The sequence below is a fragment of the Mesoplodon bidens genome (assembly GCF_964165515.1).
Source record: "Mesoplodon bidens genome assembly, chromosome: 11".
Taxonomy (NCBI): Eukaryota; Metazoa; Chordata; class Mammalia; order Artiodactyla; family Ziphiidae; genus Mesoplodon; species Mesoplodon bidens.
The window spans coordinates 7555974-7628062 of record NC_138167.1 but is presented as its reverse complement, the minus strand read 5'-3'; the positions used below and the strand labels follow the sequence as shown (position 1 = coordinate 7628062).

Genomic DNA, 72089 nt, shown 5'->3' with positions numbered 1-72089 from the left:
TGTTCCTTTAGGCTTTTGAAATATTTTTTCAACCAAACCTTCATTACTTAATTTTTCTTGGTAAAATCAATTTTATTCCAGATTATTCTAATCCTAAGCAATAAACCAAATTTTAACTCAGAAACTACAATCATTATGATTTATTTAGATCAATATTAACTTTTATAATGATTAATTTTGTAGCTACTGTAATACGGGAGCAGAATAACTCCTCTCCGATAAAAAGGCTCCAGAAAGGTACATAATGATTTTCAAAGTTCTGATATAAATACAGTTTGTAAAGAGCGGTTATTTCTGTGTGTTTGCTTTATATGGAGACATAAATTGGGGGGGGGGAGAGATTGACCCTTCTCTGTGAATGTATGAGTGTGGTTTGTTTTATATGCACCAGCCTTGAGGGTGCATAGATATGTTTTATATATATGCACACATATATATTTATACCTATGCATATATGTAAGTTAATTTTCATTTTTTAAAATTCATATTGTTTTTAGATAATAATTCACAATCTTTCTTCAGAATGTCATTCTGGTCATTGTCCAAGAGAGTGGTTTACATATTCCAACAATTGCTATTATATTCATTTTGAAAAAAAAACATGGAATGAGAGTGTGGCAGCCTGTGCTACTAAGAACTCTACTCTGCTTTATATAGATAATGAAGAAGAAATGGTAAGATATTAAATGTTGCAAACACTTTGTTAAAGGCTTGATTCAGTCAAAATTATATTTGTTAGGATTCACTTGTGTTTTTGTACATATTTGTAGTTTAAGGCCTATTAATGTTCCATTAAAAAACAGAATACAACTTTATGATATTCTATTTATATGTTTATACCATTAATACACGTTTGATAATTTCCAGTTCTTGCTTTTCATAAAAAAACATGTTTCTACAAATGCTATTATTTTCTAAAATAAACTGTGCTATTTAATTTTACAATATATAAAGGAAAATAAACATATCATGATTTTGCATATTGATCACAAAATGTATAGAACCATGTAATTGCATATCAGATCATGGAATAGAAGTTTCCACTTCACAGCAGCCCCACTCCTCTGTATTCTCTCATCACTTCTCCACCCTCCTTGTATACCCACTGTCCTGACTTTTGATATTATAGAATCTCTTTGCTTGTTTTTGAACTTCATATACATGGAATCATAGAGTATGCATTTTTCTTCCTGTCTCCTCTCACCCCCATATGCTATTTTTGCAATTCATCCATATTATTGCATTTATGTGTAGTTTGTAAATTTCCACTGCTCATTATGTAAATATAACATTTAAAATCCAATCTATCCAATGTCTCTGGGTAGAGATGGAGTTTTATGCCCTCAGGGATAAAGAGGCTTCCTGGGTTCAGTACTTTTAGTCATGGGATCCCCTTTGCTGGTCCCACCTCCACCTCTACCCCCCAACTCTGGTATCTCTCGGTGGGGGTGAGGAGAAGCATTTACTCTGGCTGCTTCTTGTTAGCAAGTGTCCTGCTGGATCACCTTGTAAGGCTCACCTGGTGTTGCCCACAGGATTCCCCTGAACACCGAGGAGGAATGGCTAGGCTGGGTGTTGGGAAGCAGCAGGCCTAGGTCACTTTCTTTGGTTGGGTGGCAGATATAAGATGCCCCTAATAGTTGTTCCTTAACCTCAGGGTCGCAAACCATTTCACCCTTCTCTTTCCACCTTTCAGAGTTCTCCTTGACTTGTGTCTTTCATTAGTTCCAGTGTTTACAGTTGTACTTAGCAGGACGCAGCTGAGAGAAATGAGTCTCTGACTCCTTGTCTGGTCCATTGGATTCCAGCAACACAGAAACAGAGTGATTGGGGGTTGATCTAGTCAAAGAATGGTGTGATCTTTGGCTTTCGTGTCACTTATTTTCTCAATTTCATTCCCTTAATTTCCTTCTAAAACCGAAACTCTGAGAAACATAGAAGAGAAATCCATTGATATAGTCACAGTATCCTGAGAAATGGATGTCACGGAATCTAAAAGCTTATTTAAAGCCTTGCTATGTTAGTTTTGACAACATGGGTAACAATTGAATTACATGAATCAGAATTTTCTTTATTAACCTAAGAAAAACAGTGAAACTGCTAAGCATAACTGTTTGAGTTAATTTTACATCAAAAGTACAGATCTTGGTTAATGTTTTTGGCAATATTAAAACTTTCAACTTTAATATATTTTTAGTGTTAGATGAGACTCTAACACTCTCATTTTGTTCAGAAAACTAAGGATCCTATGAAAGAACACACTACTTGCCTTTGAAAAATTAATAAAAATCTTTCATAATGACTATTTAAGTGAAAATTCTTTATTTTTGGCTAGAAATTCCTGATGTCCCTATCAATTATGTCATGGATTTCAGTCTTTCGTAAAGGCCATGATCATCCATGGATGTGGCTAAATGGTTCAACTTACAAACTACAGTAAGTTTTTTAAAATAATACTGTATAGAGGAGGAAAAGATTAAAAATAAAAATTTTAAGAATAATATTAAAACATTTGTTTTAGTTGAATTATAGAAAGATGAAGGAAGATGTTGAAAGTTAATAAAATGTTGATATAATTATTAAAGAATGGGCTACTCAGTAGCCCATTTCCTTAATAACAAGCTCTTACTAAAATTATATTAAAAAATCATTACCCATTTTCAAAATATCTTTTATTACAGTGACATAGAAAATGCTATTGTTTCGTGAGTTGTCCTCATATGATATAACAGAATTGTGCATTTTTTTCCCTTACAGTATAACAGACTCATCACCTCATAAACGTAACTGTGCTCTGCTATATCCAGATGGCATTAAGTCAGACAGTTGTGAGTTTCCACATACATATAATTGCAAGGATCAGCTTGAGAAAACATGAGTTTGGATGCTGTTGAGTAACTTTATCTTTTATGAAATGGAAATAATATTATGATTATATAAATTTAAAAATGAATTATATTGAAATATAATATGCACACCAAAAAGTATAGATATCATTACTTTTGTGTCTGGCTTTTTTTACTCTACATTATTTTTATGGCCTTCAACCTTTGTAAAAGATCACATGTTGTGTGAGTCCATTTATATGAAATATCAAGAAGAGGGAAACCTATTCTAGAGGCAGAGGGTAGATTGTTGGTTACCAAGGGTTACCATAGAGCAGAGGTAGGATTGGAAAATGACTTCTAATGGTTACTATGTTTCTTCTGGGGGCAATGAAAATGTCTAGAGTGTGTTAGTGTTGATTGTAAACTCTGAATATACTAAAGAAAAAAAATCACTGATTTATACACTTTAAGTGGATAAATTTTATGCCATGTAAATTACACCTCAATAAAGCTGTTTTAAAAAAAAATCCTGGAATTATGTTTGGGATTGCATTTAATCTTCAAAGTAATTTGTAAAGATAGTCATCTTTACAATATTGGCTCTTCCAGTCAATATCATGCTTTATCTCTCTATGAATTAGGTTTTCTTTAAATTCTCCCTATTATATTTTGTATTTTTCTATATTGAGTTCTTAAAGATACATGGGTATTTCACTCTCATGCTTTTGTATACACGGGTATTTCACTCTCATGCTTTCCTTATTTGAAAATTTTTAGTAAGTTTTGCTGCTGTAAACAGTAATACAATGAGGTTTACATATTGGTCTTATAGCCAATGATTTCTCTGACTTTATGTATTAATTCTGTCATTTCAAATATATAGTCTTCTGGATTTTTATATAACAGCGATTGCATTTGTAAATAATCACACTTTATTTCTTCTTTCCAGATGCAATTTTTTTTCTTGACTTATTTTTATAGGCTAGGATTTTATTTCCAATGTTGAATAGAAGGTACAGTAAAGGTTCTATATGTATCCTTTTCTATTTTCAAGGAAAAAGATTTCAATATTTCATCAATATGAGGTTCATCTTAAGGTTTTTATTATCATAAGTTTCTCATATGAAAACAATTCCATAATATTCTCATTTTTCAAACAAATTTTATAATCAATTGACGTTACATTTGTATTATTTTTCCATCAGTTGGAATGATAAATATTTTCTCTGTATAATGATTATGAAGTAAATTACCTTTATTTCTTTCATATGTTAAACCAGTCTTGCATTTTGAAGTAAAATCACAATGATCATGTGTTGTCCTTTTTTTAAAAAATCAATGCATATATTATATCTACGTCAAGTTAGATAAAGTTTTTCTTTATCTGTGTTCCCAAAGAGATTTGACTGAGTTTTCATTTATGTTATGTACTTGACAAGCTGTTACCAAGGCTATTATTAGGAAGTATTTCCTTTTCTTTTACCTGGAGCTTTGTGAAAGAGTACTGCTACATTTTCAAGTGTTATTATTCACTACCAATGCCATCTGAGCTTCTAGAACTTTTTTGTGGGAAGGTTTATATAACGAACTCAATTTCTTTACAGTATGTGTTAGGTTTACTCAGGTTTCTATTTGTTGTGATGCATACTGGTAATTTGCAATTTAGGATTTTTCTATTTTTTATAGATACTAAAATGTTTTCATAATATTGCTTTTAAATCTGTTTTATATCTGTAAAAACCACATGGTATCCCCATATTTATTATAGACATAAAAGACTTGTTTCTTCTCAAAAATTTTTTTTTTTTGGCCACACCGCATGGCTTGTGGGATCTTAGTTTCCTGACCAGGGAATGAACCCGAGGCCTCGGCAGTGAGAGCACGTTGTCCTAACCACTGAACCGTCAGGGATTCCCTCTCCTCACCTTTCTTTCAGCAGTCTTTTATCAATTTTATTAAATGTTTTCAATGAGAATACATTTGGCCTTGCTCCTCTCTATTGTAATTTTGTTATTTGTCTTGATTTTGTACTATTTATTTTTTTCTTCCTTCTACTTCGTTTGGTTTTAATTTCACCTAAATTTAGCTTTTCCATTTTTAGTTTCTTGTGATGCATGCTTGAATTTCTGCTTTGTTTTGTTTTATTTAGTTTGTAAGGTAAGCATTTAAGGCAATCAATACTTCATAAGACAGACATTTGGTTTTATATTTTCCTTGTAATTCTTATAAAAATTTTGAACGTTCATTGTGGTCATTTCTACGGTCCATCTGTTACTTAGACATTTATTACTGAATTTAACACCATATAAGGATTTTCAAATTTTTGGTTATTGACTTCTGCATATAGTAAAGAGCATTCTATTTGGTTAGAGAACTTTCTGTGAAGCTAGAAATATTCCACATCTTTGTTAAAAGTGGCTGGTGTGAAAGAGGAACCAATATTAAAATATTATTTTTTTAACTAATTAAAATTAAATTTGAATACCCACATTTCAAATGCCCACTTGCCAAACTTGGCTAGCAGCTACTGCAGTGACACCACTTCTATATTTTTATATGAATATGCTTGGAAATATGACTTATAGTGTATTTTTTGAAAATTTCTATGTAAAAAAATATGAATAGTCCATACAAGTATATAGTATGTGTTCTACATATATGTATTGATTAGTTGTCTAGTTTAAATCTTTCTTTAGCCTTACTGATATCTGCTTGTTTGTAAGCAGTGAGAGAGAATTGTTTAAATCTCTATTTGTAATAGTTCACTTTTTTCAAACTTATGTTGAACTTGTATTATTAAGTACATAAAGGTTTTTTAAAAAACATTGCTAATAGTTTAGATACTCTATCTATCATTATGAAACATGCTTCATTATTTCCAATACGGTTTTTGCCTTCTATTATAACAGTATACTAACTATAGCAATTTTCTACTGGCTTGTGTTGCATGGTATATTTTTCATCTTTTTACTTTCCTCTTTCTTTAGGCTTTTGTTAAAGGAGTTTCTCATTAAGATAGTGAACAGTTATTTTAAATATAAATATTCTTAGAATTTAAATTGGAAGTTATTCTATATTTAACATAATTTAAAAATTATTATAAGATATATTTACACATATTCTTTATATATAAGTATGTATAGTATATAATGTATGTATATATATAATTAATTAAGTATAATATTGTTAGCCTTAATCAGAGATGAATGCTACCATTTCTTTGAACTCCACTTTTTTGTTGTTTTCTTTTTATCTTTCACAATAACTATTTTAACTGTCCTCTGTAGGAGGTTGTCAGTTTAATATGTTTTAAATATTATGTTATTAGTGTCCCACATTTTACAGCATAAATTCTTAACTCATAAAAGTCTAACAAATTAGTACCTTTATCCTTTCTCGAAAAGTGAAAAGACATAACTACCTTCTACATTTATTTACTGCTTATGCCGTATTTGCTCCCTTGAATTTGAATACAAATATGTATTTTAAAATTTGAAACTTTATTGTTAACATTTTGTTGACTCAATATCCATTTAAATATATCCACATAATTTTTTCAACTCTTCTTTCCCTTCTGCATATCCAGGTATTCACTTAGAATAAAGGTTTCTTTTTTTTTTTAATATATCTTTATTGGAGTATAATTGCTTCACAATGCTGTGTTAGTTTTGTTGTACAACAAAGCAAATCAGCCATATGCATACATATGTCCCCATATCCCCTCCTTCTAGAGCCTCCCTCCCACCCTCCCTATCCCACCTCTCTAGGTGGTCACAAAACATGGAGCTGATCTTCCTGTGTATGCAGCTATTTCCCACTAGCTATTTTACATTTGGTAGTGTATATATGTCAATACTTCTCTCACTTTGCCCCAGCTTCCCCTCCCAACCCTGTGTCCTCAAGTCCATTCTCTATGTCTGTGTCTTTATTATTGGCCTGCCACTAGGTTCATCAGTACCATTTTTTTAAAAATTCCATATATATGTGTTAGCATATGGTATTTGTTTTTCTCTTTCTGACAGTTTATTCTGTATGACAGACTCTAGGTCCATCCACCTCAAATAACTCAATTTCGTTTCTTTTTATGGCTGAGTAATATTCCATTGTATATGTATGCAACATTTTCTTTACCCATTCATCTGTCAATGGACACGTAGGTTGCTTCCATGTCCTGGCTATTGTAAATAGTGCTGCAATGAACATTGTGGTACATGCATCTTTTTGAATTATGGTTTTCTCAGGGTATATGCCCAGTAGTGGGGTTGCTGGGTCATATGGTATTTCTATTTTTTGTAATTTTTTAAATTAATTAATTAATTAATTTATTTATTTTTGGCTGCTTTGGGTCTTTGTTGCTGCATGCAAGCTTTCTCTAGTTGCAGCGAGTGGGGGCTATTCTTTGTTGTGGTGCGTGGTTTCTCACTGCGGTGGCTTCTCTTATTGTGGAGCACAGGCTCTAGGCGTGCAGGCTTCAGTTGTTGTGGCACGCAGTCTCAGTAGTTGTGGTGCTTGGGCTTAGTTGCTCCATGCCATGTGGAATCTTCCTGGACCAGGGCTTGAACCCATGTTCCCTACATTGGCAGGTGGATTCTTAATCACTGTGCCACCAGGGAAGTCCTTATTTTTAGTTTTTTAAGGAATCTCCATACTGTTCTCCATAGTGATTATATCAATTTACATTCCCACTAACAGTGCAAGAGGGTTCCCTTTTCACCACACCCTTTCCAACATTTACTGTTTCTAGATTTCTTGATAATGTCCATTCTGACTGGTGTGAGGTGATACCTCATTGTAGTTTTGATTTGTATTTCTGTAATAATTAGTGATGTTGAGCATGTTTTCATGTGCCTCTTGGCCATCTGTATGTCTTCTTTGGTGAAATGTCTATGTAGGTCTTCCACCCATTTTTAAATAGGGTTGTTTGTTTTTTTGATATTGAGCTCCATGAGCTGTTTGTATATTTTGGAGATTGATCCTTTGTCCGTTGTTTCATTTGCAAATATTTTCTCCCATTCTGTGGGTTGTCTTTTTGTCTTGTTTATGGTTTCCTTTGCTGTGCACAAGCTTTTAAGTTTAGTTAGGTCCCATTTGTTTATTTTTATTTCCATTACTCTAGGAGGTAGGTCAAAAAAATCTTGCTGTGGTTTATGTCAAAGAGTGTTTTTCCTATGTTCTCCTCTAAGAGTTTTGTAGTGTCCGGTCTTACATTTAGGCCTTTAATCCATTTAGAATTTATTTTTATGTATGTTGTTAGGTAGTGTTCTAATTTCATTTTTTTACATGTAGCTGTCCAGTTTTCCCAGCATCACTTATTGAAGAGGCTGTCTTTTCTCCATTGTATGTTCTTGCCTCCTTTGTCATAAATTAGGTGAGCATATGTGCGTGGGTTTATCTCTGGGTTTTCTATCCTGTACCATTGATCTTTATTTCTGTTTTTGTGCCAGTACCATACTATCTTTATTACTGTAGCTTTGTAGTATAGTTTGAAGTCAGGGAGCCTGATTCCGCCAGCACCATTTTTCTTTCTCAAGATTGTTTTGACTATTTGGGGTCTTTTGTGTTTCCATACAAGTTGTAAAAATTTTTGTTCTAATTCTATGAAGAATGCCATTGGTAGTTTCAAAGGGATTGCATTGAATCTATAGATTGCTTTGGGTATTATAGTCATTTTCACAATATTGATTCTTCCAATCCAAAGCATGGTATATTTCTCCATCTGTTTATGTCATCTTTGATTTCTTTCATCAGTTTTTTATAGTTTTCTGAGTACAAGTCTTTCGCCCCCTTAGGTAGGTTTATTCCTAGGTATTTTATTCTTTTTGTTACGATGGTAAATGGGATTGTTTCCTTAATTTCTCTTTCTGATTCTTCTATTTTAGTGTATAGGAATGTCAGAGATTTCTGTGTATTAATTTTGTATCTTAAAACCTTACCAAGTTCATTGATTAGTTCTAGTAGTTTTCTGTGGCATCTTTAGGATTTTCTATGTATAGTATCACGTCATCTGTAAACAGTGACAGTTTTACTTCTTCCTTTCCAATTTGTATTCCTTTTATTTCTTTTTCTTCTCTGATTGCCATGGCTAGGACTTCCAAATTATGTTGAATAAGAGTGACAAGAGTGGACATCCTTGTCTTGTTCCTGATCTTAGTGGAAATGCTTCCAGGTTTTCACCATTGAATATGATGTTTCCTATGTGTTTGTCATATATGGCCTTTATTATGTTGAGGTAGGTTCCCTCTATGTCCATTTTCTGGAGAGTTTTTATCATAAATCGGTGTTGAATTTTGCCAAAAGTTTTTTCTGCATCTATAGAGATGATCATATGGTTTTTATTCCTTAATTTGTTGATATGGTGTATCACATTGATTGATTTGCATATACTGAAGAATTCTTGCATTCCTGGGGTAAATCCCACTTGATGGTTGTGTATGATCCTTTTAATATGTTGTTGGATTCTGTTTGCTAGTATCTTGTTCAGGATTTTTGCATCTATGTTCATCAGTGATATTGGTCTATAATTTTCTTTTTTTTGATATCTTTTTCTGGTTTTGGTATCAGGGTGATGGTGGCTTCATAGAATGAATTTGGGAGTGTTCCTCTCTCTGCAATTTTTTGGAAGAGTTTGAGAAGGATCGGTGTTATCTCTTCTTTAAATGTTTGATAGAATTTGTCTGTGAAGCCATCTGGTCCTGGACTTTTGTTTGTTTGAAGATTTTAAATTACAGTTTCAATTTCATTGCTTGTGATAGGTTTGTTTATATTTTTTAATTCTTTCTGGTTCTGTCTTGGAAAATTGTACCTTTCCAAGAATTTGTCCATTTCTTCCAGGTTGTCCATTTTTTTGGCATATAGTCTCTTATAATCCTTTGTTTTTCTGTGGTGTCATTTGTGATTTCTCCTTTTTCTTCTAGGTTTCCCCAATTTAATGTTGTATAATTGTTCACTGAGCCTCCTATGATCCTTTGCATCCTTTGTGTGATAACAGTTGAATGTCACCTCTTTCATTTATAATTATATTTACTTGAGTCCTCTTTCTTTTTTTCTTGTTTAGTCTTACAAATACAATGTCTATCTTGTTTATGTTTTTTTTAAAAAAAGCAGCTCTTAGTTTTATTAATCTTTTTTATTGTTTTTTATCTCTAGTTTATTTATCTCCCCTCTGATCTTGTTATTTCCTTCTTTCTATTAACTTTGGCCTTAGTTTGTTCTTCTTTTTGAGGTTCTGTGAAGTGGAAGTTCAGGTTGTTCATTTGATCTCTTTCTTCTTAATGTTGGTATTTCTTTATAAATTTCCCTCTTAAAACTGCTTTTGCTGCATCCCACAAATTCTGATATATTCTGTTCCATTTTCTTTTGTCTCAAGATATTTTTAAATTTCTCTTTTGATTTTATCTTTTACCCATGGATTGTTCAGGGGCTTGTTGTTTAATCTCCACATAATTGTAAACTTCCCTGTATTTTTCTTGTAATTGATTTCTAGTCATACCATTGTGGTCAGAAAAGGTGCTTGGTATGATTCAATCTTCTTAAATTTACTATGACTTTTTTTATGATCAGTATATGACCTATCCTGGAGAATGGTCTATATATATTTGATAAGAATGTATATTTTGCTTCTTTTGGCTGGGATGTTCTATATATGTCTGTTATGTCCACTTGGGCTAGAATATATTTCAAGTTTAACATTTCCTTTGTTGATTTTCTGTCTAGATAATCTATCATTTGATGATAGTGGGTATTATAGTTCCATATTATTATTGTATTGTTGCCTCTTTCTTCCATCACATTTGTTAGTATTTGTTGAAGTTGAATGTATATTTGCATTGTTATATCTTCTTGATGAATAACTCTTTTATCATTATATGCAAGGACTTTCTTTAGCTCTTGTTACATTTTTGTTTAAATTCTATTTTGTTTGTTATAAGTATCACTACCCCTTCTTTATTTTGGTTTCCAATTCTGTGGAATATCGTTTTTCATCCCTTCACTTTTAGCCTAAGTGGATTCTCAAAGCTGAAGTGATTCCCTATGAGTATATATGTAGTTGGGTCTCAGTTTTCTTATCAATCCAGTCACTCTATGCCTTTTGGTTGGAGAATTCAATCCATTTACATTTAAGGTAATTATTAACAGGTAAGCACTTACTTAAGCCATTTTATTGTTTTCTGGATGTTTTGTAGTTTCCTTGTTCTTTTCTCTTTCTCTTGCTGCATTTGTTTGCAAATTGATAATTTCCCATAGTGGTATGTTTTGATTCTCTTCTCTTTATTTTTTGTGAATCTATCATAGGTTTTCACTTTGTGGTTACCATCAGGCTTAAATAATACATGCTATAGATATAACAATCTATTTTATGTTGATAACAACTTCAGTTGCAAAACAAACCTTACCTTTTTACTCACTCTTTTTATGTTTTTCATATCACAATTTACCTCTTTTTATATTGTGTGTTTAAAAACAAATTATTTTTGCTATAGTTATTTCTAATATTCTTTTCCTTTAAACTTTATACTATTTCAGTATTAGAGTATTCTGGATTTGACCTTGACCAATGTCCTGTATATTTTCTATGTTCTCATGTTACTAATTAGCATCCTTTCATTTCAGGTTAAAGAACCCCTTTCAGCATTTCTCATAAGACAGATCTAGTGATGATGAATTCCCTCAGCTTTTGTTTGTTTTTTTGAGAAGATCTTTATCTTTCAATTCTGAAGGAAAACTTTGCCAGGTTGAATATTCTTGCTTGGCAGTTTTATCCCTGGCACTATCCCACTCTCTCCTGGTTTGTAAGGTTTTGACTGGAAATCTCCTCATAGCCCTCTAGGAGTTCCCCTGTAAGTTATAGCTTCTTTTTCTCCCACTGGTTTTAAGACTATCTCTTTGTCCTTGATTTTTTTTTTACAGTTTTATTATAATGTGTCTTGGAGAGAATCTCTTTAAGTTGATTTTGATTGGTGACTCATGAGCTTCATAAATGTGGATATCAAAATCCCTCAGCAGATTTGGGAAGTTCTCGACCATTATTTTTATTTATTTATTTATTTATTTATTATTATTATTTTTTGCGGTATGCAGGCCTCTCACTGTTGTGGCCTCTCCCGTTGTGGAGCACAGGCTCCAGACATGCAGGCTCAGCGGCCATGGCTCACAGGCCCAGCCTCTCCGTGACATGTGGGATCTTCCCGGACTGGGGCATGAACCCGTGTCCCCTGCATCGGCAGGTGGACTCTCAACCACTGCGCCACCAGGGAAGCCCGAGGTACACATTTTTGAAAGTACTTTTTAGATGGTTTTCATTCTTTTGACTGCATCACTCCACTGAGACTGAAAATGTGAGTCATTGTTCTTAAAGATACAAGCATATATGTCTTTAATAATCTAAAACAACATTTAATTACAAGGAAATATTTGGCTTTCTGTTTTTTAATCACATCGGGAACCACCACTCAAACCCTATTTTAGTGTAATAATGATTATTCATGTTAACCTTGAGAACACATCACTTTTTAAAATTTCTTTTTTAACCTGTCTTCTTGACATTTCTTATTAAGAGAAAATTCTACAGAGTATTTTTTAAACAAACCGTCTAACATTTAAAATATTTAGAAAGTAAAATTTCGTGTTTTGAATCATAAAACTAAGGCCCATGAGGTCCATTTGTATTTTAAAATAGAAGTGGGTTAAAAATCCCAACTGGTTTACACCTTATTATGTCTATATATTAGGTCATCATCCCCTTCCCTAAACTGCTTACTCTAGTATCCTCTATATCAATGGTATCATCATTATTTCATTCAGTAAAAACTAAAAACATATTCATCTCTCTTATCCTTTCCCTCTCCCCACTCTTGTCTTCACCTACTGTCAGATTTAATGTCATCATCTATGTCAGTAACCTCCCAATTATTGTCGTCTTCACAATTCCTCACATCACACTTTTGGATAAAAACACTATTTACTTCTACTGTTCCTAACTATTTTTCTTATTTGAACTTTATTCCCATCTGTATCAAATCTATTGTCCTCTGAACAGGTCAAATTGTCTACCCACAGTATGGAAATCTGACCTTGTCAATCCTTTCTTAGGATTAAAAGGATAAAAGCCCTCCTCAAAGGGCTTTTATTGACTCTATGGTACTATTCAAGCTTAGATTATGAATCTTTCTTCTTCTCACTCACACACGCCCACTTCTTGTCCTTCCAGACTGTCCAGGTTCCATCCATCTCCAGATATTCATAACCCCACCTAATAAACCAACAATACTGGAGTGTGTATAGCTCTCTTTATTCATTTTACTATCTCTTTCTTCTTAGTCTTTGTCATTTCCATCTCCAATTCTTGGTATGTGTTAACCCCGTTCAACTTGATATCTAACATATTTTTAAAAAAAAACACTCCCTCCAAATCACCTAATCCAGGAGATCTTCCCTAGCACCATTTTCTCATAGTTGATACTGGTAATCCATTGCAAAATTGTTATGTATAATCCTATCTTCTCTAATACCCAGTAATTGTGTCTACCATTGCAAATTACATATTAATTTAAAACCATATGCTTATGTCTATGCCTTAAATAGATTGTGGACAATTCGATGATAGGGATTGTGCTTTATCCTTTATTAAACTATGTATATCCATTGCCAAACAATATGCTTGACACACAGAAATCCTTAACAGATACTAGCTCAAACAATAAACAGGAAACAGCCTTGATGAAAATACAACAGTTTCCTATTTGTATGTTTAATTATATATTCTGTTGTACTTTGATGTTGTTAATTCTGTGTAAAATAATGGAGAAAAAAATTAATGCAGTATAAAAAGGCTCCAGGAGATGGGCTAACACCACAGAAGGAACATTGTAAGCTTTTAGTAGTTATTTTCAAACTCTCCAAGAGGATAATGTGAGAATTGTAGAGCTTAAACTGAATGCATTTTCATTCTTGTGTACACAAATGAATCTACTGGGAACAACTGAAGAAGCAATAAATAAATTAGAATTAGACCAACTGTTATTAAGTGCATTAAAAAAAAGGTTGTGACTTGGGAGATCTTGGTTCTACCTAGATCTTCAACTAATGAGCCTTTTTCCTTGGGAAAAGTGATGTCTTATTCCTAACTCTATTTCCTTGGGCACCTGGGACAAGTACTGTCCAAATTTCATGATATTTACAAAATTCTACTATTCTTTGATATTTAAAGTACTGAAGTAAACACAAAATCCACTTGGATGCAAGATGCAGAAGTTGTAAATAACATCTTTCTTTTTTTCCATGAATGTGGAGATTACTGCTGTGGCAGGAAATGTAAGGTTAAATGGCAAATAAACAAGCAATCAAACAAAGAAAAATAACTAGGATGCTAATAGAAATTTGAAGTCCTCTAATTTGTAAGTCATGCATGTGATTTACTTGAGAGCAATTTTGAAAAGAGTTACTATTTACATGCTGTTTATTCTCAAATTCTAAGTTAATACCACAGGAGGAGAAAAAATGTTCAGTTTCATTATATTATATAGATGGATATTAAACAAAAAATGAAGTTTTCTAGCATGGACTAAGTTAATATAATGAAAATATTTCTTTGTGAAAGAAATGACATCTCAGTAGAATTGTTTTTTTTAGAATTACAGAAGGTTTCAACTGAGATGGGGCCAAGAAATTATTTACCCATTACAAGCTCAGGAAACTGTGTCAAGCAATAACAGTTGCCAAGATGGTGATCTATTCTCTTTCCCTCCCTGCTGAAGTTCAAGATTTATGAATTATCTGCCTTGTATTCATTGTACTACAATGTGCTAGTTGGCATTATATGTTCCTTGCACAGTACGTAATACCCACTAAGTGTTCTGAATAAATATTTAGGTTCTGAATAAATATTTTTTCAAGTGTGTTTGCAGATTTTTCACTTTTTTGTCACTCAGCATTTCAATTCTGCTTCAACATGCCCATGCATATCCAGACTCAGCTCTGTTTCTCCCTGTCCCATTTATTTACTTCATCGCTCATGTGAATTTTAGAATCTTTTTGTCATGTCTCTTATTAATCCAAACACATTTACAAAAAAGTCAAGACTACAAAAGTTTCCCTTGGTCATGGCCATACATCATATGCTTGCGTTTCTAGGCAACGGTCCAGTAAACACCCCTGACCACATCTATTTTTAGAGTCACAGCTTGAAGTCAGTATCCTGCCCAGAGGACTGTTTCTCACCACAAAATTGCATTGTGCCTCACTACCTTATCCCTTTATGGTACACAGGAAGAGCTTAATTCAGGCTCAGTCATGTTAACCAGACTGTTACTTACTGGCCAAGAAGGCCTGCGGATTAGGCCATGGTGGTTTTTCTCACTTAACAAATTTAGTTTCTGCATAGTTTGTTGAAGTGGTGGCAGTTATTCTCAGATGACTTGAACCCAGGCTGTTTGCAAAGCAAAATTGTACATTGCTATATCCAGTAGTTTTAAAAGGTCAGATAAATATGTCCTTACGCAACCTATACATGTACTTTTGTACTCAAATTACTCTTTCTGCATAAATTCATTTTGTTTGTTTTATTCCATTTATTAGAAGGTATGTTTTCTGAAAGCAATGTCATGTCTTTCTGCAATTTCACATGTCACTGAAACATCACTACTATTCAGCACATCCTCAATAAATGTTCCATGATGACAGATGCAAGGTGAATATATGCTTAGCATTGAGAAAGATTTTGGAATTTCTTTGTACATATTGTCTCTTTATACAAGTAAGGTTTTTTTTCTTTTTTTGCAGTACACAGGCCTGTCACTGTTGTGGCCTCTCCCGTTGCGGAGCACAGGCTCTGGACGCACAGGCTCAGCGGCCATGGCTCATGGCCATGAGCCATTGTGGAGCCATGGCCATGCCGCTCCGCGGCATGTGGGATCTTCCCGGACCGGGGCACGTACCCGTGTCCCCTGCATCGGCAGGTGGACTCTCAACCACTGCGCCACCAGGGAAGCCCTACAAGTAAGTTTTTTAACTTCTCCCCTGCCTTTTAAGTTTTTTAGCTCACCATACTAATGCAGAATATATCTCTTTAAGAATCCTTAAGGAAGGATGTTAACTAGATGTTGTGGTGATCTTTTTTCAATATATACAAATATCGAATCATTATGTCATATATTTAAAACTAATATAATGTTATATGTCAATCACACCTCAATTAATTAATTAAAGACACTTTGCCCCCACCACCACCACTTCAAAGAAAAAGAATCCTTTCCTCACTCCATTAATTTATGTAGCAGGGCTTTACATATGACACCATAGCTCTCCATGCTCAGCTTTATCTATTTCCAGAAACTGTACTTGTAGGTATGTTTTGTGACTTTCCGACAGGACTCTAAGTTCTTATTTAAACTAAATGAAATACTAGGTGTTCTGTTTATACCCTATTGCTATCTCTTTTTCTTGGTCTTTTATTTAAGGGACACATAATATCAGTTAAAAACAAAACCACTAGGGCTTCCCTGGTAGCGCAGTGGTTGAGAGTCCGCCTGCTGATGCAGGGGACACGGGTTCGTGCCTCGGTCTGGGAAGATCCCACATGCCACGGAGCGGCTGGGCCCGTGAGCCATGGCCACTGAGCCTGTACATCTGGAGCCTGTGCTCTGCAACGGGAGAGGCCACAACAGTGAGAGGCCCATGTACCACACACACACAAAAAAGCCACTAACATAAAAAATAGCTCTTCAAGTAAGTGTGATTTAGATTTCCCCATAAAAAGCCCACATTCATTTCCTTTTATAAACCAAATATTTTTTTAAAATGTGGTTGTAAATGTCAGCCTACATTTCATATATAGAGATCTAATTTTACTCTAAAATAGTCAATGGAAAATATGGATTAGCTGAAAAGAATATTGGTCGAAGACTGTCAGAAGATAACATTATTCTTTTTTCCTTCAACTTGTTTCATATTCACTTATCTTGTTTATTCTTGAACGTGTTTCACACTTTCTTGTCCATTTTTCTATCACCTACACTAAAATGTAAACTCCATGATGGCAAGAAATTTTGCCTAGATTGTTTAACATTTTCATGGCTTAGAAAAGCACCTAGCAAATAGTAGTCACTAAAAAACCTATGTTGAATAAAATTGTTTATTTTCCAAGTTGAAACATGTCAACAAATTTGCTTTCCTTATTTCCTTAGTATATTTTTAAGAATTTTGACTTTGATACCTTACTTTTCCTCAAAATTTTATGATGTTTTGTTATCTTACTTTATATTGTATCTCAATGTTTTGAATAAATGAAAATAAATAAAATATATACTGAATCAATCTTATAAATTGATATCAACTCTCATATATTTACTTATTTTTTAATGCACACCAGGGTTGTGATTTAAGTTCCTAATTCTTCTGCATATGATGTATATACAGTAGAGATTCAAGTATGTGTTTTTATATTGGCATAAAAAATTTCACAGCAGTAATTATTTAATAGTATCTCATTTCCTACTTTATCTGCAATGCTACCTCATCTGTTTTTTCATCTATTCACATGGCTTTTCATTGTCTGTATCTTTTCTCTTTCAATTTATCGAATTTGTCTACATTCTCATGTCACTTTGTTGTAATGAACATAGCTTTAGCAAAGGTCTTAAAAATTAGTAGGACAAGTCCCTCATCATTTTTTCTTCTTCAATAGTGATAGGTCTACTCTTGGATTTTGCATTAATGAACATAGGATAACCTGGGATATTAATTGGAATTGAACTGAATCTCTAAAATATTTTAGGATTAATTGACATCTTTATTAGATTCAGTGGTCCTATCAAAATTTAGTTGTTTTTGCAAATATTTCTATAAAATTATACAATAAATTCAATATAGATGTTGTCTATTCCTGTTAGATTTACTCATAAGTACCTTACAGTGTTTCTGTTGTGGTTGTTAAGTTAATTAATTATTTCTGTTTATTATTGAACATTAATAGTATTTGCAAATTAATGTTACATTCAGTTATACTAATATTATTTCTATTAACTGGTCATTAAATTATTTTTTATGTTCTATGTGGATAAATATATCACCAGCAAAAAATTTTTTTTAAGTCCTTTTCTTTTTAATTTTCTATGGTGGTCTTAAATGTGCTGGAGAATCTCCTCAATGATATTGAAAAGAAGTGGTATTATTATCATTTTGTCTTAATGATTTTCTAAAAAGCTACTAATACCTCCAGGTTAAGAATGATGTTTATACACATTCTGATATATATGCTAAGGATTGTTTTTATCATGAAAAGCTGTTGAATTATAATAAATATGCATTCCACCTGGATATATTCATCTTCTATTTCTTTAATCTATTGTTTGGAGCAAATTTCATTTGACAATTTTTCTTCCAAAAGAAAATTATTATTACAACCCTGAAATAAACTCAATTTGGTCATCTATAGACTAGACAGTTTTATATACTGTTTGATTTGGTTTGGTACTGTTTTAAGATTTTGCGACAATTTTCACAGTAAGATTGACTTTTCCTTTTCCTGTTAACACATTCTCATCTAATTTGGACATCAACACAACTCTAGTCATAGTGAAAAAAAATAGCAACAATTCCTTTCTCTCCTATAGTTTAGGAAAGTTTATATGTTTTAATTATTTCTTCCTTGAAAGTTTATTATTTCTCTCCTGTAAAAATATTTGGCTTTTGTGTTATCCCTATAGGAAGATTTAAAATAATGTATTGATTTCATAAAAATTATTATAGCTTTGTCAAACTTTGCAGAATTGACTTTTACCTATGTTAAATTATCTCACACATATTGTACATAGTAAATAGTTACAGTGTCTGTAATTGTTCTATTGACTAAAAATTATTGCTTGATAATTCTCTTATTGACTGAATAGGTTGTGGATTTACTGGTTGAAGTTCTGTTTTCAGAAGTGCATGTTGAGTGAAAGTTCATATGAATGACTCCTTTTTTTTTTTTTTTTTTTTTTTTTTGCGGTACGCGGGCCTCTCACTGTTGTGGCCTCTCCCGTTGCGGAGCACAGGCTCCGGACGCGCAGGCTCAGCAGCCATGGCTCACAGGGCCAGCCGCTCCGTGGCATGTGGGATCTTCCCGGACCGGGGCACGAACCCATGTCCCCTGCATCGGCAGGCGGACTCTCAACCACTGCGCCACCAGGGAAGCCCCCTGAATGACTCCTTTTTAAGCTGTTTCCCTTTAGAGTCATGTTTTGGTTTTCTTTTTCAAATTGCCCCATCTAATTTATAATAATAATAAAGATAATGATTATTACTCTTCTGTAGAATATAACATTATAAAGAAGTACCAATACTTATTTTTAAATAAACTTTTTATCTTAGAGTAGTCTTAAATTTACAGAAAAATTGCAAAAATAGTAGAGTGTTCCCTACACCCAGTGTCCAGTTTCTCTTATTATTAACAGCTTACATTAGCATGGTGCATTTTTCACAATGAATGAACTGATATTGATATATTATTATTAATGAACATACTTTACTCGTATTTCTTTAGTTTTTACCTAATATCCATTTTCTGTTCCATTATGCCATCCAGGATACCATGCTACTTTTAGTCATTCAGTCTCTTTAAACTCCTTTTGGCTGTCATCATTTCTTAATATAACAGAAATTATAAATAGCTAAAAATGAGAGCATTAAGACATTAGTTGATTATGTTACTATTCTGGTAAGAGATTTGGTGCTATTGTTCTGAGCAATAAAGAGAGAGTAATATAATGAGTGGTGTACATGAGGAAGAAGGAGAAAAGAGCCCTATTTAGGAGCAGAGATAGATCTGAGACACTCTCATACATCATAAATGAAATAATATTGGCCATAAGTTGGTAATTATTTAAATTAGGCATATGATGATTCATCATGGAATTTTTATTTTGTATACACTTATATTTTCATTACTAAAAGGTCATATAAGTACACACATATGCATATATACATATGTATGCATATACATGTAGGTATGTATGCATATACATGTACCTATGTAGTATATATATGAAAGCTATCTCTCTGTTGTTTCAACTTATATGATACAGCATACTTAATTCTACTCAAACTTATAAAAGCCTATGCACAAAATGATTAAGAAGTTTATTTTTTTTCTCTATTTTTTCCACATAGTACTTATAACCATATTTTATTACAAATTTTTCACTTTTGAAAAAAATTCAGAAAGAGATTATGTGATCCCACCATTTGTTTCTTAAAACTCTGGTGACTTCTTATCACTGAATTCACCATTTTTAAGTCATAAAGTGATGTTAGGACCTAACATTTATTCCACCAAAAAGGGAAATTTTCTGTGTAGTGAGAGGCGGAAGTACTGTGGTTTGTGCTATGCTTTTTCAACAGAAAGATGAGATTAGAATAACACTTGTCATATCCTTTTCAGGGATCAGAATTGACTGGATATTGCTAGTATCAAATTAAATCAGGAACTCAGGACATGTTTAATTTTTTCAGGAGGTTCTTATCCACAAGAATCAGGACCTTCCTTCTCTAATCAGATGTGTGTCTGTGTGTGTTTGTGTGTGTGTTTCTAACAACTATTGTTCAATAAATAAGAAACTCTTGAGGTTTTAACCTCAAGAAAATTTCTAAAAACATATGTGCTATAGGTAATTCTAATTGTTTCTTAAGTGTTTGAATTGACTTACTAAAAGCAATGAATACTTGTTACTTCTGAGGTATATTCTGCTCCACTTTATTTAATGATGGTAAGGAGGATATACTTATTGAAGAATCAGAAGTTATGATATTACTATAAGATGTGACACACAACCTTACTTGCAAAATGAAACAAATTATTTTCATTGTTTCCAACTATCATGCTCAAATGTAAAACAGTTTATATTTTTTAAAATCTAAGCACTATGCACATTTATTAAACACCTTTTATTTTTTCCTGAGAGCTCTGCTAGGCAATGTTAAGATGTTACTATATAAACAAATGTGAGATTAGTTTTGTTAATGATGACAATGATAACTTGTAAATGATGACAAAGATATGGGCAGAACTTTAATTAAAGTATACTAGGAAAAACCATTCAACAAAAATTCATATATCCTACCCAGACTTACCTTGCAAAGAAAGCAATTACCACCAATAAAGTTACCACCAAATAAGATAAGATGACTATAAATAAAAAACTCTGTGTGTTATCATTCACTATCAGTGATGAAAAACATCTTTAAGTATCTTCGTGTAGGTGAACTAAAAACAGCTATTACATTTTTTAACATTTTGTTTTTTATTTTATAGCAAGAGAAAATTTTAAAGTAATTTTACCTGGCTCTATATGAATTCTCATTTCCATTCTTTCCTTTTTCATGTCTGCATGGGTGAAATTTTTCTGTATTCTCACTTTTCTAATCTAAATATATCAACTCACCCCAAGGAGAGGAAACAGGAAAAAAATTCCCATTTTTATTTTATTCAGTAAACCTTTGTAAAAAATGAAGAGTTTGGATTCGTCTGTGGGATAGATGGGCAGTCATAATTCTATGATGGGGTCAGTCCGAGATCCGTGGGCCCATCACAATGCGGGTATGTACTTTCCACATAAATGTAGTTTGGTCTTTCTGTACAATTTTAAGTTACCCAGAATTTGATACAAGCATATAAGTCATAGAAAAGTAATTTACTATGATTCACTTATGTTCATTTTATATTATGGTCATGTTATATTTTAAATCCTGGCTTCAAAAACTTGAAAGGTTCTTTCCTCCTTCATTTCAATAACTACCTAAAGGAATGTATCTCACAATTTGAGATAACAGCCTTAGTACTTGGAGTTAGAACTGAGTTTTCATCAAAATTTTACCAGTCTCTAGCTTTGAGATCTGGGACAATAACAGCCTCTATGGACTTATGTTTCCTTTTCTATTAAATAGAGATATAAAACATGCCATATTTACCTTAGTGGATTTCTATGATAGTCAACTCAAGTGACATACATTTGAAAGTGCTTTTTAAACTAAAAGTGTTATAAATTACTCATAGGTGATAGGTTTATACTGAATAAGCGGTATGATTTTGGCCACCTGTAAGATTTAATTTCTTCACCCATAAAATAATAATAAATATTTACCTAAATAATAAATAAATAATAAAATAATACCTACATTTTTCACATACTTAATAATGAAGTTTAAATTAAATTACATACTGTATGTATAAACTAAAAAATGTTTTAGTTTAATTTTAGGTGTGAAAGGTAATTCATATTCACATTTCATTTATAAAAGGCTCTTACATATCCAGTAGTGATTATTTCAAAAAGAAAAAAAAATATTTTTCACTCGTGTTGTTCAGAGACGAGATTCTTTACTTGTCTTTTTCGTAAAATTTTAGAACCTACTATTTTGTTCTTTGTTAAGTTCTTCACTGTAAGGAACTTTACTACATAGTTTACATTATTGATACTAGATGCATTTCATTTTCTTTTACTTTGTGTGTTTGTTTTTGGTTTTTTTTTTTTGCAGTACACGGGCCTCTCACTGTTGTGGCCTCTCCCGCTGCGGAGCACAGGCTCCAGATGTGCAGGCTCAGCGGCCATGGATCACGGGCCCAGCCGCTCCGCGGCATGTGGGATCCTCCTGGACTGGGGCACGAACCCGTGTCCCCTGCATCGGCAGGCAGACTCTCAACCACTGCACCACCAGGGAAGCCCCCTTTCTTTTACTTTTTAAAATACCCACACCAGGTTTTGTTAATATTCTTTGTTTTCCTCACTCCCTCCCTCTCCCCCTTTCTTTCTGTCTCTCTTTCTCCATTTCTTTCTTTGTTTCTTTTTTTCTTCTTGCAATTTGTGAAATTATTAACTTAGTAAACGTGGCCCTGTGAATTAAACACATGTCTAATGTCCTAGATCCCTGTCTTTTTCATGATAATTTTAAAACAGCAAGAGACTTTCTTCTTCAGGGTAAGTTGTGTGCCATCTAGCCAAACACATTTCAGTTGTTGGTTGTTGTAGTATAAACTGATTGAAAACTTTTCTTTTTGCATACCACATTGCATTTTTGACAATTTTATTATAAAATTCTGCAGAGAGGAAGAGGAAAATAAATCAGAAAGTAGAGCTTTCCTTGAAAAGGAGGAATATAATAGTTTAAATGCTCATATTTCATGTAAACTTCCTTTTGGATTCTCTGTTCTATATATCAAGAGAATCTGGAAGGATTAACCATAAATTCTTCAGCCATAGGCTGCATGTCCAGAGCTAATGACTCATTTATTCAGTGAGCAATTTTTTTAGTACACATTATATTCTAGGCATTTTCTTAAGTTATGGGTTGTAAAAGTGAGCAAAATGTCTTAAAACTGTAGTTGCTTAAATTAGGCACTGAAAAATTGAACAATATTCAATGAGCTTATGTAATGAGAAGTGACATATGCTATAAGAACAGAAATACAAGATCAAAGAAGAAGAATTAACAGGGGATTTTAACAGGTTTTAGTGAACCAAGAATATTTCCCAAGGGGATCGTCTAATAAGCTAAAATCTTTAAAATGAGGATGTATTAACCGAGAGACAACAGTTTGGGATGGGAGGTGAAGGAGATAAAATTTGTCACATAAAAGAGCATAGGGGGACCATGATGAATTTAAATAACTTTAATACAGCTGGAGACCATGGCACACTTCCCTTAGAGCTGTGTTATGGAGAGTCCTTAACAGCAGAGGAAGCAAGAGAAATAGGTAGAAATCAGATCACAAGTGACCTTATCTACATGTTATTTTTACTTTACCCCAAGTGCTGGGGAAAACCACTCAGGTGTTATTGAAGTACACATTCAAAATTACAAATTGCAAAGATTTCTGTGACTATGATATGGAAGGTAGTTCAGAAGAATATAAAACCCGAGTGATTGCTGTCATTCTAAAATTTTCTGATACTGAAATTTATGAAACAAAAATCTTGTCTTTACCATCTCTTCTTCAATATTCAACTTAAGAAATCTTGAATCTAAATCAGTGCAATAATGGTGACATTCTTTCCAAGGATGTGTGTTTCTTTAAAAACAGTAGCAGTTTTCTCCATACTGATGTCAGTTGTTTGAACAAGCAGGATATTTCCAAACTATTAAAAAATTAGAATATAACTGAATGACTTTCATCAGTGCAAATCACATCCAGTTAATTAACATAGCAAATCTACTGTCTACAAATAAAAAGTCTTCTGATTTTTACATTATAGACTGTGTGCACTTAAATTTAGTAGTAAATTTATCTTAAATTAATAACTCACTTCTTTGAAAACATTTTGGTCTTCAAGACTCATAAGATGCATATTGGGAAACAATTTTTTAATGACAAAATTAGAAATGTATCAGGAAATATATCCAATATATATAACTGTTAAAATTGTCAACATAATGTTCTTTGTCTTCACAATGAAAATAAAACATGTATATATTTGTTTTTAAAAAGCTGTAAGTTTCAAAAATGAGAAAATAGGAGATACATAAATGAAATTAGATATAGATATCCCAAAACAGATACCTTGTCAAAGTATTTTATTTGACTTTAGGTCATCATTTGATAGTGTCATCATTTTGAGTGTATACATAATATACAGAGGACTACAAGAGAAATACTCTTTGACATACAAGTAGATTTGACTCATATACATTTACATGTATCAAGCAAAATAGTTAATTATCACTTCTCTCCTGCAATAAAATTATGACTCAGGTACTCTTCCAATATTACCTGTTTTATTTACTTCCTTGTTAGAGGAGATATTTCCTGGACATCCTTCTGATTGAAATGACTTCTTATTCATTGAAGAGAATTCAGAAAGGTCAGTTTTAAACTTGAAAAGAAAAATAACTGGACAATTCTTATGTGTAAGACATTGTACTGAATTTGGAAATACAAAAGTGATTAATGAAACATCACTTGCTTCAAATAACTTAAATTTGCAGAGTCGGATTAGCAGAGTCAAAATCATAAAAATCAAATTACAATATATGTACAGCAACTTCACACAGCAATCGATCACAGAAGAAAGAAAAATTGGTCTGATAACAGTGTAAGCAAGTTTTTCATAGAGTTAAAAATTTTTAAAAGGCATTTCTGGTAAAGGAAACATGAGAACAAATAGTAAGGCATTAAGTAATGTTCATGATATGCTTAAAAATGGACAATATTTTGATGTGTCTCTAAGAAATTATCTTAAGTTCGGTGCAGACAATATTATACTTTGTAAAGGAATAGAAATGATCAAAACACTGTACTATCTTCAACAGATTTCACTGTGTGAGTAATGGAAAAGCAAACTTCTATTTCACATTGTGACTTACACTCAATGGCTAAGTATACAACAGACGAAAGAAGCCCCAGGCCAATGATCCACAGAATCACTGCAACAAATTTCCATGAAGAAGATGGATTAGGATGATCTGTAGAAAGAGATGAATAAACCTTGTGACATCAGCTTCTAAATGTTTATTTAGAGTTCTTCTGTTTTAGGTGTAGTAAACTATACAACAATATAGCTCGCATCCTAAAAATAGAGAAAAAGAAGGTAATCTACAAAATCATAACTCATTTTGAGGGAACGAAGCAGCTGAATTTAAAAATGATTAGGTGATCTGAATTCTAAAGAGGTGAAGCCCCGCTTCCTTGGAAAGACAGGACACAAACTCTATTTCACCTTTGGCAAAGCATAGGAGGAATAGTGGCAGTCATAAAACAGTGAAGAATTTCAACAAATCTTCAAGGCTAAGGGCAGGCTATCATGAGACTTTAGAATCTCTTGTAGCCATAGACTAATGGGAGTTCACACCCAACTGCCAATTATTATCTGTTGGCTTCCACTGGGAAGCTTGAGAGAACCTCCTCTCTCTGATGTGGGTCTACAGGATCTGCCAAAGCTTGTGGGTGTAGTGGGTAAACCTGGAGAGGGCCATCTCTGCTCTGAGCCCTGCCTATGTACAAGGTGGTTAATGTCTGTCCTTGAGGGACAAACATAAAACCCACCTAGTGCCGTGGGTGTCCAGACTCCAGGACCCCAATAAAAACAAGCTGCCCCTGGGGAAGGATTAATAAATGTTCCACCACCCGCCACCTCACCCATTCTAGGAGTTCACCTGCTACTGGAGGAAAAAGTAGAAATCTAGCCCACCCTGTACCCTGCACTGACAATAGGCAAAAGCCACCTGCTTCTAGAGAAAGGACAGAAAACCATCTTCTGCCCAGGATCCTGAAATTGTACAGAGCAGAGGACCTCCACTGGGGGAGAGAGAGGAAATTGCCTCACACACAAAATCTACCAGTACAGGACAGGTGTCACAGCGAAAGGGACAGAAAATCCAGCTGTCTGAGCAATAAATTCTGCACTGAGTAGAACATTTTTTAAAGATAAAACATTAAAAACCAGATCTGGAGATGGATCAGTTGTAATTTCTAGGCAGGGAATTTGAAATAACAATGATTGATAGGTTAAAGCATCTAGTGGGAAAGATGGAAACTGGCATAAACATACGGGACATTTCAGTAGAGATGTGAAACTTCTAAGTACATAATGAAAATAAGAATATAATCTGAATAGAAAACATGGAATCTGAGATGAATAACTTGCTCCATGGACTTCTCAGGAGAGGTGACACAGCAGATTTTACCTTTCAGATCCTCTAGGCCTTTGCTCCAAACTTTGATAATACATGTATATCTTCTTAAACTCCTTAAACTTGAATTTCTTGACTTTGCATTCTTCTGAGTCTTTAATATTATCTAAACCTACTTGTCAAGGTGGAATCAGTGAAAAACAGTGGACCTGTGGCCAACCTGCATTCATCTGGCTGAATTCCATGTCTTTCACTTCAAATGTCAAATTTGTGCAAAACATTTATGTAATCGTGACAGCGAGCATATAAGTGAGAAAAAGTGTACAAGAGCATTTGGGTGGATAATATCAGGAGTACAATTTGGAGTACATGTTTGAGATTTCTAGTAACATTCAAGAGATGATTTGGATTACAATTCTGTGTAGTTAGTCTGGAATGCAGGAGAGAAATCCAAGATTGATATAAATTTTGAGTCATTAGCAGTTAGATGATATTTACAGCCAAAAGACTAGGTGAATCACTAGGGAGTATATGTAAAAATGAAAAACAAGAGGGTAAGCTGAAACTACAGACAGTCCAATATTTAAAGAATAGCGAAAGTAAGCATTTTATATCATGTGAAAACAAAAGCTATAGAGTAAACTTGCATTTTGTTAAAAGAAAAAATAAGAGGGCTTCCCTGGTGGCGCAGTGGTTGGGAGTCCACCTGCTGATGCAGGGGACAGGGGTTCGTGCCCCGGTCCGGGAGGATCCCACATGCCGCGGAGCGGCTGGGCCCGTGAGCCATGGCCGCTGAGCCTGCGCATCCGGAGCCTGTGCTCCGCAACGGGAGAGGCCACAACAGTGAGAGGCCCGCGTACTGCAAAAAAATAAATAAATAAAAAGTTTATTTAAGTAATATGTAGTATTATTTTAATGTTTTTATGTTGCACTCATATAATTATATATATGTAAAAGTGATTTAAAAGGCCTATGTCCAAGTTTTACTTATGTTATTTTTGGTGATATAATTAATGTCCCATGTTACCTCCTTTTTCTTTCTTTTTGGTAAATTATAATTTTGCGTATTAATTATGTAGCACTTTGAGAATAATAATACCTGTAAGAAACTACTCTACTCTTCCCTCATATTTTTTCTTTATGGCCATGAACACATCACCAATAACTGGAAGAAAAATTTGACCTTTGCTTTATAAACAGTGAAACCCGAGGGCCAAAATTATCTTCAACTAACATTTCAAGGAATACTGATACGTTCTTGTTTTCACAATGTGAAGTGAAGCATTTATTAAAAAGCCTATGACTTGAGAACACTGTCTTTGTCATAATCCAAATTTCTCTATGTAGTTGAGACTAGTTCTGGCCTTCTTATTCTATTTCTCTGGTTTGCTGATTTGTGTGCCATTACCAACTACACTGTTTTAACTGGAGGCTTTTGAGGTGTGTTTTAATAATTAGTAGGTCTAGTACTTCCTCACAGCTATACTTTTACAGTCATGTAGACTGTATATACATTCTATGTGTTTATTTTTCCATATGAACTTCAGTGTCAGCTTACCCAGATCCATCAGTCATTGGATTTTTATTGGTATCACTACAAATTTATAAATTACGAAAAGGTCCTAACTGAAACCAGGAGATAGATTTACATTTTTAAAGCCTATTTTTTGTCTTTCAGGAATATTTTATATTTTTTTTTCATAAGATTTCTACAAAATAAAATGCTGGCTTTAGAATTCACACACACATACATATATATACACACACACATAAGTAAAGTATATACATGTACTTTATCCAGTTAAGGAAGTATCCATACATTTTTACTTTTTTCAAAAGTTTTGTATATTCAATCTTTGCAGATGTTTCAGGTGCATTTGGAAGGAAGTTACATTTTCTATTATCTATGTATAGTGGTCAATATGTGTCCAGAATATGTACCATATTAACTATATTATTTAGATCCATAATATAACTTATTTTTTTGTCCAAACTTTCTATCTTATATTGAGAGTGGCCTGTTAAAGTCGCCTTTTACTAAAGTGTTACTATGTATTTCTTTTTTCATCTCCTATAATTTTTATATTATATAGTCACTGTTATTTACTGGATGGATTCAGAACTATTTAATCTTCATGGTAGCATTTGGCTTTTAACATTATAAAGTGTCTTTCTCATTGAATTCTCTTTAGGTATATGTCTTCACCTAGTATCAGGATTCCAACCCCTGCTGTCTTTTTGCTTCCTTTTGCCTTGTAAATCTTTATTCATCACTTTACTTTTAGCATTCTGTTACTTTCCTAGGTATGATCAACTTCTGCTTTACTTCAACCTTTTTTATTTTTTACCTTTCCTTTTTTTTATGATGGTATGAGTATATCTAATTTATTTTGCAGTAGTATATTACAGTTTTCTTCAGTGTTATGGTTGTTTCCCTTTTTAGGTGGATGACTTTTTGTAGGTATAAAATATTAAATTCACATTCTTGAATTTTTAGAGTGGTTTTATGTAGAAGTAATCTGTTTTTTTCTATTCCTATTTATTTAAGGATCAAGGTTCCTAGTTAGAGAGCTCCCTCTTCTGTCAGTTCTGCCCTATTCTTTGCAGTTTCCTTCGTGGATGGTACTGCTATGGAAGTGAGGAGGGCAAAGGTGTGTCTTTTTTTTCTCTTTCATTTCCTCAGTATCCTTAAATCCTCCAAATTACGTTTTCGCTTTCACGCTCATAGCTCTAAGAGGTACCACCCTATTTTTGTTATCTGCATCTCCAAAGGAAAAAAAATATTTTCCAAGTTTCTCACTTCTTGTCTTACATTTCAAACCCTTTTTCAGTGTTATGAACCACCAAGTCCCAACCTATGTTAAGTATTTTGGAATTTATTGTTGCAATTTTATCTTTATAGGTTGATTATGCCTACACTTCATCTATGTTCTCTATTTTCACTTTTTCATAGACTATTTTAAGAATTAATTTCCCTAACCTGCACCATAGGCATTCAGTAGTAGTCTGGAGCAAGAGCTCTGTTAACATTTTTTTTTATTTCTACTTACAGATAATTTGACAGTTGTCATGCTCTGTATCTCTGGATATGCTGAAAGGGCATGGGTCTTTTCTGGTTTTATTTGTTTTCCTTATTGATTTTATGGATTAGGGGGAAGGTTGGGGGATATTTAGAATCAGGCAACCATCTTTACAATATAAAACTGGTGATTTAGCTAGTATATTTTTTAAAGTATCCTTTCTTTTAGATCCCTATTTAAAATCTATTTCACACTCTTAGCCACTAAAATCTCGTATGACAGTTCTCAGTGAATAAGCATTCTAAAATATTAACCTGATATGACAGTTCTCCATGTATGCATTTGCTTTCTGGTAGCCTCACTGTGTTATTTATTTAGTGTTCTAACAAACAACTGTAGCCTATAATGGCTGAAAAAATGCAAGTCTAACAATTTTAATGTTGGATGAAGTAAGAAACATACAGAAGAAGATTATCACATTGGATTATAAAATATAGGTTTTATTATAGCTAGTGCATACGGATGATATAAGATACAACTGTTTTTGTACATCAAAATTTATAAGTACTTTTACAACTGTAGGATTTAACCTCGGGAAAGATAAGGCAAAGTGTAGAGTAGCATTGATGCCTATATATTCTCCTTTCACACATTTTGACAGGTTGGTGAACTATGTCCTGCAGATCAAATTTGTCCCACCATCTGTTTTTGTAAATAAAGTTCTTTCGTAATGCAGCTAAACCATTAATTTTTGTATTATCAATGTCTTCTTTTGAACTACAGAGACAGAGTTGAGTAGTTTCAACAGAGACTGGCTCACAAAGTTGAAACTATTTATGATCCAGTTCTTTAGAAAAAGTTTTCCAACCCCTACACTAGGATATAAAAAGTTTCAAAAAGTTCCAAAATTATGGAAATGAAAAAAGTGGTTTAAATGTTCCAAAGATTTCCAGGTTTAGATAATTGACATAAATCAAAAGGCTCCAATGAGCATAATCATATAACGCTTTTAATAAAGGCAAATAATATAAGACAACAGGAGAAAGATAATTCAAAGCAACATCCAGGGGGGAAAAAACCACAAAGGAACATCCAGGAACAAGCTTCCCAATGTTCTTATTTGCCTGAAGACATGATTCATCATCTCTGAATGAAACTGTTATTATTTGTGCTGATGTACGTGTGTTGAAACTTGGTTTCAGGAGAGCTCAGGCAGAAGTTTCCTGCAGAGTCTAGTCACATAGCAAAGATAGGATATCTACCTCAAGTGAAAGTTATCAATAAACAAATTAGTCATACGTTCCACTCAGGAATTCTGAACCTCTAAAAAATTTATCATAAATCATTGTTCAGTTAGTTAGTTAACTCACTGCCCTTATCATGGCCAACAGTCAAAAACAACTCTCAAGCTTCTCTGGAGATAAGCAAAGAGCTGTCTCAGTCTAGCTGTAAAATAACTCTATTTTCATTAAGCAAATTCAGATTCACTAACAGAGGAACTAAGAATTAATATATTGGAATAAATAGAAAAAGATTACTTGTCATGACATGTGAACCAAATTCTTAGTTATCAGGAATCAAAAGGCAGTACTGAAATTCAGTAAACTATGGGGACTTTCCTGATGGTGCAGTGATTAAGACTCCACCTGCCAATGCAGGGGACATGGGTTTGAACCCTGGTCCAGGAAGATCCCACATGCCGCAGAGAAACTAAGCCCGTGTTGCCACAACTACTGAGACTGTGCTCTAGAGCCCGTGAGCCACAACAACTGAAGCCCTTGCACCACAACTACTGAAACTCACAAGCCTGGAACCAGTGCCCTGCAACAAGAGAAGCCACTGAATGAGAAGGCCGTGCACCACAACGAAGAGTAGCCCCTGCTCGCCGCAACTAGAGAAAGCCGGAGAGCAGCAACGAAGACCCAATGCAGTCAAAAATAAATAAATAAATAAATAAATAATTTAAAAAAGAGAAAAATCTTTTAAAAATTCAATCAGCTATGAAGTAGCAGTTATGACATATTTTTAGGGGTATGTTGGTATGGTAGGCAGAGCTCTAAGATGACCCCCAAAATACTCATGCCCTGGTGTGCATCTATATAATCCCCTCCCCTTAAATTCCAGTGAGATTTGTGAAGATGATGGAATGCTGCTGTGATTAGATTACACTAAATGGCAAAAATAAAGCTATTTTTCAGATGTAACCAAGGTTCCAAATTAGTCAACTTTCAGTTAATCAAAAGAGAGATTATTATGGGTGGACCTAACCTCATCGGGTGAACACTTAAAACAGACCTAGAGGTCATAAAGAGAGGAGTCAGGGATGCTCTCCCCTGTCCTGGAAGAAGGAAGTAACCCCGGTGTGACTGCCTATGGGGAGGAGAGGGGAGCTGTGGGTCTCAGTCCTACAACCACAAGGAATGAAATTCTGGCCAAAGGGTGAATGAGCTTGGAAGAGGACTCTGTTTCAGATGAGAATACTGCCTGGCCAAGACCTTGGTTCCAGCCTTGTGAGGCCCTGGACAAAGAACACAATTAAGCTGTGCCTAGTTCCTGATCCATAGATAGTGTGAGATAATAAACATGCTGTTTTAAGTTTCTAAATTTAGTGTAATTTGTTATGCACCAATACATAACCCATATTACATACATTCAGGGTAATGGATAACACATTAAAAGCAACAGGATGAAATTAAGAAAGAATAAACTGACTTTTGGCAATATTATTTTGTTATATTGTGTATTTTTTACAAATTTCCTTACACTCTTCCTTTTCTTCTATATCCAACATTGAGATAGTCATTCAACTAGATCCTCCTATGTACATTAAGCACATTTCATAGCAAAAAGCAGAGAGCAAAAGAAAAATAAATGTCTCTCCCCAGACAATAAATCAGAAATGTCATGTCAGGGGGAAAAAGTATTTTGTGCAAAACCTTTCTATAAAAAAAGCTGTTCCCATCCCAAGGACTACAAAGATATTTTCAGGATGAAGTAAAGCAGAATGCAGGTAAGAGTGGGAGAAAAAATAATAAAAATGAAATGGGTCAGATGGTCCTGGATTGAGTGTGATTAGTATGATGGAGCCAGATGTGAGCAGGACACTGCTATGGGTGAACAGTACTCTTCATTCAAATCAGCACTTTCCATCACAATGCCCTGGAAAGATATGGGAGCTTAAAAAAACATCTGAGTTATAATTGGGAAGCAACAGGAATTTTCTTCCCTCAATGGAGACCATTTTGATATAGATTACTCTCTGAAATTAGACATCATCCATCATATTTAACACCTTCTGTTCCCTCATTGTTCTTGCAATATTGTAATAAATGTTCATGAATTCTCAGGAAAAAAAAAAGGCTGATTGAACTCTGGACACTTCATAGTGTGATGATATGAAAGTAACAATTTGAACCTATACTTTAATGTGGCTAAATAAACACAGTTGAGATTCATCCTGGACAAAAATTATGAAAATAGACTATCCTTGGTTCATTACAGAGAAAACCACTCTAGGTAGGATAAAACAAAGAAACACACAAAAAACTCAGAGGAAAATTTTGTGGGAAGAGGACAGATTGATGGGACAGTTGGAACAGAAAACTATTTATCTTCATTATAAGCTGCCTATAATGTTCTTTTTAAATTCAATTAAACTATATGATTATGAAAATCACATGGATGGCAAAGGCAAAACATTTCAAATATCTAGAAAGTGCAATGCATGTCCGCTTAGTCCAAGTTAAACATTTGAAAGATGTTATAGTCTATCCTGAATTTTGCATAGTATAACTTAAGTGCATTTTTCCTAAATCAACCTGCATTACAAGAATGTCAAGGAAGACTTCCGGGTAAGATGGCGGAAGAGTAAGACGCGGAGATCACCTTCCTCCCCACGGATACACCAGAAATACAGCTACACGTGGAACAACTCCTACAGAACACCTACTGAATGCTGGCAGAAGACCCCAGACCTCCCAAAAGGCAAGAAACTCCCCACATACCTGGGTAGGGCAAAGCGGAGAGATTCCCGCACAGAGGATCGGTGCCGAGCAGCACTCACCAGCCTGAGAGGCTTGTCTGCTCGCCCACCAGGGCGGGCGGCGCTGGAAGCTGAGGCTTGGGCTTCGGTCAGAGCGCAGGGAGAGGACTGGGGCTGGCGGCAAGAACTCAGCCTGAAGGGGGCTAATGTGCCACAGCTAGCCGGCAGGGAGTCCAGGAAAACTCTGGAGCTGCCGAAGAGGCAAGAGACTTTTTCTTCCCTCTTGGTTTCCAGGAGCGCGAGGAGAGGGGATTAAGAGCGCTGCTTAAAGGGGCTCCACAGACGGGCGCGAGTCACGACTGAAAGCGCGGAGCCCAGTGACGGGCGTGGGACGCTGGGGCTGCTGCTGCCGCCGCCAAGAAGCCTGTGTGCGAGCGCAGGTCACTGTCCACACCGCACTTCCGGGAGCCTGTGCAGCCCGCCACTGCCGGGGTCCCGGGATCCAGGGGCGGCTTCCCTGGGAGAACGCACGGCGCGCCTCGGGCTGGTGCAACGTCACGCCGACCTCTGCCGCTGCAGGCTCGCCCCGCACTCCGTGCCCCTCCCTCCCGCCCGGCCTGAGTGAGCCAGAGTCCCCGAAGAGGCTGCTCCTTTAACCCTGTCCTGTCTGAGCGAAGAACAGACGCCCTCCGGCGACCTACACGCAGAGGCGGGGCCAAATCCAAAACTGAGACCCAGGAGCTGTGAGAACAAAGAAGAGAAAGGGAAACCTCTCCCAGCAGCCTCAGAAGCAGCGGATTAAAGCTCCATAATCAACTTGATGTACCCTGCATCTGTGGAATACATGAATAGACAACACATCATCCCAAATTGAGGAGCCCGGAGTCAGTGCTGTGCCTCTGAGGTGGGAGAGCCAACTTCAGGACACTGGTCCACAAGAGACTTCCCAGCTCCACATAATATCAAACGGCGAAAATCTTCCAGAGATCTCCATCTCAACAGCAGCACCCAGCTTCACTCAACGACCAGCAAGCTACAGTGCTGGACACCCTATGCCAAACAACTAGCAAGACAGGAACACAACGCCACCCATTAGCAGAGAGGCGGCCTAAAATCATAAAAAGTCCGCAGACACCCCAAAACACACCACCAGTCGTGGACCTGCCCACCAGAAAGACAAGATCCAGCCTCATCCACCAGAACACAGGCACTAGTCCCCTCCACCAGGAAGCCTACACAACCCACTAAACCAACCTTAGCCACTGGGGACAGACACCAAAAACAACGGGAACTACGAACGTGCAGCCTGCAAAAAGGAGACCCCAAACACAGTGACATAAGCAAAATGAGAAGACAGAAAAACACACAGCAGGAGAAGGAGCAAGATAAAAACCCACCAGACCTAACAAATGAAGAGGTAAAAGGCAGTCTACCTGAAAAAGAATTCAGAATAATGATGGTAAAGATGATCCAAGATTCTATTTCCCAGATCCAAAATCTTGGAAATAGAATAGACAAAATGCAAGAAACAGTTAACAAGGACCTAGAAGAACTAAAGATGAATCAAGCATCGATTAAAAACACAATAAATGAAATGAGAAATACTCTAGATGGGATCAATAGCAGAATAACTGAGGAAGAAGAACGGATAAGTGAGGTGGAAGATAAAATAGTGGAAATAACTGCTGCAGAGCAAAATAAAGAAAAAAGAATGAAAAGAACAGAGGACAGTCTCAGAGACCTCTGGGACAACATTAAACGCACCAACATTCGAATTATAGGGGTTCCAGAAGATGAAGAGAAAAAGAAAGGGACTGAGAAAATATTTGAAGAGATTATAGTTGAAAACTTCCCTAATATGGGAAAGGAAATAGTTAATCAAGTCCAGGAGGCACAGAGAGTCCCATACAGAATAAATCCAAGGAGAAATACTCCAAGACACATATTAATCAAACTGTCAAAAATTAAACACAAAGAAATCATATTAAAAGCAGCAAGGCAAAAACAACAAATAACACACAAGGGAATCCCCATCAGGAACACAGCTGATCTCTCAGCAGAAACTCTACAAGCCAGAAGGGAGTGGCAGGACATAATTAAAGTGATGAAAGAGAAAAACCTGCAACCAAGATTACTCTACCCAGCAAGGATCTCATTCAGATTTGATGGAGAAATTAAAACGTTTACAGACAAGCAAAAGCTGAGAGAGTTCAGCACCACCAAACCAGCTTTACAACAAATGCTAAAGGAACTTCTCTAGGCAAGAAACACAACGAAGGAAAAGACCTACAATAATGAACCCAAAACAATTAAGAAAATGGGAATAGGAACATACATATCGATAATTACCTTAAATGTAAATGGACTAAATGCTCCCACCAAAAGACACAGATTGGCTGAATGGATACAAAAACAAGACCCATATATATGCTGTCTACAAGAGACCCACTTCAGACCTAGAGACACATACAGACTGAAAGTAAGGGGATGGAAAAAGATATTCCATGCAAATGGAAACCAAAAGAAAGCTGGAGTAGCAATTCTCATATCAGACAAAATAGACTTTAAAATAAAGACTACTAGAAGAGACAAAGAAGGACACTACATAATGATCAAGGGATCGATCCAAGAAGAAGATATAACAATTGTAAATATTTATGCACCCAACATAGGAGCACCTCAATACATAAGGCAAATACTAACAGCCATAAAAGGAGAAATCGACAGTAACACAATCATAGTAGGGGACTTTAACACCCCACTTTCACCAATGGACAGATCTTCCAAAATGAAAATAAATAAGGAAACACAAGCTTTAAATGATACATTAAACAAGATGGACTTAATTGATATTTATAGGACATTCCATCCAAAAACAACAGAATACACATTTTTCTCAAGTGCTCATGGAACATTCTCCAGGATAGATCATATCTTGGGTCACAAAAGAAGCCTTGGTAAATTTAAGAAAATTGAAATTGTATCAAGTATCTTTTCTGACCACAATGCTATGAGGCTAGATATCAATTACAGGAAAAGAGCTGTAAAAAATACAAACACATGGAGGCTAAACAATACACTACTTAATAACGAAGTGATCACTGAAGAAATCAAAGAGGAAATAAAAAAATACCTAGAAACAAATGACAATGGAGACACGACGACCCAAAACCTATGGGATGCAGCAAAAGCAGTTCTAAGAGGGAAGTTTATAGCAATATAATCCCACCTTAAGAAACAGGAAACATCTCGAATAAACAACCTAACCTTGCACCTAAAGCAATTAGAGAAAGAAGAACAAAAACATCCCAAAGTTAGCAGAAGGAAAGAAATCATAAAAATCAGATCAGAAATAAATGAAAAAGAAATGAAGGAAACGATAGCAAAGATCAATAAAACTAAAAGCTGGTTCTTTGAGAAGATAAACAAAATTGATAAACCATTAGCCAGACTCATCAAGAAAAGAAGGGAGAAGACAAATCAATAGAATTAGAAATGAAAAAGGAGAAGTAACAACTGACACTGCAGAAATACAGAAGATCATGAGAGATTACTAAAAGCAACACTATGCCCATAAAATGGACAACCTGGAAGAAATGGACAAATTCTTAGAAATGCACAACCTGCCAAGACTGACTCAGGAAGAAATAGAAAATATGAATAGACCAATCACAAGCACTGAAATTGAAACTGTGATTAAAAATCTTCCATCAAACAAAAGCCCAGGACCAGATGGCTTCACAGGCGAATTCTATCAAACATTTAGAGAAGAGCTAACACCCATCCTTCTCAAACTCTTCCAAACAATATCAGAGGAAGGAACACTCCCAAACTCATTCTACGAGGCCACCATCACCTTGATACCAAAACCAGACAAGGATGTCACAAAGAAAGAAAACTACAGGCCAATATCACTGATGAACATAGATGCAAAAATCCTCAACAAAATACTAGCAAACAGAATCCAACAGCACATTAAAAGGATCATACACCATGATCAAGTGGGGTTTATTCCAGGAATGCAAGGATTCTTCAATATACGCAAATCAATCAATGTGATACACCATATTAACAAGTTGAAGGAGAAAAACCATATGATCATCTCAATAGATGCAGAGAAAGCTTTCGACAAAATTCAACACCCATTTATGATAAAAACCCTGCAGAAAGTAGGCATAGAGGGAACTTTCCTCAACATAATAAAGGCCATATATGACAAACCCACAGCCAACATTGTCCTCAATGGTGAAAAACTGAAACCATTTCCACTAAGATCAGGAACAAGACAAGGCTGCCCACTCTCACCACTCTTATTCAACCTAGTTTTGGAAGTTTTAGCCACAGCAATCAGAGAAGAAAAGGAAATAAAAGGAATCCAAATTGGAAAAGAAGAAGTAAAGCTGTCACTGTTTGCAGATGACATGATACTATACATAGAGAATCCTAAAGATGCTACCAAAAAACTACTAGAGCTAATCAATGAATTTGGTAAAGTAGCAGGATACAAAATTAATGTACAGAAATCTCTGGCATTCCTGTACACTAATGATGAAAAATCTGAAAATGAAATCAAGAAAACACTCCCATTTACCATTGCAACAAAAAGAATAAAATATCTAGGAATAAACCTACCTAAGGAGACAAAAGACCTGTATGCAGAAAATTATAAGACACTGATGAAAGTAATTAAAGATGATACAAATAGTTGGAGAGATATACCATGCTCCTGGATTGGAAGAATCAATATTGTGAAAATGACTCTACTACCCAAAGCAATCTACAGATTCAATGCAATCCCTATCAAACTACCACTGGCATTTTTCACAGAACTAGAACAAAAAATTTCAAAATTTGTTTGGAAAAACAAAAGACCCCGAATAGCCAAAGCAATCTTAATAATGAAAAACGGAGCTGGAGGAATCAGGCTCCCTGACTTCAGACTATACTACAAAGCTACAGTAATTAAGACAGTGTGGTACTGGCATAAAAACAGAAAGATAGATCAGTGGATCAGGATAGAAAGCCCAGAGATAAACCCACGCACATATGGCCAACTTATCTTTGATAAAGGAGGCAGGAATGTACAGTGGAGAAAGGACAGTCTCTTCAATAAGTGGTGCTGGGAAAACTGGACAGGGACATGTAAAAGTTTGAGATTAGATCATTCCCTAACACCATACACAAAAATAAGCTCAAAATGGATTAAAGACTTAAATGTAAGGCCAGAAACTATCAAACTCTTAGAGGAAAACATAGGTAGAACAGTCTATGACATAAATCACAGCAAGATCCTTTTGGACCCACCTCCTAGAGAAATGGAAATAAAAACAAAGATAAACAAATGGGACCTAATGAAACTTCAAAGCTTTTGCACAGCAAAGGAAACCATAAACAAGACCAAAAGACAACCCTCAGAATGGGAGAAAATATTTGCAAATGAAGCAACTGACAAAGGATTAATCTCCAAAATTTATAAACAGCTCATGCAGCTCAATAGCAAAAAAACAAACAACCCAATCCAAAAATGGGCAGAAGACTTAAATAGGCATTTCTCCAAAGAAGATATACAGACTGCCAACAAACACATGAAAGAATGCTCAACATCATTAATCATTAGAGAAATGCAAATCAAAACTACAATGAGATATCCTCTCACACCAGTCAGAATGGCCATCATCAAGAAATCTAGAAACAATAAATGCTGGAGAGGGTGTGGAGAAAAGGGAACCCTCTTGCACTGCTGGTGGGAATGTGAATTGGTACAGCCGCTATGGAGAACAGTATGGAGGTTCCTTAAAAAACTACAAATAGAACTACCATATGACCCAGCAATCCCACTACTAGGCATATACCCTGAGAAAACCATAATTCCAAAAGAGACATGTACCAAAATGTTCATTGCAGCTCTATTCACAATAGCCCGAAGCTGGAAACAACCTAAGTGTCCATCATCGGATGAATGGATAAAGAAGATGTGGCACATATATACAATGTAATATTACTCAGCCATAAAAAGAAACGAAACTGAGCTATTTGTAATGAGGTGGATAGACCTAGAGTCTGTCATACAGAGTGAAGTAAGTCAGAAACAGAAAGACAAATACCGTATGCTAACACATATATACGGAATTAAAAAAAAAAAATGTCATGAAGAACCTAGGGGTAAAACGGGAATAAAGACACAGACCTACTTGAGAATGGACTTGTGGATATGGGGAGGGGGAAGGGTAAGCTGTGACAAAGCGAAAGAGAGGCATGGACATATATACACTACCAAACGTAAGGTAGATAGATAGTGGGAAGCAGCCGCAGAGCACAGGGAGATCAGCTCGGTGCTTTGTGACCGCCTGGAGGGGTGGGATGGGGAGGGTGGGAGGGAGGGAGATGCATGAGGGAAGGGATGTGGGAACAGATGTATATGTATGACTGATTCACTTTGTTATAAAGCAGAAACTAATAAAAAAAATAAAATTAAAAAAAAATATGTAATGAAAAAAAAAAAGAATGTCAAGAGTTCAAGTTGTAGTACTATTTTTTTTTTGGAAATGCTTTTTTTTTATTTTTTGCTTTATAACAAATTTAATCAGTTATACATATACATATGTTTCCATATCCCCTCCCTTTTGCGTCTCCCTCCCACCCTCCCTATCCCACCCCTCCAGGCGGTCACAAAGCACCGAGCTGATCTCCCTGTGCTATGCGGCTGCTTCCCACTAGCTGTCTACCTTACGTTTGGTAGTGTATATATGTCCATGCCGCTCTTTCACTTTGTCACAGCTTACCCTTCCCCCTCCCCATATCCTCAAGTCCATTCTCAAGTAGGTCTGTGTCTTTATTCCTGTCTTACTCCTATGTTCTTCATGACATTTTTTTTTCTTAAATTCCATATATATGTGTTAGCATACAGTATTTGTCTTTCTCTTTCTGACTTACTTCACTCTGTATGACAGACTCTAGGTCTATCCACCTCATTACAAATAGCTCAATTTCATTTCTTTTTATGGCTGAGTAATATTCCATTGTATATATGTGCCACATCTTCTTTATCCATTCATCCGATGATGGACACTTAGGTTGTTTCCATCTCCGGGCTATTGTAAATAGGGCTGCTATGAACATTTTGGTACATGTCTCTTTTTGAATTATGGTTTTCTCAGGGTATATGCCCAGTAGTGGGATTGCTGGGTCATATGGTAGTTCTATTTGTAGTTTTCTAAGGAACCTCCATACCGTTCTCCATAGCGGCTGTACCAATTCACATTCCCACCAGCAGTGCAAGAGGGTTCCCTTTTTTCCACACCCTCTCCAGCATTTATAGTTTCTAGATTTTTTGATGATGGCCATTCTGACTGGTGTGAGATGATATCTCATTGTAGTTTTGATTTGCATTTCTCTAATGAGCAAAGATGTTGAGCATCCTTTCATGCGTTTGTTGGCAATCTGTATATCTTCTGTGGAGAAATGTCTATTTAGGTCTTCTGCCCATTTTTGGATTGGGTTGTTTGTTTTTTTGCTATTGAGCTGCATGAGCTGCTTATAAATTTTGGAGATTAATCCTTTGTCAGTTGCTTCATTTGCAAATATTTTCTCCCATTCTGAGGGTTGTCTTTTGGTCTTGTTTATGGTTTCCTTTGCTGTGCAAAAGCTTTTAAGTTTCATTAGGTCCCATGTGTTTATTTTTGTCTTTATTTCCATTTCTCTAGGAGGTGGGTCAAAAAGGATCTTGCTGTGATTTATGTCATAGAGTGTTCTGCCTATGTTTTCCTCTAAGAGTTTGATAGTATCTGGCCTTACATTTAGGTCTTTAATCCATTTTGAGCTTATTTTTGTGTATGGTGTTAGGGAGTGATCTAATCTCATACTTTTACATGTCCCTATCCAGTTTTCCCAGCACCACTTATTGAAGAGACTGTCCTTTCTCCACTGTACATTCCTGCCTTCTTTATCAAAGATAAGGTGACCATATGTCCATGGGTTTAACTCTGGGCTTTCTAGCCTGTTCCATTGATCTATATTTCTGTTTTTGTGCCAGTACTATACTGTCTTGATTACTGTAGCTTTGTAGTATAGTCTGAAGTCAGGGAGCCTGATTCCTCCAGCTCCAGTTTTTGTTCTCAATATTGCTTTGGCTATTCGGGGTCTTTTGTGTTTCCATACAAATTGTGAAATTTTTTGTTCTAGTTCTGTAAAAAATGCCAGTGGTAGTTTGATAGGGATTGCATTGAATCTGTAGATTGCTTTGGGTAGTAGAGTCATTTTCACAATGTTGATTCTTCCAATCCAAGAACATGGTACATCTCTCCATCTATTTGTATCATCTTTAATTTCTTTCATCAGTGTCTTATAATTTTCTGCATACAGGTCTTTTGTCTCCTTAGGTAGGTTTATACCTAGATATTTTATTCTTTTTGTTGCAATGGTAAATGGGAGTGTTTCCTTGATTTCACTTTCAGATTTTTCATCATTAGTATATAGGAATGCCAGGGATTTCTGTGCATTAATTTTGTATCCTGCAACTTTACCAAATTCATTGATTAACTCTAGTAGTTTTCTGGTAGCATCTTTAGGATTCTCTATGTATAGTAACATGTCATCTGCAAACAGTGACAGCTTTACTTCTTCTTTTCCAATTTGGATTCCTTTTATTTCCTTTTCTTCTCTGATTGCTGTGGCTAAAACTTCCAAAACTAGGTTGAATAAGAGTGGTGAGAGTGGGCAACCTTGTCCTGTTCCTGATCTTAGTGGAAATGGTTTCAGTTTTTCACCATTGAGGACGATGCTGGCTGTGGGTTTGTCATATATGGCCTTTATTATGTTGAGGAAAGTTCCCTCTATGCCTACTTTCTGCAGGGTTTTTATCATAAATAGGTGTTGAATTTTGTCGAAAGCTTTCTCTGCATCTATTGAGATGATCATATGGTTTTTCTCCTTCAATTTGTTAATATGGTGTATCACGTTGATTGATTTGCGTATATTGAAGAATCCTTGCATTCCTGGAATAAACCCCACTTGATCATGGTGTATGATCCTTTTAATGTGCTGTTGGATTCTGTTTGCTAGTATTTTGTTGAGGATTTTTGCATCTATGTTCATCAGTGATATTGGCCTGTAGTTTTCTTTCTTTGTGACATCCTTGTCTGGTTTTGGTATCAAGGTGATGGTGGCCTCGTAGAATGAGTTTGGGAGTGTTCCTCCCTCTGCTGTATTTTGGAAGAGTTTCAAAAGGATAGGTGTTAGCTCTTCTCTAAATGCTTGATAGAATTCGCCTGTGAAGCCATCTGGTCCTGGGCTTTTGTTTGTTGGAAGATTTTTAATCACAGTTTCAATTTCAGTGCTTGTGATTGGTCTGTTCATATTTTCTATTTCTTCCTGATTCAGTCTTGGCAGGTTGTTCATTTCTAAGAATTTGTCCATTTCTTCCAGGTTGTCCATTTTATGGGCATAGAGTTGCTTATAGTAATCTCTCATGATCTTTTGTATTTCTGCAGTGTCAGTTGTTACTTCTCCTTTTTCATTTCTAATTCTATTGATTTGAGTCTTCTCCCTTTTTTTCGTGATGAGTCTGGCTAATGGTTTATCAATTTTATTTATCTTCTCAAAGAACCAGCTTTTAGTTTTATTGATCTTTGCTATCGTTTCCTTCATTTCTTTTTCATTTATTTCGGATCTGATTTTTATGATTTCTTTCCTTCTGCTAACTTTGGGATGTTTTTGTTCTTCTTTCTCTAATTGCTTTAGGTGCAAGGTTAGGTTGTTTATTCGAGATGTTTCCTGTTTCTTAAGGTGGGATTGTATTGCTATAAATTTCCCTCTTAGAACTGCTTTTGCTGCATCCCATAGGTTTTGGTCGTCGTGTCTCCATTGTCATTTGTTTCTAGGTATTTTTTAATTTCCTCTTTGATTTCTTCAGTGATCACTTAGTTATTAAGTAGTGTATTGTTTAGCCTCCATGTGTTTGTATTTTTTACAGCTCTTTTCCTGTAATTGATATCTAGTCTCATAGCATTGTGGTCAGAAAAGATACTTGATACAATTTCAATTTTCTTAAATTTACCAAGGCTTCTTTTGTGACCCAAGATATGATCTATCCTGGAGAATGTTCCATGAGCACTTGAGAAAAATGTGTATTCTGTTGTTTTTGGATGGAATGTCCTATAAATATCAACTAAGTCCATCTTGTTTAATGTATCATTTAAAGCTTGTGTTTCCTTATTTATTTTCATTTTGGATGATCTGTCCATTGGTGAAAGTGGGGTGTTAAAGTCCCCTACTATGATTGTGTTACTGTCGATTTCTCCTTTTATGGCTGTTAGTATTTGCCTTATGTATTGAGGTGCTCCTATGTTGGGTGCATAAATATTTACAATTGTTATATCTTCTTCTTGGATCGATCCCTTGATCATTATGTAGTGTCCTTCTTTGTCTCTTCTAGTAGTCTTTATTTTAAAGTCTATTTTGTCTGATATGAGAATTGCTACTCCAGCTTTCTTTTGGTTTCCATTTGCATGGAATATCTTTTTCCATCCCCTTACTTTCAGTCTGTATGTGTCTCTAGGTCTGAAGTGGGTCTCTTGTAGACAGCATATATATGGGTCTTGTTTTTGTATGCATTCAGCCAATCTGTATCTTTTGGTGGGAGCATTTAGTCCATTTACATTTAAGGTAATTATCGATATGTATGATCCTATTCCCATTTTCTTAATTGTTTTGGGTTCGTTATTGTAGGTCTTTTACTTCTGTTGTGTTTCTTGCCTAGAGAAGTTCCTTTAGCATTTGTTGTAAAGCTGGTTTGGTGGTGCTGAACTCTCTCAGCTTTTGCTTGTCTGTAAAGGTTTTAATTTCTCCATCAAATCTGAATGAGATCCTTGCTGGGTAGAGTAATCTTGGTTGCAGGTTTTTCTCCTTCATCACTTTAATTATGTCCGGCCACTCCCTTCTGGCTTGTAGAGTTTCTGCTGAGAGATCAGCTGTTATCCTGATGGGGATTCCCTTGTGTGTTATTTGTTGTTTTTCCCTTGCTGCTTTTAATATGATTTCTTTGTGTTTAATTTTTGACAATTTGATTAATATGTGTCTTGGCATATTTCTCCTTGGATTTATTCTGTATGGGACTCTCTGTGCCTCCTGGACTTGATTAACTATTTCCTCTCCCATATTAGGGAAGTTTTCAACTATAATCTCTTCAAATATTTTCTCAGTCCCTTTCTTTTTCTCTTCTTCTTCTGGAACCCCTATAATTCGAATGTTGGTGCGTTTAATGTTGTCCCAGAGGTCTCTGAGACTGTCCTCTGTTCTTTCCATTCTTTTTTCTTTATTTTGCTCTGCATCAGTTATTTCCACTATTTTATCTTCCACCTCACTTATCCGTTCTTCTGCCTCAGTTATTCTGCTATTGATCCCATCTAGAGTATTTTTTATTTCATGTATTGTGTTTTTAATCGATGCTTGATTCATCTTTAGTTCTTCTAGGTCCTTGTTAACTGTTTCTTGCATTTTGTCTATTCTATTTCCAAGATTTTGGATCTGGGAAATAGAATCTTGGATCATCTTTACCATCATTATTCTGAATTCTTTTTCAGGTAGACTGCCTATTACCTCTTCATTTGTTAGATCTGGTGGATTTTTATCTTGCTCCTTCTCCTGCTGTGCGTTTTTCTGTCTTCTCATTTTGCTTATGTTACTGTGTTTTGGGTCTCCTTTTTGCAGGCTGCACGTTCGTAGTTCCCGTTGTTTTTGGTGTCTGTCCCCAGTGGCTAAGGTTGGTTTAGTGGGTTGTGTAGGCTTCCTGGTGGAGGGGACTAGTGCCTGTGTGTGGTGGATGAGTCTGGATCTTGTCTTTCTGGTGGGCAGGTCCACGACTGGTGGTGTGTTTTGGGGTGTCTGCGGACTTTTTATGATTTTAGGCCGCCTCTCTGCTAATGGGTGGCGTTGTGTTCCTGTCTTGCTAGTTGTTTGGCTTAGGGTGTCCAGCACTGTAGCTTGCTGGTCGTTGAGTGAAGCTGGTTGCTGGTGTTGAGATGGAGATCTCTGGAAGATTTTTGCCGTTTGATATTATGTGGAGCTGGGAAGTCTCTTGTGGACCAATGTCCTGAAGTTGGCTCTCCCACCTCAGAGGCACAGCACTGACTCCGGGCTCCTCAATTTGGGATGATGTGTTGTCTATTCATGTATTCCACAGATGCAGGGTACATCAAGTTGATTGTGGAGCTTTAATCCGCTGCTTCTGAGGCTGCTGGGAGAGGTTTCCCTTTCTCTTCTTTGTTCTCACAGCTCCTGGGTCTCAGCTTTGGATTTGGCCCCGCCTCTGCGTGTAGGTCGCCGGAGGGCGTCTGTTCTTCGCTCAGACAGGACAGGGTTAAAGGAGCAGCCTCTTCGGGGACTCTGGCTCACTCAGGCCGGGCGGGAGGGAGGGGCACGGAGTGCGGGGCGAGCCTGCAGCGGCAGAGGTCGGCGTGACGTTGCACCAGCCCGAGGCGCGCCATGCGTTCTCCCAGGGAAGCCGCCCCTGGATCCCGGGACCCCGGCAGTGGCGGGCTGCACAGGCTCCCGGAAGTGCGGTGTGGGCAGTGACCTGCGCTCGCACACAGGCTTCTTGGCGGCGGCAGCAGCAGCCCCAGCGTCCCACGCCCGTCACTGGGCTCCGCGCTTTCAGTCGTGACTCGCGCCCGTCTGTGGAGCCCCTTTAAGCAGCGCTCTTAATCCCCTCTCCTCGCGCACCAGGAAACCAAGAGGGAAGAAAAAGTCTCTTGCCTCTTCGGCAGCTCCAGAGTTTTCCCGGACTCCCTCCCGGCTAGCTGTGGCACATTAGCCCCCTTCTGGCTGAGTTCTCGCCGCCAGCCCCAGTCCTCTCCCTGCGCTCTGACCGAAGCCCGAGCCTCAGCTTCCAGCGCTGCGCGCCCCGGCGGGCGAGCAGACAAGCCTCTCGGGCTGGTGAGTGCCGCTCGGCACCGATCCTCTGTGTGGGGATCTCTCCGCTTTGCCCTACCCAGGTATGTGGGGAGTTTCTTTCCTTTTGGGAGGTCTGGGGTCTTCTGCCAGCGTTCAGTAGGTGTTCTGTAGGAGTTGTTCCACGTGTAGCTGTATTTCTGGTGTATCCGTGGGGAGGAAGGTGATCTCTGCGTCTTACTCTTCCGCCATCTTACCCGGAAGTCTTCTGTAGTACTATTATATTTATATTTTGAGAAATAAAACATAAGAGGTTCTTTCTTCTTCCTGCCTCTTTGTATTTTAAAAATCAACTTTGGGTTCTTAGTTATTATTATTTAATTAAAATATAAAACTAGAAAGCAAATACAGATGTCAATACACAATTTTTAAGATGTAGATGCAACAATTACAAAAAGAGAATTGGCTTTTGATATCTGTGAGGTTGGGAAAATCTCTTCCAGGTCAGATGGGCATCAGAACTCATTGTGTTCCCACCCCTTCTTTTACCTGTTTAGAAATCCTTCAATAAAATGAGCTAGCCCCTCCTCCACCCAAAAAAAAGGGTAATTATTGGGTTGGCCCAAAAGTTCATTTGGGTTTTTCTGTAACATCTTACAGTATTTAGTTTTTGGTACATACTTTTAGGAAAAGGCTTTGGGGACTGACTAGAGATTAAAATCTTCAATGTACATGTAAGAATGGCTTTTTTACTGATGGATAAGCATAAGGCAAGAAAGATATTTGGAGTAAAGGAATAAGTATTATAAATTTATATGATCAGGGCTTAGATGCCTTTTCCTCTTGCAAAATATGAAAGCAATCACGTGAGACCATATATTTGGCCAAAGACTTCCAACTGTTCTGTAGAACTCTGTAGCATCAAGAGAAGACACACAAATGTGTTCCCCTCTGAGGCCAGGTGATACATAACAAGAAACTATTATATGGCACTTTCAGCTCTGAATTAGAACATATAGATGTATAGATATCCAGAAAGAATTAAAAAAGAACACTAAAATTATTTTTACTTCCAGAAAAAGAGAGATGAGGATGGGGCTTCTCAACTTAGTACGCCATACAAAGGACTGATATGATGTGATATATATTATTTCGCATGAATTAAGTTTTATTTAAATTTCTGCAGAATTTCCAAGAATATATGCATAAACTATTGAATTCACTATTTACTTTATACATTAATATTCATGAAATTATTTGTCTTGACTATAATTTTAGGTGTAGGCACACATTTCATCAATTTTAAGACACATGGCAAAATTTAAAAATTATAACTATATATGATGATGGATGTTAATTAGACCTAGTGTCTAGTTATTGTTATGTTGAATACTTGAAGCTAACATAATGTTATATGTCAATTATATCTTGATAAACATTTAAACACATTTTCAAATACATGAAAATTATGATTGATAAGACACAATTTGAAACATTTTACAGATCCCAGAAGTAGGTAGTTAGTAATATATGTTACCATTCTAAGTATACTGAATCTTCATTGCACACCCCTTCTGCCCCAAGAAACATCTAAATAAGCTGTTGCTTACAGACATAACGATATCTACTTCCACAGTCTGCATCCAAAACACTTCCGCTTGGGCCATATATTATGCAGTTCTTTGGATTTAGATGGTGAAGGAATATAAATCTGTAATGAAGAAGAATTTTTTAATATATTGGGAAAAGGAAATGAGAATGTTCAAGGATGATGTTTTTGTTAAATGATAGAACTATAGAAATTTTAAAAGCATTTTAATGAGATATTACCACATTGAGGCATTACCTTTTTTTCATTCAAGTCAGTTTTTACAATTTCAGAGTACAATGTTACAAAAACTCAGCTATTGCATCAATAATCAATAGCAATGAAGTTGGGGATTTTTTTGTTTTTGCTATTGTTTTTAATGGTTTTGATATGTTATATACTTTACTTCTAAGATGCATCTGCTAATCTAGTCTAGGAAAAAAATCAGAGCATAAAACCTGTCATTGTATGATACTGTAAATCCCATGTTTATGAATGAAAATGAGATTTGAAGATTACAAGTACACAGAAAATAAGCCCTGAATGTTTGAAATATGGGATGATGCTGAGAATATTGGGCTCCACCAGAATAAGGAAAATAGTGGATATACTCTTTTCTCTGGACGGCTTTTGTGTATGTGAGAATCTGTACATGTACATACATATCCAAGTGCTTGTACCAAGGCAGGAAATAAAAGCATATATCAAAAGCTCTTTTAGAGTCACAAGTACACTAACTTCATGTCACTTGAGCATACACTTGGGTGTGGTGGTTGGTACTAAAATTGTTATTCTGTTGCATCAATTCTCTTTTCTGTATTCTCACATCCTAAACAGGATATCTTACCTACAGTGTTCCTGGATGTTACGTTCTCTGATCAGATCTAAGGATAAACTCAAAAAGAACAGAAAAAGGTTTTGAGTGCCAGAAACTTACAGATCTTGGGAGAGAGTAGAATTATCCTCCCACAGCCAGGCATGATGTTCTTCATTGTAAGAGAGTCCAATCCAGTAATAATAGGAACTGGATTTCATAAAATGCTGTTTGGAAACAAAGACCAACATATTAACCTATTTTGAATCTACTCTAGGGATCATGTACTTTTAAGAAAGTCAGTGTCCAGTATTCAGATTCAGTTTTTCAATTATACAAACTAAAATCATTCTAAACTTTTAATTTAGGAGGTATAGTCAGGTCACATGCCTTATATTTCTCATTCATCAGGCCCATTCATTTATGGAGGAAAACATACCACAGAATCTCACTTCTTGAAAGAATGAAAAACATCATAAAGAGAATTAGAGCTTTCATGGAACACTCCCTTCACTAGGGATCAGCAATCAAATTTGATCCCAAATCAACAGTATCTTGAGGGATAAATCTTAGCACAGGTTCTGCATGGAGCTAGAGAAAATTTTCACTTTTTCTTAAGAGTTGGGTGATTGTTTTATAATATTCTTCATATTCATTCCAAGAGTGATAACAAAAGCTATATAATTACAAAATAAATTATAAATTCAATTAATGAACTAAAAATTCAAAGTTCTTTGAATAAAAATAATGATCTATTATTTATTCTTTGAATTCTCTCTAAAAAGTTTCTTGTATTTTATCTGTCACATTCTTATAATGTAAATCTTTGAGAAATTTTGTGTAGATTTTATGACTGTTTCAAAGTATAGGAAATTAGTTCAAATATAACTGCCTATTTACTATCTGATTAAAGACTTGAATCAAAGTATTCAGCTTACTTAGATAATATTTTCCTAGGTCAAAAAAAATGTAGAAAAACCAGAATTAAATACATGCCAGTTCATTTCTGTTTTGTATCTGAAGTAGACTGGAATTATGAGAAACACAAAAATTTCTACTCTCTTTCCATGTTTTTAATTCATTAGAAATGAAGTAACAGTTGCATTGGTAGCCAATCCACTTTTCTCGGCAAGAACAGCAGCCAGATCCTAAGAGAAAAAACAAAACATGACTTGATGACATTGGAGATTCGGTTTTTTTCAGTGCTATTTACTCATTTGTTATTTAATTTTTTCTACAACTCTTCTTTGAGAATTTACTGCATACACCACAGTTCAGGGGATATTAATCTGAATGACTCAGACATGATCCTTCTTCCTCATGAAGATTATATTCTAGAGATAGAGACAGAATTATACAAATCTCAGTCATTTGTGAATTATATTTAATGATAATTTGTGTAAGTATACACAAGGAATTCACTATGTTAAAATATTGTGAAGCAGAGTATAGGATGGGGGGCGGTTAGAAGAACTTCTTTTGAGGAAGTGACCCAAAGTTGATCTCTGCTGTGTAATTAGAAGTGAACTAGATAAAAGAGATATTTAAAGGAGGAAAGCATTTTAGCATATTTCCTGAGTCAGAAAATAATTCTGGATATTTTATTTCAAAATGAAGTTCATAAAGCACTTAGCTTGAAATCTGACCATCCAGTTTACTAGTGACAGTGTCTTCAACATTTACCATCCTCAGCGATAAAAGTCATATTATGTGGTAGGCACTCAAATCTTTGTCAAATGAATGGTGCTGAGATTGTAGAGTTGAATGGTGGCTACCAAGGGCTGGGAGGTGGGGGAAATGGGGAGCTGTTGGTCAAAAGGTACGAGCTTCCATTTAGAAGATGATTAAGTTTTGGGGATCTACTGTGCATCATTACAACTAGAGTTAACAATACTGTATTATATACTTGGGAGTTGCTACAAGAGAGCTTCTTAAACATTCTCACTGCAAAAAGACATGATAGTTGTGTGACATGATGGAGGTGTTAGTCAATGCTATGGTGGTAATAACATTGTAATAAGTGAATCATTGTACACTTTAAACTTACACGATGTCATATGTCAATTATATCTCAATAAAATTGGAAAAACGCTGAGGGAAAAAAGATATGAATGAAGTGCTATATGAACACAGAAGATGGTGAGACATCATTTCGGAAAAGATACGTTTAAAAACTTGGACTTTGAGCTGAAGTTCACGGGTTAAGTAGAGTTTAGAATTGCAGAAATCTCTGTGCTTCTTTCTGAGTTACGGAAGAAGCGGAGGTAAAGGTAAAGAGGTATCGAAGTCTGGGTTATGAAACACAAGGAGGCACTTAGGACCAGCTACAATATTTACTGTAATTTGCTTTTGTTACTTAAACATGAGCAGTCACATAGGAAAAATAGGTCACTTCAGGCTAATATTTTCCTTATTACTTAATATATAAATGACACACATTCAATGTAATTTAATAAATTCTTAAGTTAGCAATAAAATGAGACTATCCTATAATTTCTATTACTAAGCATAATATCCCTTCATGCTTCTGTGTGAGAAAAACAAGAATATTTCATTCTCTACCAGCACTAAAGTTTTCCAAAGTATGGAACCCACCTTCCCGGAGATCTGTGGAGGGTCCTGGAGAGAATGTTGGCTGAACACTTTGTTTAGTAAGTGCTGTAAGAAGTAATTAGAAATTTACTTCATCAGACACAGGTTTATGAAATAACAAAATATTACACATTATGAAACCTTTATTGTAAGACAGTTTCATCACAATTTTGATCTTTTTATATAGTCTTGACTAGAAAAACTTACAATTTTTCAACAAAACTCCCAAAGCAGCCACCAAAAAAAGGCACATTACTCCTAAGACCCCAGAAATCAGCCTCCATGGAGTGGTCTGAAAAGCTATAAAGAAAGAGAGATAGGGTAAAGATTTACAGAACAAACAGAGGAGCTGAAGTTATTAAAAGCAGAAACCAGTGAGGGAATCCAAAAAGTTCCTTGGTTTAATGAGCCAATCATTTTGCCAGTGAAATGTTGGAAAATGAAGACATTCCATTTAGAACTCCACCCAATACCAAAAATTTTATATGATATACTTTATTATTCAGTGAGATTAGCCATACCTTTCCCTCTTTATCAGTTCTATCTTATCAAACTGTACTTACCATTTATTTTTTAATTTGACAAAGAAGCTTAGAGATCTGTAGTAAAAAGAGATCAACAGGCACCAAGTTCGGTCTTGTGGGCTGATATAACAAACTCTTATTTTTGCAACAGCAACAAAAAAATCACGAGAAAGAGAATCTGATTCCCGTTAGGTAGCTGAGAAAATGTAGGATTCATTAATAATGTTATTTTCTCAAGGAATCAGAGCTATTAAGTACCCAAGTCAGAAATCAAATGAAAGTTTGTCTAGACCCAGAGTCTTTCATTCAACATATATTCCATCATTGTTACAATAATATCAATACTACTTGGGAGTGTGTCCTTCTGCTAATCTCAGTGTATCCGCTACTCTGAGAAATGTCAGGCTGCCCATAGCTTTGTAGAGGCTGTACCGTGAAGAGAAGACACGGTGTGATGAGAGGTTCCCCAACCAATGTAGCAGTAATAACTTGGGAACCTGAGTTCATTTCACAGTACATTGAATTATGATACGTAAAAAACCACTTTTTTTACAGGAACCATGTTTTACATGTATTACATCTTCTCATGCCAAAAATTACTTGCTCACAGGCATTTCCCCTAAAATAATTTAGCATCAGGAGATTCTGCATTAACATTAGTGCACTCCCAAAGGGTGTTGTCATTCACAACAGTTCAATGTGTCAAACTGTTAATCTGGGTGGTTTGGGGGATGTCACAACACAAATGGTAAATTTAAAAAACAAACACTTTCAAACATTTTGTTGATAATATTTAACATTCTCTATTTATTTTCATGCTAGAATTATGTTGTTTATATTTTTCCTGGTAAATTCAGATTCCAATCAGAATTTAGAGCTATCCCTGTCAGAATCCACTCTTTAAACCTGTTGGAAAAATCTTTACAAAATCATTTCTAAGTTACAGAATGAAGAATCAGAAAAATGAAATTAAAGTAGAAAGTGCAGCTACATGGGGAGCCTAAAAATGTATACTTTTGTCTTAAAGCGTTGCTTCAAATTAGCCATACCCACAAGATATTTTTCCTGGTTATTTTATTTTTTCATTTTATGACTTGACATACCTGCCATGTGAAATGTTGTTCCAGTGTTGATGCAGGAAAGTCACGATGGCTGCTTGTTCAAGAAGAATTGGGTTAGATAACGGAGCTGAGCTGTAGGCTAAGGAACCTGAAAGTTGTGTATGAAGAAATTTTTTAAAAAAGAAAAATTGTGTATTCAAGTGTGCTTGCATCATCTGCTGATGAGACATGGATGTGTAGTATGAACAAGAAGCAGTAAAATCACTATCTTCTAAAATGTTTCCGGAACCACAATACAGGAAATTCTCACTGAACTTGTGCAATGCACACCCTTTGACTATCACAAAAGAAGGTGACAGGAAGTTTTTTTAACGTTTGAACATCAAAGTCATCTTAAAAAAATTACTTGAAAAATGGAAAATATAAGCAAGCCAAAGGCAAATTTACTTGGTATAATAAAATTCCACACAGAATTTTCCTTTTTTAATAATGAGAAATGTCTATTATTTACCATATGCCAAACATAGTTTAAAGCACTCAGCCTATATTAGCTTATTTATCCCTGAAAATGACTTAATAATAAAGATATATAAATATACATGTTTTACTAATGAGAAAAGTATAGTATAGTAAAGCTAAGTACTAGAAAAAGGTCACTTATGTTTGAAACCCTTGTAGTCTTTCTCTAGAGCACATATGTGATATATTTCAAATTAAGCCTATCTCTGTGTGTCTATATGTTTTGTTGATTTTCATTTATTTTCTTTAGTACAGAGTGGGTGGAATTTTACAGCTCTCATTTGGTGCTTCTGATCCCTGCCTCACTAACTCAAGTGTGGAAAGCAAAGATAAAAAGGGTAGAATCAGAGGGACTTCTCATGACTGTCCCCACACACACACACACACACATGCACTATGACTGCCTCAGCTGGCCTAAGCCCACACGTAGTGCCTCATTCACAACAGCCTTAAAAAGTTTCATTTAATCTTGACTCTCCTTATTTTTACTAATATGTTAATTATTATAATCATTTACAGTGTTATTCAGGTAATATAGAGATAATTCAAGTTACACATTTTTGTCCTCAGAAGCGTAACCTTAACAGTGAGAATTTCAAAAGAGGGACAAATAGGCAGATTAAGAGTCGAGAACAGAGACCTTGATCTACGATTAAGAGTCAGGAAATATAATCTACCATTCATCCCCACACAAGACATAACTCCCAAGTTTTTTTGTTATTTATATTGTTTATTTTTAAGCATTATAATATTCCCATAGATGAACCCTTTTGTAAAAGACAGGCTTTTCAACCAAAAAGAAGAAGAGAAACAAAAAACCAGGACTGTGATTTGATTTCTTGGTTTCCATGAGGCTAAAAGCTTTCCATCTTTTTAACTTGCACTGTGTGCATTGGGCTGCTTTCACTGAATCACCAAAATAGCTGAAACATAAATCCTACCTCGAGAATGTGAACGTGAAAATTCTTCATCCAGATTTTACGCAAATCCAAGTTGAAAGATGTGATAGAAATGAAACTGTGCCTTCTTAAAGTCTATTTTTTCTGTTTTAATGTTGTACAAAGCGGAACTAGCAAAAACTGCCTAATTTTGCTCATTTTTTGCTCTCTGTCTCTCTCTTTACCTTAGTTCACTAACTCAGAAGTCAAAATCCATCAAAGATGTGTTCAGTCCAACAACTCTAAGCTCAAGTCACAAATAAGATAACTGAATACACACATGCTCACACACACAAGATATAGATAGATAGGTAGAGATATATGATATGTACGTGTGTGTGTGTGTGTGTGTATGTATAAACTCCCTTTAATTCTTTCTGAACTGTCGACCCTGGTTGATTGGTCCATTTTTGCACATAGGCAGTTGAACTGTTTTTGTATCAGTTTCCCTACTATTTATCTCCACTTGGAGCAGAAGTTTTCATTTCCCCATCCATATCCCTAGGAATGTTTGTAAACTATGGCCAATCGGTATCTGCAGCTCTGTGTCTGCAGACTTTTTCCTCCTGGAACTGCTGAAAGTTTTGCTGCTCTCACACATGACAGTCCAGAAGTACTAAGGAATTCTCACCTGGATGGCCCTCAGGCAACGAATCTCAGGATTTGGGGTAGTTCAGCAACTTTGACCTGAATGGGAAGCAATTTAGAACATTGTGTTTTTTCCCATTTCCCAGAATCTTTCAACAGCGTTAGGTTCCAGTCTCCTCCTCTAGTATCTAGATTAAGAGAATGACCTATAGTGTGTTCTGCCTTCCCTTTCCTGGTTCAACACTCCCTATCTTTATCCACCACACATCCCAAATAAACTTTTCACTCAAACCTTTATAGGGGTCTGTTGCAGAGAGAACCCAGATGGAAATTCCACTGAAATGTTCAGCTTCACTTACATGTTTGTTTGTTAAATGTTAGGTGTCCTTCCAGAAAATGCATGTCTCTGCAGGATTTCCTCTGCCCTAGTGTCCATTGCAGGCAACTACAATTTTTCTTCCCTGTACTTTGCTATTGCCCTTGCTCAAAGCAAGTAATGACTCCAATAACTAAAAGATCATTCAAACCTAAACAAAGAGCTGGGGAAAATAAATGAATGTCAGTTTAATTATAAACAGTGAGGTCTTTTCCCTGCCTAACAATGTATAACTAAAATGTTCCAGAACACAGTAATAATATATATTCCAATGGTCCCAAATGAGAAATTTACTTTGATCTCATGACTTGGAAAATGTGTGCATTCTCTGAGTGGAAAGAAAATTGCTAGCATCAAGTTGCAAATTATTCTCCTTTTAAGGGAGGGGAAGGACTCCCTGGGAAAAGAAAAAAAAAAAGATTCTGATCTGATAAAATCTCCTTGGAAACATGTGTTAATGACAAACCTACTAGCCAACACTAGTGGGTTTTGCTTGCCAAAATCCTCATCATGGACTGTTTTTAGGAGGATGCATTAGATTGCCTAAAATGGTTTATGGTCAAAACAAAACAAAGTAAGAGATGGAATTGGGGTCTATTGGTTTATGGAGCATGGCTTCCTAGAAAATGTGTCATAAACTATATAACCATCTGAGTATGAAATGGAGATGTATAATGACCATAGCATCTCCTTTTGTGTTTGTGGTGCAGCCACAAGCATCATTTGGACCCTCATATGTTAATCTGTTGGTCTGGACCACAGTACATCCTAAGGTGGAAAGGAAGGACCGGGCAAGCTTGTACTTCTCACCACTTGGTCTGTACGTCACAGTGATTGTATCATAGAAATTACTAGTAAAGCTTGCTACTATGTAGAATCTCTGATGATGCTGTGAGTCTGATTTAACTATTTAACTATCCAAATGTTTGTGTCATCTTCTTGACAAATTGATAAATTTTGTCCACATAGATAAGGAGAAATATGCATCCTGATATATGTGTATAATCAAACATCCCCTGCCACTCACCTTAACTTGTAGCAGAAGTTATCATTGCTCCTCTCATATCCCTGGGGACCCTCATTGTACACAGACAGATTTCTGCATCTCTGTTCTTGGAGCCTTCTTTCCCCCCAAGATCTGCTGAAAGCTTTGCTGCCCTCACACCAGTAAATCTCAGGATTCGATATATAAATATTCCAGCTCCTTTTGCTTCTCTAATACACAGGGACTATTTGAGGATGCATGCTTGAAAAAAGAAGTGTGTGAAAAAAAGTGTTCCCCATCCCTAAGACTAAGAAAAACTCTCCTGACCTGAGGGAAAAGAGAAGCTAATGGTGTAATGGTGGTGGGGGGGCACGGAAGATAAAAAAGAGGTCAGGGGGCAAGATCAGTCTTGCCCCCTGACCTGCTGTGAGTAGAGAGGTTGCATTGGGTGACACTCACCTGCCACTCAAGTCAGCACTTCCCTTCACCAACGTCTTGAATCATTATAGGAAATGGGTAAATATATAAAGATGATTCACCCTCTATGTGGGAGGGTACCGTGCATTTCCTGCTGTTAAGTGGTATTCTAACTGTTCATCTTACTATTATCTGGAGATGATTTCCCTTTGAAAGAGGTAGCATCCATCCTATTTAACACCCCTGTTTCTTGCAACATTCAATAATCCTCATAAGCTCTCAACAACGACAACAATGGTCATAATCAAACAGAATGGAACCCTAATGGTCAGTTAGAAAACAGTATTTCTGAATCTTGATTTGGTTAGACAAAAGAAGTCCAAGATTCATTCTTGGCTGGAAATGTAAAAAACTCCTCTTTATATTTTCACATGGAAAGCTAATTAAAGTAGAAAAACCAGGATAAGAATCAGTTTGCCCCTGGGGGCAGGACCAGACTGAGGAAAAATAGAAAAAAAGAATTGTTGATTTTCATAATAAGCTCTTCTGTACTATGGAATTTGAAAGCATATGCATGTTTTGCTTATGCAGAAAACTACACAATTAAGCAAAAAAATTTACATCTCCAAGAAACATTTCATAACTTTAGACTTCAAATGTTTTGAAAGATGGCATTTTCTAATCTGCATCTATCATTGTATAACTTAAGTTTATTTCTCCTAATTCTTACTTTATTCAAGAGTAAAAATGATTTCGGTGTGATAGTCACATTGTCTATCTTAAGAGATAAATGAAGGGATTTCCTTACATTGACACACTGTATGGTGAAATGATGAGAAAAAAATCATATACCCCTCAGTTGTGTTATTAGTGCTTGAAATAATACAATGAATTTGCACAAAAAATACAATAAAATTAGGAAATTTAAAAAATAATTTTTCTTAATCTTTATATTTCAAGTAGAGACAAAAATTTTATCAACAACAATATAAGTGGTTTCAAATGTATTTATAGAATATTTATTATGAGATAAAATATACATGGATACATTTCACTGTCTTCTAGGGGTAGAGAAATGAGCATGATTTATTATAAGAGGTTTCATTTTTAGTCAGATGAGATTTGAATTTTTTCTAGGAAAACAGTTAAATAAGGTGTTTCTTACAAATACAATAGTTTTGATTTTTTTTTAATTTCCCTTTCCTTACACTCTAGAGGGTGACAAAAAAGAGATGGGATGTGTGTGTGTGTGTTTATGTGTATGTGTATATATGCACACTCCAGTATACAAATGAGCATAAGTCTAAAATATGTATGGACACAGCAACATCTTTTGAGCCTACTAGGGTAATCTAGATAGATATGAATTATTATCCTGTTTCTCTTCTAGTCTCAAATTTCACACCCTGAGACTTTACCTTTAGTGCAATTCAAAGAAATGTGAATTACCTTGGTCAAATCTTAAGGTAAACTAAAAAAAAAAAAGCAGCATAGCACCAGAACTACCAGACACTTAACAAATTGTAGGAAAAAGCAGAGTCATTGTCCCACAAGCAGGTGCTAGTTGAGGGTCTGGGCCAGGAAAAAGATGGTAGGGAGTTCAGAAAGCCCTGGCTGGAAACAGTCAAACATTTAAAATGAATCCCAATCCCTGCAACCCCATTACCCAGAAATTCATAAATTTACTTTTGCTTATGCAGCTCTGGGCACCTTGCATTTTGAATAAAGTAAATGCATGACATCACACTCAGGCATTCAACCTCATGCTCCAAAATTATTTCCTCTTATAATAAGGGAATAACCACATGACTCCTCGTTCCTTTTTTTTTTTTTTTTTTTTTTGCCCATTCCATTATGGAGTATAAATCACCATGAAAGTGCACTCATCATAGGAGAGGTCAGAACATACATGTTTAAAGCAACACTTCCTTCCTAAATTACTAGCAATTCCATCTCAAGATGTCTGAATTCAAATGAAACTTTGTGGATAAGGCAACTGCGTAGGTCCTACTGTTTGTGTAGTCGGTCAGCACAGGTTTTGAATGTACTCAGAGAAAGAGCTTTCTTCTTAAAAGTATGGACTAATTTTTATTTTCATACTCCTAAGATGGTTGTACATGTTATTTCAGAGATGCAAAAAAAGCTACATCATTTTAAAACAAACAATAGAAATGAGTTAAAATTATGATTCAAAGACGTTTAAATGGTTGTTGAATAAACAATGGATGAGACTGAAATTTTACTCTATATTGAAGCTAAGTATTAGAATTATGGTTGCCTATTTTATCTCTAATCTCCTAAAGTGCAAAACATGAACATAAGAAGCCTATTTAAGTGTCACATCACCAGGTAAGAACATTGAATATGTATATTTTAGTCATGATTATGACCATTTCATTTTCACAAAAACACAGGGGTCTATATTTTAATGTTTAATAATGACCTATTTTTATTCATTATAAAATTTCCTAAGAGTTTTATACACTTTTTTCTGAAAACCTATATTTTATGTTATTTGTGTAATTAGTTAAAGCACCTATTTCAGTTTTATAATGAGTATTTTAGAGTACAAGTAGAAACCAAATAATTTGTTCAGATTCCATTCAATGTCTACCAATCAAATTAAGTGTTCAACTTAATTGTGAAGTATTTCTCAATGTCTTCCAAAGAAAACAGTGTGATACCTGGCTTGAGAAAATATTGATTCATCTCTACTCTCTAACTGAAATACAAGGGAATTCTGACAATCTGGGGATAGAGACCCCAGCTCTTTATCAAAAATTTTGCTTCATTAGAAAGGAGACAACATCTGAATCTGTTCCCAGTAGCTCTGGACCAGAGCTGTGTACCAGAGAAGGGAGAGACAACGTCAGAACGAAATGAAGAAAGAACTCATAATAAGATTAAAATTTGAGCATGGTCGAGTAGGGTAAATAGACTTGGAAATATGGAAGCATGGTTACTATAAAGTAAGAAAGAGTTAACAGAACTACCTCATATCAAAACCTAAATAAGACAAGAAAGAATTCAACAAGCGTATTTTCTCTTCTTATCCTTTTCTAAATAAAATATAACATTCATACTGAAAAGTAATAAAATCATAAAGTTTAATACTTATCACAGGCAACACCCATGTAACTACCACCCCAGTCAAGAAATAGAACACTTCCAAGATGCTCAAGATTTTTCCTCATTTAACCTTCCAGTTCCTACCCTCTTTCTCCTTCCAGATATGACCACCATCTTGACCTCTAACACTGTAGTTTAGTTTTGACTGCTTTTGAAATGTGTACTAGAATAATATAATATAAACTCGTTTGTGTCTATTTTATTTTGCTCAAGTCCTTGTGAGAGTTATCCAAGGATTCCTCTCTATCTTATTGACAGTAACTAAGCTAGATACAAATTACTACTGTGGCCCATGGATGACACATTGGTTGACTTAAATCCGTGGGGACCCTACTTGGATACTGAGGTGGGGTCAACTTTACTCAAAACAAAATGGCGAGCAATGATTATCTAATGGAAATTTTGAGAGGCTGAACTTCTAAGATGAACTTTAGAAAGTAGTGACCCCTATCAATAATGTTTCATGTTTGTTTTTGGTTTTGTTTTGCTATTTTCTCAAGATCGGTCTTTCTGAATGAGTCTCCCACTGATCTAAGTGTACAAGTTCACTTGGAAGCACAGTGAAAAGATGAGAATGATCTTCTTGTGTACCTATTGTCATCAATTAGAGTACATATTTAGAGGTGTTGTGTTCAGAAATCTTCAAGTCCAAATTCAGCAAGAAAGAGTGTTATAATAGAGGCACAATGAGTTCTGTGAGCTTTGAGTTGAAAACATTTAGCACATCCACCATCTCTGAATTTACTGTTTCTGATGTGGAAAGAACCTCTTGTTAAAGAATATAACAGAATTTGCTTTAGTGAAAGAACTAGCAGTGTAGCTGAGACATAAGAAGGACAGGAAAATGAGGATAGTTAGTGCTAATACCAAGGGAATAAATATACTGTCTTCTGTTAACCCTTTTTTCACTTTTTATTTTGAAATGAATATAGATTGATAGAAAGTTGTAAAAATATACAGTACAGGGAGATCCCTTTAACATCTTACATAACTAGAGCATAACATCAAAACCAAGATATCAACGATAGTACAATCTATAGTCCTTATTCAGATTTCACATGCATTTATTCACTTATGTGTGTGTATATATATGTGTATATAGTTTTATGTAATTTTATCCCATGTGTAAATTCATGTAAACAACATCACATCTGTTTTTGCAGTCTAGAAAATAATTACCACCAATTATTTTGTTACTCTGAAGTAAGGTTGTTAAAGGCAAGATAAATAACGGAGACTTTACCGTTGCTTACTAATTTTCATTTTAATGAACTGGTTCAGTAGGGGAGAATTTTAACATTTACTTAGCACACATAACATGCTTATTGTGGTGCTGAATGTGTATGCCTTTCCACCTTAGGATGACTATAATATATATATATATATTTATATATATATTTTAACATCTTTATTGGAGTATAATTGCTTTACAATGGTGTGTTGGTTCTGCTTTATAACAAAGTGAATCAGTTATACATATACATATGTTCCCATATCTCTTCCCTCTTGTGTCTCCCTCCCCCCCACCCTCCCTATCCCACCCCTCTAGGTGGTCACAAAGCACCGAGCTGATCTCCCTGTGCTATGCGGCTGCTTCCCACTAGCTATCTATTTTATGTTTGGTAGTGTATATATGTCCATGCCGCTCTCTCACTTTGTCCCAGCTTACTCTTCCCCCTCCCCGTGTCCTCAAGTCCATTCTTTAGTAGGTCTGTGTCTTTATTCCCGTCTTGCCCCTAGGTTCTTCATGACCTTTTTTTTTTTTCCCCCAGCTTCCATATATATTGTGTTAGCATACGGAATTTGTTTTTCTCTTTCTGACTTACTTCACTCTGTATGACAGACTAGGTCCATCCACCTCACTACAAATAACTCAATTTTGTTTCTTTTTATGGCTGAGTTATATTCCATTGTATATATGTTCCACATCTTCTTTATCCATTCATCTGTTGATGGACACTTAGGTTGCTTCCATGAGGATGACTATATTTAATCGTAGTGAATTATTTTGTTTTTGTTTTTGTTTTGGCCACGCAGCATGCAGGATCTTAGTTCCCCAACCAGGGATCAGTCATGTGCCCCTGCAGTGGAGGCACAGTTTTAACCACTGGACCACCAGGGAAGTCCCTCTAGTGAAGTATTTTGGTATTTCAGTATTTTACTGATGCAGAAATGTATTAATACACCAGAAATCCTCTGTGCAATACCTTCTTTAATGTGAAGATCACACAAGTATACCTAGCAATAGGAAATCATTTAAATTTCTCCCACCTTTGAATAATCTTGTCCTAGATCCTGACACCATTTAAAATTGAGTAGCTGGCTTCTTATTGGTCATTCATTTCCACTGATGAAAGTTTTCTAAGAATTAATTAGGATTGTACTTTAACAGGTCTTGCTCTGGCCTTCTCTAAGAAGTAGAGATGATTACCTTGTAGCTCCAATCAAGTGAGAAATATTTGCCATTGGTGGATTGTTCTTTAACAGGTCTTGCTCTGGCCTTCTCTAAGAAGTAGAGATGATTACCCTGTAGCTCCAATCAAGTGAGAAATATTTGCCATTGTTGAGAATCTGATTTTCAGTTCTTGTTCAACATATTATTTTAATTTGACCTCTGACATGTTACCCAATATCTTTATAATTATATTATTGGTTTTGGACACTGCACTGTTGTTTTTACAAGTATGGTATCACTTTACTGTTACAATTTTAACTGACAGTTACAAATTCAATCATAGATATTGACCAGAGACATTACACAAGAAAGTGTCCCTTTTTTGCATGAAGTTAAAGGTGTCAAGAGTACTGTTTCCCATCAAAAGAAATAAAAGGATAAACAAGCAATAAAACCACAGCAGCAATCAATTCTGCATCTGGTTTAGGAATAGCTCACTCAGACTCAAGTGAAAGAAATAAAACAATGTGAAATTTTTGGACATATCTAGATCTTTCTTAGCACTCGACTCTGCCTAATAGCTATTTTATAAAGTGAGATGTTTACAGAGAAAAAGAAGCATTCAAATAATAGTGATCTAACAGGTAACATATATTTTGGATAAAACATTGGCATTCTCTGATTGTTTAGGGTTGGGAGAGGTTTATAAAACCAGAGTGAAGAGAATGTAAATTTGTTTCAAAATTTCTTAATGTCGGCCCTTAACATACATCTCTTCTAACTGATAAGCCCCATCACCTGAGAATTAAGCAAAGTGTAAAAACTTCACGGAAGAGCTGCAAAGAGCTTGCTCTTTGGCTGCAGCTGCGGCTTGTCTTCCCCCACGTAGCTGGAAACAGTGTCTCTGTGGTGAGCTGTTGGAGAGCCTTTGGGTTATCACTCAAATAACACACCAAAGGTGACAAGTTGGTCACTTTTTGAAATCTAAAGCACAAGTATTTTTTTTACTAAGTGTCATTAAAATGGCACTGAGCCTCTTTTTTGGCCTTTAGGCAAAAAATATCTACATTGAAAAGCTCTATAGTCAAAATCTGTTAATGAAAATGGCATAGAGAAAAAGACAGGGGAAGTAAAAGGATTCTCTAAGAATAGTAAGAATCAGTACCCAAACAGGAGATTATTCAACTCAGTAAAAACTTGTCAGTTTCAAGAACATACCTTTTAACTTTTGGGCTAAACACTCATCCAGTGACGAGTGTCAATTTACACATTTCCAAGCTCCACTAGCCTGAAATGAATCTGAGAAAAAAGATTCACATAAAGGATTATTGTTAAAATTTTATAATTCATTCTTTAATTCTTTAGTCGAGAGGTGGTCTATAATTTATTATATATATTATATTTAATAACTATCTGTAAAATAGTAAAATTCTTTTGGGGTTTATGCCAGTTTTGTGTTAGATATTTTGCATGATTTATCTTTATAATTTTCACTTACCCGATGTTACTAATAGCATTATTTCTTAAATTTCATAGTTGAAGACACAGTTTTGTCAAAGAAATATGCTCCAAGTCAACTAGATAGCAATGGCTGAACTGAGTCTCACTAAGTTTTGTCAACCTGTAATAGATAAAAATGTGGAGAGTCACTTAGCATAATTGTAAGAGAAGATATGTGATTTTGCTTCAACTATCCTGGTAATTTTGAGTCTTTATTTGGTTTTAGATACATAAATAGCCACCGATGCATTGGATATTATTACATAGTAATTACATATATTTGCATATTTATATACTATACATACTACATGCATAATTGACTATGAACTATCTGATTGTTCTTATGGAGGTAAAACCCAGATTTAGACAAATAATTAAACCAAGTTCTTACCATAGTTTTGTACAACTTAAGGTCATTTTTAAAGCCTTAGCAGGCTTTCAGTTAAATGCTTTGTTTCCTAATTTCCCTGATTTCATGCCTTCTGTCTCCTAAGAAGCATAATTTAATTTTTAAAAATATCTGTCTGTATACACTAATATCTATTTGTGAATTTTATGATACTTTCATATATAAAATAATTCACTTGAAGAGGATATTGGCACCAAGCTGGGTGGTCCTTGTTAGAATTTATTTGGATTTGTTTGAAGTAAGATTTCATGGTGGAAATCTTACCTTGCTCCCTCCTTCTTCTATTTGTGTGTGCATGTGTGTTTATATGTGAGCATGTTTGTGGGTGTGTATGTGGTAAGAGAGGTGAGAACTCTTTGACCAAAAAGATTAAGTGCAAAGATGGAAGTAATATCATAATTTGGCTGTAACACTTAAAGGATATTTGCTATTCACTACATGTGAATATTATGTTTACAGTGTTCCAACAGGCACTAGGGGGTAGAATGATACGAATATATATTACATCTTATTTTAAGATCTACGTCTACTGAAAAGGTTAGAAAATTATAGCACATTTTATCAACAACATCAGAGAGGTGCATGTAAGAATTTAGATACTATAAGTCTGCTACATGACATAAAGTATAGAAAATATAACATGTCTTGGTTGAGAAAAACTTTCTTTGTTATACTAAGGAATTTGATTGTATCCTGTTCCCTTAGGATAGTGGAGAATTTTTACATCATATATATGAAGTTTTGTAATTTACTTGTTTAATACGATTTTTTCCTGGTTATAGACTCCTTCAAGGGTTGAAAACTAGAAAAATAAAAGGGATAGAAATGGCCTGTATTCTGTTTACAGGCATACCTCCTATAATTTCACTTTGCTTTATTGCACTTTGCAGATACTGTGGGGTTTTTTTTCTTTTTTTTACAAATTTAAGGTTTGTAACCAGCTTCAACATTCCCTTAAATCAAACCCTAGTCCAGAGTAAGGCCTTAACTCTCTCCAATTCTACGAAGGCTGAGGGAGGGAGGAAGCTGCAGAAGAAAATTTGAAGCTAGTGGAGATTAATTTATGAGGCTTAAGGAAAGAAGCTCTCTCTATAACATACAAGTGCCAAGTGAAGCAACAAGTGCTGGTGTAGAAGCTGAGGCAAGTTATCCAGAAGATCTAGCTAAGATAATTAATAAGGTGGCTACACTCAACAACAGATTTTCAATGTAGATGAAACAGCCTTATATTGGAAAAAGATGCCATCTAAGACTTTCATAGCTGGAGAGAAGTCAGTGTCTGGCTTCAAAACTTCAAAGAACAGGCTGACTCTCTTGTTAGGGGCTAATGCAGCTGGTGACTTGAAGTTGAAGCCAGTGCTCATTTATCATTCTGAAAATTCTAGGGCCCTTCAGAATTATGCTAAATCTGCTCTGCCTGTGCTCTATAAATGGGACAAAAAAGCCTGGGTGACAGCACATCTGTTTACAACATGGTTTACTGAATATTTTAAGCCCACTGTTGAGACAACTGCTCAGAAAAAAAGATTCCTCTCAAAATATTCCTGATCACTGACAATTCACCTGAGTCACCCAAGAGCTCTGAAAAAGATGCCCAATGAGATTAATGTTGTTTTCATGCCTAAAAACATAGCACAACACAACATCCATTCTGCAGCCCAGGGTTCAAGGAGTAATTTTGACGTTCAAGTCTTATTGTTTAAGAAATATATTTCACGAGGCCTTGGCTGCCATAGACAGTGACTCCTCTGATGGAACTGAGCAGAGTAAATTAAAAACCTTCTGGAAAGGATTCACCATTCTAAATGGCATTAAGAACATTCATGACTCATGAGATGAAATGAAAATATCAACATTAATAGGAGCTTGGAAGATAATGGTTCCCACCCTCGTGGATGGCTTTGAGGGGTTCAAGACTTCAGTGGAGGAAGTAACCACAGATGTGGTGGAAACAGCAAGAGAACTAGAATTAGAAGTGGAGCCTGAAGATGTGACTGAATTGCTGCAATCTCCTGTTAAAACTTGAATGGATGAGGAGTTGCTTCATATGGAGGAGCAAAGGCAGTGGTTTCTTGAGATGAAATCTACTCCTGGTGAAGATGCACTGAAGATTGTTGAGAGGACAACAAAGGATTTAGAATATTATAGAAACTTAGTTTATAAGCCAGCTGCAGGTTTTGAGAAGACTGACTCCAATTTTGAAAGAAGTTCTACTGTGGGTAAAGTGCTATCAAATAGCATTGCATGCTGCAGAGAAATTATTTGTAAAAGGAAGAATCAATTGATGTGGCAAACTTCACTGCTGTCTTATTTTAAGAAACTGCCATGGTGACCCCAACCTTCAGCAACCACGACTCTGATCAGTCAGCAGCTGTCAACTTCGAGGCAAGACCCTCCAGCAGCTGAAAGATTATGACTCGCTGGAAGCTCAGATGAGGGTTAGCAATTTTTAGCAATAAAGTATTTTTTAATTAAGGTATATACATTGTCGCTTTAGACATAATGCTATTGCACACTCAATAGACTACAGTATAGTGTCAACATAACTTTCATATGCACTGGAAAACCAAAAAATTCATGTGAATCACTTTATTTTGATATTTGCTTTATTGAGGTGGTCAGGACCTGCAATATCTCTGAGGTATGCCTCTACTTTCTCCCAGGTCCTTTAAATGTAGTTAATTCTCTTTCTGTTCCCAGTAATTAACATGAGAAGAAAGTGAATGTTGGGTGTTGCTATTCCGCTATGGAAAACTATGAGAAATTGATGAAAATGTGGAGGCATCCAAGAAAAGTATCACATCCTTGCTCTTTACTTGGTCCTGCCTTTAAAATAATGTGCTAAATGTTTTGAAACTACCATTACTTAATCTGAGTGATTTTCACACTTCCTCTTCAACACTCTAGAGAGAACAGAATCATATTTTCTCCTGTATAAAAGTCATAAGATTTTTATGGATACAAAGTAGGAACAGCTTTCATGAAAAAGTGAAACTGATAACTGAATGGGTTAAAAATCAATGTTGTAAAAATAAATCGCTATTTTAAAGATATTCTATTATTAAATGATTAAGAGTTTATCCAACTATTACATTAACAAGCATCAACATTTGCTTTGAAAACCTTTCAAGCCAAAAGTGGTTTCTTGATTTAAGAAATGATTGCTGAATGCCTACTAATTGCCAAACACAAAAAGAAAACAAAAATCTTTGCAAGGTGGTATTTTAATTCTATCACAGGAGTCTAACAATAAGACCACTCATGTGTAGAAGAGTTTGTCAGATGGAGCAATATAAAACAAATAAGGAGGATTTGAAAAGCTGTGCAAGTATGAGGTATGACAAAATTTTGATTCAGACAGTGAAGCAAAGCCACACAGTGAAAGAGACAACTCAACAGACTTGAAAAAAAAGTGAATAAGCAAGTCGTGCAGCTTGGCATCCACAGTTGAGGTGCTAACATTCATCTGGCTCCTTTACTAAAATAGACCTCAGAGTGTTACTAGGAAATGTATAATCCAAGCCTGGAATTGCTTCCTTATTCTAAATCGAGCTCTCCCAGAAAGAATGGCCAAACTTCAGTCAAGAGTCCTGAATTATTTTGTTTTCCTTAGAGAATGTCAAGTTAATTTTTAGTTTGTTCCCAAAGCAGATGAATCCACTTTTAATCAGAAATATCCAACGTCTCTACTCCAACTTTTTGACAGAAAATATAATCAACAACTTTCTGATGCTTTACTAGTAACAAAATGTCAGTTACAAAAAAAATAAAAAGAAATGATTGTGGAGGGGAATGTGGGCAACAATTAATATGTTTCTAAAATTTTGCCAATTTTTACTTTACATTAAGCTTAACAGACAGACAAACATCCTTACAAGGCACAAAAATTAGTAGCCAGAGGATGGCAAGGTTTTACTCTGGAGTACTACCTACAAGAATAATAAAGGACTGATTAGGTCAGCCTAACCGAACCTGAAATACAAAGAAGGGAAAAGTTACTCACATGTTAACACCTACCTGCTTCCAGGGTTGGATATATTCACATACTTCCAGCAGAGATCTGTCATGCCCCTCTGGAAATGCCAGACTATTTGTCCTTTGCCCTGATTGAAGAGCTCAACAAGCACCTAGGATTCACTATTCTAGCACCAAAGAAAATTCCAGGAAATATAGGAGAGTGGCTGCACATGAATAAGAAGTGGGCCAGGGTCCCATAAGTTCAGAGCTGGAATACAGTGCAAACATAGACAAGCATGAGCAAAAGTATGGTAAGAGTGGCCCTATGGGTGTGTATGAACACTAGATGCCATCTTGGAAATACAAAAGTGTTTCCAAATTCATGTCTATACAATTGTGTACAGCAGTCATCCATCTCGGTGAGCTGTGCTTGGGAAATTTGCAGTGAGATGCAAGCAATGTCTTTAGTGGCTGCCACTATTAAATTTATCTACATGCTGGCAGTGACAACAACACAGTTAGTTCAGGTTACAACGACCAGCATAAGCGGAGTTACAGTGGCTCCTTTCTTATTAAAGACATAGGAGTGTTCAGTCAGGCACCAAGTAAAGCTCTGAAATAAACTTTTAGTGTCCCCTTGCTCTGTTTCCTTCCTGGAGGCATAACATGGTTTGAGAGGGACTAATCTGTCTCCTCGTGGACATGGTATTTGTTGGCTCTTCTGTTTCAATAGTTGAGATTTTAAGCAAATTTACTGTGTTGGATTTCTATATTTCAGTAGATCCTCCACTCCATGATTCTGTAGTCCCAAGATATAATTTCCATGATTACCCTATCATTGACCATCCCGTTCCACTGAATGCTAATCATTGTTCCCCCAAAATAAGATGCTTCCCACTTCCAAAGTGGATGCGAAAAATACTTGTTCCACTTCCAAAAGAGTAGTTTCTGTCCCATGTTGGGCACTAATGGTCCAGTGATGAAATAAGACAAACACCACAAATGGCACATGATACAACTCAAAGGAACTCAGGGATAGTAAGATGCATGTGGTGCCCCAGACTCTGGTTATATGGTACAGAGACTTTGCTAGGCTCAACTGAAGTCACTGTAGCTAGTACTACAGGAAAGGGATCCTGGTTTCATGTAGATTCATGGGAAAAATGCTAATGCGGAATCAGAAGACAAGACCTCCAAACACAGTTAAATAACTAACCAGTATGTGATCCAAAAAAGGTCAATTTTCCAGGTTTTAGTTTCAGCCGCTCTAGAGTGAAAGGATTAGATAGATTTAAGTCAGCGGTTTTCATAATTTTATCTTTTAGAGCAGAACTTTTATATAAATAAAATTTTAAGTAGAGATGTAAACAAATGAAATGCACAGACTCCAGAAGTATTACTACTGAGGCTAGGGGTACTTTCCCATTTAACTTCCTCCACACTTGCCTTTGAAGAACTAAGGCTGATATTTTTAAAAAATAGAAACAGTTTATTTATATGATGAAACATCCATTCTAACATTCAAAATTTATGATTTTCAGTACTCACAATTTAGTAGATATGTTTAAGCTATCTTCTCATTTCCAGATTTTTTTTTTCCTGAACCAAACCAATCTCGTGAAAAAGTCCTTTTTGGTTGAATTAAATCCTACAGAGAATCAGAATTCATAACACTATGGATATCAGGTTTGGAGTATGTTTTACTATCTTTGCATCTCCTGCACCTAACATTGAAGGGCAATAGCAGATGTTCAACTTCAGTTTTCACACTTATTGACACATGACTAAGTTGATAACTGATTAATGTATGTGGCAGGTTGTTACAATATGACCTTCCCCCAAAGAATATCATCTTCTTGTATTCATGCCCTTGTGTTGTCCCCTTCCACTTTGAATCTGAACTGACCTGTTACTTGCTTTAACCAATAGAATGTGGTAGATATGATGTTTCTCAAGTTCCCTAACCAAGTTAAGAGGCCTTGAGGCTCTCTCTTGTGAGGAACTAAGCCACCACGTAAAGCAGTCCGGACTATCATGCTAGAGAGGTCACATGGTAAGAGGGGCCATGGAAGATGAATGACCATGAAGGGAAAAAAGTCTTTGAGAATAAAGACCAAAGAGAGACAAGCCTCAGGCCTGCAGCCATCCCAGCTGGGGGGCCAGACATATGACTGGTGACATCATGGATATGTCTGTCCAAATAGCAGCCCCATGGATGACCCAGCCAACATCATATGGAACAGACACCAGAGCTATCTTGGCTGAGCCCTGCCCAAACAACCCACAGAAACATGAGAAACAATAAAATCATTATTGCAGTAAGCCATTAAATTTTGAGACTATATGAGATAAGCATGTATGTTAAAAGACTCTGGTCAAAGCAAAAAGCACTTATCTACTTCAAGTCTTTGCACTGTCTTGCTCCACTGTTTTCTCTAAGAGTTGAATATTGTTTCATTGCTTCATATACATCATTTTTACTCATGTTATCTAAAGCATTTTGAGAAATCTAACAAATTTTATCTAGTCAGGAAAGTTTAGTTTTATGTCAACTTTAAAATTTTAATTTTAGTACATTCTTCAGTTCTGGTCAAATCAAAAATGAAAATATATTCAAAAAGTACCATTACTAACATATATTTAAACCTAATCGAATGTTAAATTTAAAGCAGGAGAAGTCATTATTCGGAATCACTAACAGATCTAACCCATTAATCACATATTTTCTTTAACTTCTCTTCTTATCTAAATGTCTTCTTGATTGTTAATCTCCATCTTTTTTAGTCCTGCCTTTATGATTTCCCTTATGCTGTGTGATATTTCATCCTAATATGACCACTGTTGCATGCATATTTTCTTTTTTTGTTTGCAATTTTATTTCATTCTATTTTCCTTTATTTTATTTTTTACAGGTATAAATATTAAAGATATTTTAAAAATACAATCTAATAAATTTACTCTGAATTCTAATAGTAACTTCACACTTGTTTTAAATTATATTGAAACATTAACAATACATTAACAATAATGAAAAGCATATATTAAGATTGCAGTTATGTTTAAAATATTAACAACTTTCCAACAGTAAAATTTGACATCTAATTTTCTGAAATGGGAAAAATGCAAGGTGCATTTCTATTATTTTAGATTGTAATTTTTAGATTGTAATCCTCTTCCTCCATTGTTTTCAAATTTTACTGAAATTAAAAAGTAATTGAAAGGCACAAGATAATGAATCAGGAAGGCTTGCATGGTCAATATGTATATGTTTTTTATACAAGGAAAGAAATATCTTTATGATAACATGTTAGTTCTGACTGGACCAACTATAGTTTGAGATAAATGATTTTCCTTCCCATTTGACCTGTTATGTTAGTTATAATTAATGACTCCAAGCTATTTCTGTTTTCATTTTTCTCCTTAAATACATTAAATATGCATTAATATTTGATGTTACTGACATTTCCTCTAAATGGATTTTCACTTTAGTAAAACAAATGTATATTTATAAAACCATAATGTTCATTATAAAAGTATAGATAATGCTTAAAAATATTAAAAAGCTGAAACAAACTAGAACCAAAACCATTCTGATAGTCTCCTGAAATAACACCTCAAATGGAGAATCATACTATGTTTATTGTTGAGAATAGCTAGAGTTTGACAATATCCTATCAGTTTTCCATAACTTACAGAGCTGTAAAATAACTTGAAGACAGTGAAAGGCATATACATATTTTTAAAATAAATATATTATGTTAACAAATGTGTTTATTTTTGTCATTTTAAGATGTCAAATGGATACGTATGACAGTAGAAAGTTGAGTGACGTGTGCTCGTGAGTTCCTCTGGTCTTATAAAATGCTTTGTATAATAGACATTTGCTAATTATCTACCTAGTAGTTTTCTCTGGGTAATAGAAATTAGTTACCCTGGCTAAAATTATAATTAATATGCATGGCTAAAACTCTATGAGAAACAGTG

At 35.4% G+C, this 72089-nt stretch overlaps 2 protein-coding genes across 5 annotated transcripts in view; one reads left to right on the top strand and one right to left on the bottom strand.

The window, feature by feature from the left end:
• LOC308625044 (NKG2-A/NKG2-B type II integral membrane protein-like) overlaps positions 1-3355 on the top strand; it is a gene marked incomplete at its 5' end in the record, with an annotated part of 4326 nt that extends 971 nt beyond the window's left edge. The window contains 4 exons of the mRNA XM_081248931.1: positions 184-237; positions 523-674; positions 2336-2436; positions 2758-3355. Of these exons, the coding sequence (XP_081105057.1) occupies positions 184-237; positions 523-674; positions 2336-2436; positions 2758-2878 (428 nt within the window). The 3' untranslated portion in view covers positions 2879-3355. The remainder of the gene's footprint in view (positions 1-183; positions 238-522; positions 675-2335; positions 2437-2757) is intronic.
• Positions 3356-22754: 19399 nt separating this feature from the next.
• Positions 22755-53114, bottom strand: KLRD1 (killer cell lectin like receptor D1). Of its 4 annotated transcripts, none has more exons than XR_014017049.1 (8): positions 52935-53114; positions 51515-51607; positions 51311-51373; positions 49712-49863; positions 48839-48942; positions 47924-48024; positions 24568-25259; positions 22755-23935 (listed from the first exon to the last, which is right to left on the bottom strand). XR_014017049.1 is itself a non-coding variant. In XM_081248946.1 (7 exons), the coding sequence occupies exons 1-7, from the start codon at positions 52939-52941 to the stop codon at positions 25081-25083; spliced, it is 699 nt and encodes a 232-aa protein (XP_081105072.1). In that variant the 5' UTR covers positions 52942-53114; the 3' UTR covers positions 24130-25080. The 4 variants fall into 4 exon arrangements, 2 of the variants coding, with proteins under 2 accessions (XP_081105072.1, XP_081105073.1); XR_014017050.1 differs by lacking the exon at positions 52935-53114 and adding an exon at positions 51871-51966; XM_081248946.1 differs by lacking the exon at positions 22755-23935 and having other exon boundaries at positions 24130-25259.
• Between the last annotated feature and the right edge of the window lie 18975 nt (positions 53115-72089).

Bases quoted from the DNA above. Each gene is read 5' to 3' on its own strand.
- KLRD1 (XM_081248946.1), bottom strand. The intron at 51,374-51,514 runs GTAAGTTTTTCT...TACTTCTTACAG, and splicing joins GGGAGTTTTGTTGAAAAATT to CACTTACTAAACAAAGTGTT. The intron at 48,025-48,838 runs GTAAGTTTCTGG...TCTTCATTACAG, and splicing joins TCTACTCTCTCCCAAGATCT to ATTTATATTCCTTCACCATC.